The sequence below is a fragment of the Erigeron canadensis genome, chromosome 9 (genome assembly GCF_010389155.1).
Source record: "Erigeron canadensis isolate Cc75 chromosome 9, C_canadensis_v1, whole genome shotgun sequence".
Classification (NCBI taxonomy): Eukaryota; Viridiplantae; Streptophyta; class Magnoliopsida; order Asterales; family Asteraceae; genus Erigeron; species Erigeron canadensis.
The window spans coordinates 32,335,417-32,407,505 of record NC_057769.1 but is presented as its reverse complement, the minus strand read 5'-3'; the positions used below and the strand labels follow the sequence as shown (position 1 = coordinate 32,407,505).

Here is a 72,089-nt window from a genome sequence, read left to right as displayed (position 1 = left end):
TTCTTTCTAACAATGGTTATTGTCTTCCTATGCATCGTAGCAGCTCAAGTATGCCATTCTTCCATCTATAAAGGGTCAAAATGGGTTTAAGTTGAAACGGGTCATTTGTAATATGGGTCAAGATAAGCTTACGAAAACAAATGCTATAAGTATGATTACAAAACAAAAGAAAAACTTGTATGAAAAGATTTAGGGGCTATCTATGCATTATAAATAGCCTTTGGATGACTTTCATCCTGTTTGACTTATCCTCTATAGTTAATAAAGAATGTTATTGACTCATTTGACCTTTTCATAAGTAAATGGGTCAAACACAACCCATATAGGATTATTCATAAGTAAATGTATCATAACTAGACACTGAAAATTTCAGGGACTTGGACTTGCTATTGGTGCTACACTAATGGACTTGAAGAAAGCAACGACTTTGGCTTCTGTAACCGTAATGGCCTTCATGTTAGCTGGTGGGTATTTTGTAAAGGTAAGCACAAATTCTTTACAGATTTCTAAATACAATTCTTTACACTTCCTTTCATTGTTTACAGATATTTCTATATCAGTGGACTAATGCATTGCTACTTTTGCAGAACGTTCCAATATTTATAGCATGGCTACGCTACTTGTCGTTCAACTATCACACGTACAGGCTACTTCTGAAAGTGCAGTATGAAACCATCAGTCCAGTAATCGATGGTATAAAACTAGACAGTGGTTTGAAGGAAGCTACAGCCTTGGGAATCATGGTTTTTGGATACCGTCTTTTGGCTTACCTATCTTTACGTAGAATGAAAGTTGGTTAACTATCTTGATGGCCGGCCAACTGTCGTAAGATACAAAAATTTTTTCCACTTCATTAAGTAGCTTACAAGAAGCGTTTTAGACTTTTTTTTCGCTAGCTATGAAGTTGTGAAACCACAGTTCAGCAAAATGTAACATAAAGGAGAAGTTTACTTGATAATTGTAGGCCATGAATTATGTTGGTTGTAACAAAATTAAAATGAATGAATGGATATAATGTTGGATATTTTAGCAGTTTTCCAATTGAAAAAAAAGAAATTAAGTATTGCCCATACAAAACACATGATTGTAAAAACCATGTCACAAAATTAAGTTATTTAAAAGTACATTCTATTCGGCCCAAAATAAGGGTTGACTTTTCTATTTTCTTCAGTGGTAAAACAAATGTTCGTTTTAAAGTAAAACGAGTATGATACAAATCTCTAAGATTTTACTCTTGATACATTCTCTTAAGACAACGGATTCCAAATGTTCGTTAAAAAAAAAAAAAAAAAAAGGATAAGATAATATTGTAACGATTAATATGTCTAATTGGTATCAAAATATAACATGATGACAATTGCATGATCAATAGTAAATATTAAGAGAGAAAAACTAATGATACATGTACTAAACATATAAGTCATTAGATATATCTTTAGTCTATCAATTTTTTTGGTCTCAATATAATGGTGTATGGGAGAGGTTCATATGTAGGCAGTCTTACCCTTATCAAATATAGAGAAGCTGATTCCAGTTTAGTTCAATCAATTTTGGGTTTTAAATTTTTTATCCAATACCGTCTCTAGTCTATCAATCACTTTCCTAAAACTTTATATGTTTTGTCGTTTAAAAAAAAATAAAAATTTTTTATATATTTTGTTTTTAAACAATGTCGATAATATATTCCTAACAAAAGCACAAAAGAGGTCTCAATCAAAAAAGGGCGAAAAAGGGGGTGACACCAAAAAATAACTGAAAAACCATACAAATTGTATCATCTATTCATATTCATTTTCAATCATATCATCATATAAATCTGATTCTTAACAATAATATTCTGTATATTTAGGTTTCCATTCATTCATTATCACACTCCCATAGTCCCATATCACCATATTTCCCCTGGTAAATTATCTCTCTTTTTCTTCACTAAATCAACCGTTTTTTAGATCCAACATAACTTATTAACGTATCCCTTTTTATCATAATTTTTTGTAATAATTTTATTTTAGATTTCATTTCTGTGTTTTTTATACGATTGTTATGTTTATATTAATATCTATATGTTTTATACATTCATAACTCAATGTAGAATTTAAGAAAATGTTAGAACTAGTAGTTGTATCCTTTAATTAGTTAAACTGTATTAAAACTTGAAGAATTTATATATATATTTTTCAAGTTTGATGATATTAGTGACTTTAACATGTTTTAAAGGGTTTAGGGACAAACTTATCAATGGACCGGTTTGCGAGTTCTCCGCGTCTTATGATCGTTTCCGATCTTGATCATACAATGGTAACTGTTATACTTATATAATGCAAGTAGTATATATATCTATATATGTGATAATGTATGTGGAGGCCACCCAAGTATTCAGCTTTTTTCTTCATTAAGGCGATCCCTTTTGTCGGAACTAGTTTATAGGCCACCTAACTATGTTTTTTAGTTTAATCTTGACCAATTCACACCAAAAACATGCCGGACTTTTACAAAATGAGTAATATGATAATACTTATAATTTAGATTTGTAGTTGAAAAATGAAGAAAATGCCACTCTTCAGGGAAGTATAATGGGTATTAACATATTAATCGTGATAATATTTATTACTTTAATTCGCTAGAAGACTACAAGAGCGGCACTTTTGTCATTTTAAAAATGCATACTTGGGAGGGGGGGGGGGGGGGGGTGTTAAAAGGCCTGTTCCAACACCCTGTAATAAGTTTTTGAAACATGGCCTCAACATAGAGAAGCGTAATAATCATTACGTATCAAGCACATCTCATGATGTATCGTATGCCTAATTATATACCATGATTAACTGCAACTGATTGAGCCTCCTTTAATATATAAATATGATTCTTGTTAGGTTGATCATCATGATCCTGAGAATCTTTCTATACTAAGGTTTAACGCCTTATGGGAAGCTAAATACCGTCATGATTCACTGTTAGTGTTCTCAACGGGAAGATCGCCTACATTGTACAAACAGCTAAGGAGCGAGAAGCCCATGTTAACCCCAGACATAACCATAATGTCTGTAGGAACTGAGATAACATATGGTAATGAAATGGTTCCCGATGAAGGTTGGGTTGATTTTTTGAACAACAAATGGGATAAAAAGATAGTCTCAGAGGAAACTAGCAAGTTTTCTGAACTCACTATGCAGGTATTATGAACTGGTGATTACTAACAGCGTGATATAAGTGTATTTTGTTGTTTAATAACGTTTATATTTGCAATCCCCTAACATGCGTTGTATTGATAGTAACTGACTTAGATAGAAGGATGATGGGGAATCTTAAATTTTTTTTATCTTTATGACCAGAAAATCTTCACTTGTTCTTTAGCGGATAGTTTTACAATTCTATGTAAAAATGTGGACGGGAATGACAGTTTTGAACCCATTTACATATAAATGTGTTAGATATATCATTAACAGGTTAAATGGGTTGAACATGTCAAATGGGATGAAAGTTATCTGAGTTGTATTCAAATGCAAAAGAAAAGAACCCATCTTATCTGTTTTATAAAAAAGGTTAGATTACTGTTCGATACATATCTAGCACTGTTAATTGGGTATTAGATTAGAAAAGATGGAAGAAAACTGCGTTTGCAGGTTGGCCCAAACCTTTTTAACCTGCCATTAAAATATCCTTTTGACATGACCCATTTTGATCAGATATCCAAACTTTTCATTTTGCCACCTCTGAAGTTGTCTATGAGCGGTGAAATGATTTTAACGTGTGACCCTCTTCTATGATTGTACAGTCTGAAACTGAACAACGTCAACACAAAGCTAGCTTTTATGTTGAGAAAGAAAAAGCTCAGGAAGTAATGAAGACTCTTTCTGAACGTCTGGTACAGCGAGGGGTAAGAACTAGACCTCTTTTAAAAAACAATAAATTTTGTGGTTTATCACATTGTCAGTATATTTCTGTTATCGTAAATGAAGACAAGAAAAGTTTAATGGCATATATAATATGTTCTTTAGTTTTTCTATTACATTGATTAAGGAAATTCTTGGTTGCAGCTAGATGTAAAAATAATATACAGCGGTGGGGTGGATTTGGATATTTTACCCAAAGGTGCTGGGAAAGGACAAGCTCTTGCTTATCTACTTACAAAGTTAAAGGCTTCTGGAAAATTACCTAAAAATACCCTTGCGTGTGGAGATTCCGGGAATGATGCTGAGCTATTCACCATTCCAGATGTGCATGGTGTCATGGTTAGTAACTCAAGTCACATTTTACTTTGAGGTGGCACTCAGGGGCTGGTCAAGCATATTGGGTTACAGGTTAAAGCGTGTCAAGTCAGGTTGACCTGGAATGCCTTTGGCCAAAGTTTCAATTATCTAACAAATCATTAGTACATCAAATATGATTAGAAAACATTACATTGAAGTGATAATCTGATCCATTAGAGTGTAATGGTTTAGCAGTTTTATGCACTAAAGATGCATCTGGGCTTTTTTCGACCTTACTATAACCCTTTTTAGCTAACCTCCTTCTGATTTTATCTGTTTGACCTTTTATAGATAAAACAAAATAATCCGGTCTTTTTAGAAGTTAGTGGGTTGAATTGCGACCTCTTTATTTTTTAAATAGTTTTCGAGTGTGAAATAGACTTGTGTTGATGTGTATCAATGATATTTTTCACACAGGTGAAGAATGCACAGGAAGAACTGTTGCAGTGGCATGCTGAAAATGCCAAAAATAACCCCAAGATTATTCATGCAACCGAAAGGTGTGCGGCCGGTATCATAGAAGCTATTGGCCATTTCAAGCTAGGTCCAAATGTATCATCGAGAAATGAAACGGATCTATTAGATGCTAAGTTGGACCATTTCGACCCTGCATATGAAGTAGTTAAATTTTACTTGTTACTCGAGAGGTGGAGACGTGCAGAAGTTGAAAATGCTGAAGTCTATTTGGGCAGACTGAAATCTGTTTGCGTATGTCCACGAACCGTTTTCTAATCTACATATAACCTGTCGCTAAATAGGCGGTTTGGATAACTGGTCAGTAAAATACTTTTTTTGGTGCCCGTCGGGCTGGCCCAAACACTTTCCAAATGTTATTGTTCTGACCAAAATAATTTAGTCTGTCAAGTATTGTTAAACGTTTAAACCAAGTTTAATTAGTGTTATATGTATATTTTAACAATATGTTATGTTTTGTCTTTCTTTTATGCAGTCTCCTTCTGGTGTGTTTGTTCATCCTTCGGGTGTTGAGCAATCTCTTCATGATTGCATTAATAAGTTAAAAGACTGTTGTGGTGACAAAAAAGATAAACAGTATCGTGTTTGGGTTGATCAAGTTTTCCCGTCACAGATTGACTCAGATACATGGATTGTGAAGTTCAAGAAATGGGAGCAAACTGGTTAGTTATTCTGCAGTTGTAAAATATTTTTTTCACTAAGATTTTCTCTACCCAATTACATGTAGAAATTGTACCTATATATTTTAGCTTTACTGACTCCACCCTAGGAAAAGCAATTTATATTTTATAGAACTTTTATTGATCTACTAGCTTGTAAAAAATGTAGGTGAAGAGCAGCACGGTTGCTTGACAACAGTTGTAGTTAGCTCAAAGGTAAGCGTTCTATGAAGTTGAAACTATATACGAATGTATAGTTGGTACAAAATGTATTGGTCATGATGGGTGGGCAATTTGACCCCTCTAAGTCCTGGTTGTTTCGGGTCACGAATCTGTAACATGTCAAACAAGTAAAAGATGAAAAGTTGACTAATTGAAAAGAGTATTTTTAATGCATAAAAATTTCTTATTAATATTCTTCAAAAACTTGGACCATTATTGAAATTATAAAAATTTTGTAATCATATTTGAACACTACTCATTTTAGAGAAAAGCGTTCCGTTTCCAAATTGATCCGTTTTACCCTTAAAATTTTAATTTTAAGCTCTTACCGACCCGTCATCTTTGCCCAATATGACACCTCTAAAGAGAATCCTAGGTTCACTAAAGTGTGGAATTTCAGAATTTCTTGATGTTATTTATTATTGTTGCTTCCAGGGAGTGAAACCTACAGAAGGATTTACTTGGGTTCATGTGCATCAGACATGGATTGATGGCACGACACAGAATACTCGCAATGATTGGTTCCTTTAAAGTTGTACAGCACCCCCACCTCTCAGATATCTTCAGTAGGCAAATTGTACTCAAAATAAACATAGAAAAATCATTTCGTAGAGTTTCCTTTTCACTGACATTATTGGTCGAAGGCAATTCTGTTACAATAAACTGTCCCGACAAGCTCTAGTATGCATGTTGCATATGTAAAGAATATATAAAGTTGATTATCTTTATTTAACTCTTATTGGTCGAAGGCAATTCTGTTACAATAAACTGTCCCGACAAGCTCTAGTATGCATGTTGCATATGTAAAGAATATATAAAGTTGATTATCTTTATTTAACTCTGAAATCTAAGTTTAAGTGTCTGCTCTGGAAAGGTTTAGTTTTGGTTTGTGTAGAGCGGACCTGTAAAATAAAAAATGTACTGCATTCCTTCCAAGTTAATCTAATTATATATAGAGTGTTCGGTCTGGAAGGAATATCACACCTCTCACACAGCCATGTGAAAATCATACTCATCGCACTGAAATGCTCTAAAAAAACATGGTATTGTTTAGGCTAGATACACCTCTCAATTTATACTTTCATACTATCATGTCAACACTACACCCCTCAAATGCCTTGTAAAGTGTTTAAAGTTGCATGTGGCTCACTTCTCACATGCTCACAATCCACGATTAGCCTCGTTATCCCCTTTGCGGTGTAAGACTAACCTTGTCTCCGAGGCAGTGAGCTAACGCTCCCAAGCCCTGGGCCTTCTCACCCACTTAACCAAGGGTTCCCAATGTAGGGAGCCTTTATGACATAAGTAGGTCGACTTAGAACTACATATGCTTTTTTTAGATCCATAACTGATGAGACAATGTTATATAACAATACCATATGTTCTTTAGTATTAGCTCAATGGTTGAAATACTATTCCCTTATTCATGAGGTCTTGAGTTTAAGCCTTGGGGAGGACATAAGGAAGTCTTTTTATGAGGGTTTGGCTTGGGTATACTCATGTTCAAGTATGAGGGGCATGATCGTCGTGTCTTTGGGCGGATTAATAGGGGGTTTTCCCCCATCGAGTATTTGAAATAGGCATTTCTACTTCGAGGGAGTTTTCTAACGCGGACCCGGTTAATACAACGTATGCTAGACCTTCCGCTGGCGAATCGCGACACGAAATTTCCAGCGAAATTCACCTTTCAAAAATATAATCATGTTGTCCTTAGCTAGTTTCCTGGAAGAACACAAATTAGAGTCATATTAATCTCTAGTGACTACTCTATATGCCTTTATCAAGAGCTTACGATTTTTGGAAATATCTTACTTTATAACAACTATATATTTCACTCTTTACTGAAAAGTCAAACATGTAATTAGCCGTAAGCTTTTAAATTTAACATATATAACAAATACAAATAAGATTTTAGGTTAGATAACAAAAATTTCAAGCATGCTATCAAGTATCACCATTATTCTCTTCTGTTACACCATCGCTGACCACCATATAAAGTCGTTGGTCACTGGTCAGCGGAGCCACACACTATCATCTCTTTAGGAATTATGTAATGTAAGATATATGTGTCTTATTTTGAATGGATGATAGTTAATTACAACACTCTTAAAATAGACATTCGGATATATAGCGTGTTTGGAGCAACAATAGCAAGAAACCGACTTATTCAAAGGATGCCATATAGCAATCATCTTTGTCCCACAATTATTAGGGGAACCATCTCGCGATAATGACATCTAAGTAGTTATCTAATATTCTTGAATCCTCATGTTTACTAGACTAATGTGATAATGTATAAGTGATCGTTTATAAATTATAACTCTTAAATATCTAAAAGAGGAAGTAAGAATAAGATGGAGCTAGAGAACCCAGAGAAGCAAAACATCATTATTATATGGTACAATTTACATCTAATTTGATATGTATTTTGTACTACAACCATTACTATTCGTCTATTCATCCACATGCATGGTGGTAATGGGATATAAAAAGTTGTTCAATAAAAGTATTTCATACCAATTAATCTACAATATGGCATGGCACTTACTAAACTAACTCTATTTATTCATTTCTTCATTAGCTCTTCTCATATTTTGGTGGTACAAACATTGTTCTGTTTTAATATTGTAATTTTCCTATTTGATACATCCAAATCAAAATAATGGTAACAAAGTAAGTTTAAGAAATCTGGGCCGTCTAAGCCTTTTTGCTAAACGATAAACTTTATAAATACGGACAAAAAATGTTCGAGAGACGTTTTTCTTCTTTTTTTAAGTTTTAACGAGATATGTCACCTAGGCGTTGGCCCGGAAGACATTACATTTATTAACGATTTAATAAAAAATATTATTCAAGAGATAATGTGTCATAAACTTTTTGAAGAAAATACGTATTATTCAAATTATTAAAAACTGACATTTGTCAGTTAAAAAATGAACTGTAAAAGTTTTGTATGAAAGTGAAAGTCGTTCACATGAAAGTTTAGTACTAAAAGTGTAAGAGACTTAAATATTGTGATGAAAATAAAAGAAATTCAGAAAGTATAAAAATTTGGTGCTAAAAATATAAGGGGTTAAAATGTTGTGGTGAAAATAAAATGAATAGAAAGTTTATTATTCTTTACAAGTTTTCCCATACATTTCTTTTTAATATATGTGTTAAAAAGTTTGTTGCTAAAGTGTAAGAGGTTAAAATATTGTAGTTAAAATAAAAGATTATCAAAAAGTAGAAAAATTTAGTGTTAAAAGTGTAAGGGGTTAAGATATTATGGTGAAAATAAAATGATTAAAAAGTTTATTATTAAGAATTATAAAAGTTTTGTTCTAAAAGTGTAAAGAGTGAAACTATTGTGGTGAAAATAAAAAACAAAATAAAAAGTATACTATTTTTTACACGCTTTCCCGTACCTTAAAAGAAAAGAAAATTAAAAACTATGAAAGTTTAGTGCTAAAAGTGTAAAGAGTTAAAATATTGTAGTGAAAATAAAAAGAATACAAAGTTTACTAAAAAATATTATAGTTTAGTGCTAAAAGTGTAAAGATTGAAAGTTTTGTGTTGAAAATAAAAAGAATAAAATATTTACTAAAACGTATTATAGTTTAGTGCTAAAAGTGTAAAAATTGAAACTTCTGTGGTGAAAGTAAAAAGAATAAAAGTATACTATTATTAAAAAATATTATAGTTTAGTGCTAAAAGTGTAAAGATTGAAAATTTTGTGGTGAAATAAAATAGAACCAAAAGTTTACTAAAAATTATAGTCTAGTGTTAAAAATATAAAGATTGAAACTTATGTGGTGAAAATAAAAGAAATAAAAAATATAGTATTCTTTACACGCTAAAAGGTATTATAGTTTAGTGCTAAATGTGTAAAGATTGAAATTTTTGTGGTGAAAGTAAAAAGAATAAAAAGTATACTATTACTAAAAAATATTATAGTTTAGTGCTAAAAGTGTAAAGATTGAAAGTTTTGTGGTTAAAATAAATAGAACAAAAAGTTTACTAAAAAGTATTATAGTTTAGTGCTAAAAATGTAAAGATTGAAACTTATGTAGTGAAAATAAAAAAAAAATAAAAAAATATATTATTCTTTACACGTTAAAAAGTTTAATAAAAGTATTATAATTTAGTGCTATAAGTACAAAGATTGAAACTTCTGTGGTGAAAGTAAAAAGAATAAAAAGTATACAATTACTAAAAAATATTATAGTTTAGTGCTAAAAGTGTAAAGATCGAAAGTTTTGTGGTTAAAATAAATAGAACAAAAAGTTTACTAAAAAGTATTATAGTTTAGTATTAAAAATATAAAGATTGAAACTTATGTATTGAAAATAAAAAAATATACTATTCTTTACACGATTTTCAATACTTTATTTTTAATATATATTATAATTTGTCCTCAAATAACTAATCTTTGTATCCCAGTTGGACTCTACGTAGAAAAACATTATAAATTTACGACCACATTATCATATTCATAGACGTTGTTCCTACCACCAGCTAAAAAACAAAAAGAAAAAAAAATCATGACGATTTAATTTAGCAAATAGTCATGGTTGGACATACTCTTATGATTTCACACTTTCAACTATTTCCTAATAAATCTTCTACTAAAATATATTGAAAGTATTAAATAAATATCTGCGCGATGCAACGGTGTAGCGGCAATGGCAACAGGTGATGGTGACAGTCAATGGCGGAGGGAGGGGAGGGACCAAAGGGTGCTTAGCCACCCCAATGGCCCAAATTGTAGTTCGTTCTTTATAGCACATGTTCATGAAAATTATATCAAGTCCCCTTTAAAGTCATATCTTTTATATTCAATTTTCTTTTTTGTTAAAATATTATGATTCAGACGAGTAGAGCACTAGACAAAATGTCTCATACTTCACAAACTTTTAGTTTACTGATTGTTTTTTGTGTTTCCTATTGACTATTGAGTATGTATTTTCTCTATTTATTTCTATTTTATAGTGTATTTTTTTTCTTCCTTTTTCCCTAATATATGTTATATGTATATGCTCATATGATTATGTATTTCCTTTAACTGTATCTATGGTTTATATATTTATTTTTACTCTTTTACGAATTGTCATATACTCATATTCTAATAAAAATGTTATTAAGTTGTATGGTTATTTCTGTTATCTTTTTGTTTTGCTTTTTAGTAACTCAGTTGTTTTATAGTTATCAAGATCAAGATATCAATGTTTATTTTTTTTTACTTATCTTTTAGCTACTTTTGTTTTTCTAGTAATAACATTTTGCTATGTTGTTCACTAGCTTGTTTGTATTATATATTTTTCTTACGAATATTATGTTATATAATGTAAGCCCCCTTAACTCAAAATCTTGGCTTCGCCTCTGGTGGCAGTGATGGGTTGTGGTGGCGGCAGTGATAGTGGTAGCGGTGTGAGCATTAATATAAAAGTGATTAATATAAAAGGGTGTGTTATAGTTATTTTAAAAGTTGAGGGATATATGTTATAATTAAAGGTATTATAGGTTTCTTAAGTGGAAATATTTAAACTAGTATAGAAAAGAAAATGGTATTTTTGGGTTATAAATTTATAACTATTTAGTTGTAAAAATTGAAGGGAACAAATGTTTTATGATGTAATAGATGATAATTCTCAATTTTCATCTTTTTGAATGTTGGAATCGTTTATCTGCTAATAACCTACCTTATCTATGAGCTATGTATATATAATAATCTGTTAGTTAGTAGATGGTGTTAATTGTGAACAAATGAGATATTTAAAAACAAATGAAATAAAACGTAACGTATTGCTGCTATATTTCCTTGATCACTAGCCACTTAGTAGCCACGATTAAAAAAAAGGACCCCTTATATGGTGATATTGGTTTTTTTTTTCTTTTATTTGTCTTTATTATATTAAAATATCTTCAAAGGGTGTTTATCCAACCACGTTTCTGTTTTGGCAAATACTGCAGGTTTGTCAAAAACGGTTTCCATGAATAAATTAACTTCTAGATCATTAGTTGAATATATAATACTATGATGATGATGGTACAAATGTACAATAACAGTTGATTGATTGTAGGGTAGACTCCCCACTCGGCATGACCTAAAGATTTTTTTATTTTATTTTTTTGAACATTATGACCTAAAGATAATATAATCTTTTGAATGAATAACAATGAATAAACTTTCGATGTGTCAAATAAAAGAACATATCAAATTATGAAATTAATATGAAATAACCTATCATGGTATTCCTTTGACACATGGAATGAAGCTCCTTAAAAAGTCTCCTTAATGAATAACAAATGAATGAGATTAAGTAATATATAATGATTGTATGTTTATTGAACGGCCTTTTTTAGGATTAGAGATTTGTACATCACGTAGATTATATTATATACCATAATCATTACCTTAGCCTATGTGGCTATGTTTACACTATTCTTTGAATGATGTTTGCTAATAGAGTAACGGTTGTAATGTATGAATCAACATCTTATAAATCTTTTTCACAAGAGAAGTATGCATATCTTAAAGTTTGAATATGCATTCTATGACACAAATAAAATTACATTGTAATGTACTAGCTTCACAAAAATCTTTAAACAATTTAACAAAGTATCAATTAACTTACCTATTTTGATTTAGAACAAAACCTCATAGAGAAATAACATGAGCACCCAAAAAACATAAATTTCATTTTTTTAATTACCAATTTTCATAATATGTTCATCAAAATCGCAAAACAATCTCTTTGTGATTTTCGTAATCGCAAGATATGCATTGCAAATTTGTTAGATTTTCTTTGAAAATCACAAAAAAGTTGGCTAAATAGTAAAATTTTCTGTTTCTTCGTGTGTTTTTTTTTTCTTTTTTATATTCCGCTTATTTTCTCAATCATATTTTCCATTGTATATATTCGGTCGAATCAATTCAAGACCAAACTCCAATCAAATCAACCCAATTGCATGCCAAATTGTTCTCTTTGTAGTGATTCCATTTCCATCCGATTCTCGTTATATCCAAATCGAATTTGTATCTTTGTAATTCACTTTATTGTAAAATAAAAAAAATTAATATAAAAATATTATATAAAAACACTTTTAATAGTATCTTTCTCTAGAGTCTAGACGGTTTTCGTCCTTTTTCTCATCCAATTTGGACTCTCTTTTTTGACATAAATACCCTCACAAAGTCCTTCCAAACGCTTACCTTGTTTCTTTGTTCCTTCTCACACATTAAGTACTTCCAATACCAAATATAAAATAAAAATATAAATTAAATTAAATAGTTAGATACACACATTCTGTCTCTATATTTCTCTGATATGATCACCAGAGAAAAAACATATATATCTATAAATAATATATATAGATGAAGATGACGGTTCAAAAAATAGTGATCCGGCAATATACAATCGACGACGCGGTACCACAGCCGTTATTACAAAACAATAATTCATCGAATCGGTTAGCGGAGTTCGCCGGCGGAACGACGGCGGAGTGCGCCGCCGTGTGCTGTTGTTTTCCGTTATCGTTGGTGAATTTACTAGTTTTAGCGGTGTACGGTATTCCGGCGGGACTATGCCGGAAATTGTTGAGAAAGAAACGGCGGCGTAAGCTTTTGAAGAAACGGCTGTTGATCGGAGCCGGCGACGATGAGGATGATCTTTCTCGGAGCAGTTTTGGTTATGAGTACGAGCCGGTGGCGTCGACGGCGAGGTTTTTGGTGAGGCCGGTGGAGGTAAGGGTTTGTGATGATCGGGATGATGACGTGATTGAAAAGGATGATGACGTCATGGTGTTTGAGAATGAAATGTGGGAGAGATTTTACGGAACGGGGTTTTGGAGAAGCGGTTCACGGAGAGTTGATTGAAAAAAGTTTTTAAGTTTTTGGGAAATTGATGAAACGTTGACGTTTTTGGGTTGGCATGTGTGAAATGAAAACGGCGTGGTTTTGAGATTAGAAGCTCCTGATTGGATGATGATGTGTCAGATGGCACATGTGTAGATTGTACTGGATGAGTCAGCATGTGCAGGGGAAAAAGGTATTTGGATTAAAAATGTTGTTCAACATCTTCCAAATTAACTTAAATGAGTCTTTATTTTCATCCATAATTTGTAATGATGTAAATACTAAACCCTTTTTTTATTTTTATTTTGTGGAAGGTTTCTGGTTTGGAGTTAAATGAAACAATGAGAATTTTTGTCTGTGTGTTTTAATCTTTAATTTTATGTTTTTCTAAAATGTACTTGATGGTATCAATCTTGTTTTTGTCATGGGAAATGTTACACACTACTCGTACTACACTAGTACGTAGTATTAGTGTATTACACATTTTTTCTTTTACCTTTCCATCATACAAAATATACAATAATTTTATCTATGTTATCATTCTCGCTGTTCCGGATACCTCTGTTCGCCGTAGTATTACAATACTTGATGAGTTGATGTTATCATACCAAATATACAATACTTTTATCTAAAAAGAGTAATTTCTTTGATCCTATGTACTATTTGGTACCAACTAATCTTCCAATCAAGCTAGAGTCCAAATGAATCTCAACCATTTAATAATTTCTTATTATTTCAAGTTTGACTTTGGCAAGATTCGAACTCAGGATCCCTTAACGTTAAAGCTTTGAATGGTTTCTACGCTTGTTGATTTTCGGGGCAATGTATCACATCATTCTTTTTTTATCACAACGACGGATGTTTAGTTAAAATCTTAAAAATGAGCTAGAAATTGTAAAAGAAAGAAAATTGTAACACCAGTGAAATCATTTTTCATTTTCGCATTGCATGACTAACTGAATTATAAGATGTCATCATATTATGAAATGTTACATAAATCATGAAATCAAGCAGCAGTTTAAATTTTGAACATATTTTGTTTATTATTTTTACATGTTACATACATTAATAATTTGAGGATATAAACTTAGATAACTAAAATCAAATTTCGAATACTTCGATTCTGTTACAAAATAAGTTTCGAATACTTCGATTCTGTTACAAAATAAGTAAATACCAACCAAATTACAGCCCAAATCATGCAACTTTTATTACTCTTTACACCTTATTCCCAATAAATTTGTTGCGATTATAAATATGAAGAGAGTCCTTCTACCATATTACTATTAGCTAGCTAGCTAGATGCCTGGATGTTTCTTTTAATATTACATCATCTATAATAAATAACTAAATGTTGAAAGAGAAACATATAACAATTGAGTATGAACATTAACATTTTGTCTAATGCGTATTAAATCCGTTTTACATGAATAAATATGCCATTATGGTTAAGAATGAGAAGGTTGAATGAGTCTACGAATAAACTGTTTATTTAAATGTTTAATTTGATTGTGTTGACAAAAGTCACTTTCATAGATAACTTGGATTAGTGATTATAATTATATTTACACCTAGTCGCCCATTTATTTCATGTTGGATTTTTTGTCAAACTATTTCCAGAAGTCCGTCATCATCAAATATTTATGATGTTATTTTAAAGAGCCAACTTGGCAACTTGGGTAATTCCACACATGGTAGCACAAGTAATTAACTCCATTTATTTATGTTGAAAACATTAGGATATTGTAGCTTTGATTATCACAACATCAAGGTTATTCGTATGTTGATATAGATAGCCGAAGCCCATAGTCTAGTTTACTAGTTATATCAACATATTCATCATAAAGAAATAATAGATCTTCTACAGTGCTTTATAATACTCCCTGCTTTATAATACTCCCAGTGACGACTTACATCACTACTCGTCAGTGTTTCCATTGTCAAATCAACGACATGTAAAAACTTCTGAAAATGTGTTTTATTATGTTAAACAGAACAACTCTGTAGAGCACATCTAGTGGTGTATGGTCAAAAACGGGTGTCGTACAGGTCGCTTCTCTTTGATTTATGATCTCGGGAAAATGTAACATTTGATTTTCTTTCAGAAAACAAAGAATGCTTCACAAATTAAATTAAATGTTACATAATTGTTTGTATCGGTTAGTTTCTTGTAAATGGATCGGTGCACGAAAAACGTATTTTGAGTTCTTCGGTTGGTGCACAATATTTTAGAAAAACGGGTTCAAATTTCTTTGCACTTCATATATGTATTAAATAATACAACTGTAATATTTGTATATGACATTCAAAGTTGCTTACCAAATTAAGAAAACTCATACCCTGTTATTAGAAAGAAGAATAAACGCATTCATAATTGTCGACTTCGTATTTTTGACTCGACTCAAAATCAGATTTTTCGACTCGTGAATTGATACGTGACTCGAATTGTAAGAATCAGGATATTTGATAATATATAATTTTATAATTATTAATAAGTTTTTATTATTGAAATATAGGATTGTATTGATATATTATGCTAAAAATAATAAACATTATTAAAATAAAATCAAATTTAAAAGCATATAAAAAAATTATTTTTCTAAAAAAGTAAAAATAAATTAAAAATAAAAATATTATTTTGTGACTCATGAATCAGAGCATGACTCGTACCGACTCGCAAAACAAAACACGAGTCATGTTACGAGCCTGGAGCAAAACGAGTCGTCCACCGAGTCGGCTCGTTTTCACTTGATTTTGACTCGACTCGTACGAGTTTGACAACTATGAACGCATTCATAAGATATACTTATTGAATTTCGAAAAAAAAAAAATAGATATAGTTGTTGAACCTGGATAGCCCGAACATGAAAATCTCACCCATTAACCCATTCATTCAGCAAAAGGAACTAGATTGGTATCTCGTCGTCCCCGTTTTCATGAGTCGGGGTTCTTCATCTCTAACCTAGATCGATCAAACCAGGGTTGGGAATATATTACTAATCAGTTAGCTTTCCGCCCCTCCCCTCCCCACGCCCACCCCTTTTGCAATTGTCATCCTACCATTTTCATCCTTGTTTTTGCTATATCCATCCGGGATGAAATGGATATTTTAAGCTAGTAGCAAGTTAGCAGATTAAAAAAAAAAAAAGAAAAAGGATAGACACACGTAACACGTTTAAGGTGCCCTGTGACCCATACTGTCATAAAACATTATAAGTAAATAAATAATATTGATAGCAATACTAATAAATAAAACATAATAACAATTAATACCATCAATACTCTGTAGTAAAATTAAGCTAAGACCAGCTTGGTTCAATCCAAGCTTGAGGGTAGAGATAATACTTGGTTTCAAAGAAATCCCCAAAACTTTGTTCAATCTCTCTGCCGTTGAATGTATGATACCTGCAAGTATCAAGAGAATAGAACACTATCTTCGAGTTCTTTGAATGTAATCTTGAAAAATAGATTTTGTTCTCCATTTCTGGTATCTTGGCTTCTAGGCAGAGACATATTTTACCACAAATATAAATCATATACTTTCCTAAACTATCGATTTTCTTCCATTTATTTAAAGAATGATTCAGCTTGAATACCTCAACAGATTCTCCAAACTCATCCACAATGACCATTAAAAGATCTTGATTACAGCTTACTTGAAAATATTGTGCAGAAGATTTACTGCAAGAACCTCTTGGGGCTCCAACTACAGCATTGTTGTGTTCATAAACTCCCTCCTTTTCCTTGAAAACATGAAGTACCCCTTCGTCCAAAACATAGATATCTCGGCCATAGAACGTTGGAAAATATATGGAATGTGGACTGGTATCACCAAAATTCATATGGAGTATAGCCCAAACTGTGCCACGGTTCACAAAGTGGATGTAAACATTCCATTCATTTGATCCTAAAAATCCAACTACCAGACAATCTGGGGAATGTGGTGGCTCTGAGAAACATACGCAATCTAAACTAGGTGTATGTGGAAGCTCGCGGATATCATTTGTGAAGGGGTTAAAGAATAAATATTCTCCAAGGTGATTATTTTTAATCAGCAACCAACCATACCTTGAACAACATATTTCCAATTCATCAGTCAACTTTTCTGGTTTCTTTTTAAAATACTTTTCACCAGACATCGGATCTGTAAAGATAAAAATGCCTTGATGTTTGTCTAACACTACCAGCCATGGTAAATCTACCGAGTATGTCCGCAATCTCCTTCTCCATTGAATCATAGGTGCTGCTAACAGACAATACTTACATGTTGCCCGGAAGTTTAGGTATTCAACACAACCAAAAAACTCCACAATCTTCTTCAAAACATCAAATGGAATATTGAAAATGTATGATGCAATATTCTCTTCAAGTTGTTCATTGCTCGTGCTATTTATTTCAATCTCGCTAACATCTTCCCTGTAATCTTTTCGTTCAAAACCAGTTCGACGATTAACTTCTTCATGATCACCTGGTAACCTACACAACATGGATTTTTTGAGGTAAAAAAAAAGACTTGTGCCAGCAATAAAACATGTATGAAGATATTAACACATACCTTAATTTCCAAAATGACACGTGTCGTGTCGGCTCTAAAAAGGGCATGCAAGATAAGGAGATGGTTTTATCCACGATATTGCATGAAAATATTACTTTGCCCATTTCGCTAAGAATATGTATATGACCACCAAACTCCGATGCAATTGAAGGTCTGTAAGATACGTACTCATGAGCAAGATCCACAAAAAATATAGCATCTTTTAGGCCTGCCATTTCTTTAGAGATCTTTCTAGTCATGTCAAATTTAAACAAATGTACAGCTCCAAGTGTATTCTTTGCTACCTTATCAAAACCAAGTATAAGGTAGAATAGTTCTGTACCATATCCGTTCAGAAAAAACTTCATGGAGGAGAATTGACCATTGTAGGTAGGTTGAGGGATTCCAGCAAATCGTGAAAGACTTATCTCAACTTCTTCATCTACAACCACAATGTCAACTTGTATGATCAAACGATCATTACGGCGGACACCCTTAATCAATGCATACACTTTACCATTGCAACAAGTTATACAATGTAAGGAACTCTCATTACGGGTTATACTTTTGAGCTGTTTAGTGTATGTCATTTTTTTCCATCTCATCTTCTTCTGTTTACGGTCTATCCGACAAAAAACAAAGGTACGATTTTTTGTGGTTAACAGGAGAACTGAACTAGGATCATCAGCAGGGGATGACAAACAACATTCTTCGACAATATCTCCATCTGTTAAAATCCTCAAAGGGGGGAGGTGGATCAATTCCTCACTTATAACCGGGTTCCAAAGAGACCACGTAATGTGGTCTGGATGCTTAGAGAGAATCACCCACCCATGGAAAAATCCTCTGATACGTCTCCCAAGAAACTCAGAAATTCGACACCTATATTGAGACAGCGGGTCGTGCATGGTAAAAAATATCTGGTCTTTGGCATTTTCAGCAACCAACCATGGACATTTTTCGGAAAAGGGAGGCAATTTGCCGGTTGCTAAAGATTTCTGCTTCTGCTCCATCTAAGATGTTCATAATAAATTTTAGAGCTTATTTATTGCAGTAAACTTCCTTGTAAAAGCATCTCCAATGGAGCTTGATGAAAAGCTTTTTTTGGAGGAAAAAGTCTTTCAATAGCTTGGCCCTATTGGGTACAAAAGCTTTTTTTGTCAAAAGCTTGATCAAGCTATTGAGCAAAAGCGTTTTTCAAATCAAAGCTATTAAATCAAAAAAAGCTTTACAAAAAGCTACCATTGGAGTAAATGACATTTTATAAAGGTTGAAGATAATGGATTTATGAGGTGGCAACAAAAAGAAGCTTTTAAAAGCTTTTTATCTTTGGAGATGCTCTAAAATTTTCAAGAAATATACAACAATGAACCTCTTTGAAGGTTCATATCATCAATCCATGAAACTTTTCTTTTCATAATGATATCCATGAACCTTTCAAAAGACTTGTAACTAGATCCCGGATACAGGGCATTCAAACTTGAGGCTTAAAAAATTCATTTATAAACCCGTTCATACTCTTAAACTCTTCACGTTGTATACTAATTACACACAAACTCATAATGGTTCGCAAAAAGATAAATTTTTCATTTTTCAAGTAATATGTTTTAAACCCACCATACTATAGATGCATTAAAAACGAAAAAGTCGTAAGATTTCTCCCATTACATGAGATACAAGATTAGTGTTTGTCCGCATAACGAAACGTTTTCTTTCGAAAATGTAAGTAGCCACAAGGTAGTCAATAGGATCATATTCGACAGGATCGAGCCCACTATACAATTAAGTATGTGGTTCTGGTGCATTTCTGCTTCACTTCGTGTCATTTTAGTAAACGATTAACTGTAGTTGACACGAACAAAATCTACTTAAGGGGGTTTGAATTAGCTTCTTTTTTTTTTGCTTATTGAAATCTTGAAAGGCTAATAACCTCATTCTTTGTAGTTTAAGGGACCATTTGGCTTAGCTTATAAAAGGGACTTATTAGCTTATTATTAAGAGCCAAATAAGCTTGTTTCACTTAAGCAGCTTATCGACTTATTAACCTTAATATGTAAGCTGATTTTCAAAAGCCAAAAACATGGAGCTCTTTAAGTTTGGGTTATTAATTAGCTTTTTACTAATACGAGAGAAAGGTACCCGCGCATTGCGGCGGTGATGATGATGTAATGGCGGCGGCGATGACAGGTGGTGGTGGTGAGCGGCGGCGGTGGCGACGGCAATTGTAGGAGTTATTGATGTATTGTGGCTATGATGTATGGTATATCATGCATTAAAATGTGTATTAGGAAAAAAACATGAAAAGGGTTAAAAAGTAAGTAAGGGTATTTTGGGAATAATGAAAAAATGCTTAATTTCTTAATCCAATATAGATAGATAAGCAACAAATTAAGCTAACATAAACACCCCCTAAATTAAAGGGTATATAACAGTATATTACCAAACACATATCCCCAGAAAATAAGCTAATCCAAAATCACCCCCCCTAAGAATCTAATTTAGACACACGGATATCACATTATTATCAGAAATCAGAAAATATTAATAAACTGTAATTATCATACAATGAATTTAAATTTTAGATATAAAAATAGAGTGTTTAAAAAAAAGCATACCTCAAAACTTTATGGCTGTAACTTTTCAGGTAACAAAATTGGATTTACAGAGTAAATTGATTTAATTATATGTAGGTGGCGACCGTGACGTGGGAGTTACGTATGATGCGAAATTGCAAATGAGTTGTTGTGTTGTGCCGCCTTTGGGTTTTGTTGCTTTAATTCAGAGGTCTGTTTGATGGGAAACCACATGGTGTTGGGCCAATTTTATGGGCCGTGACAAGTCGTTAATCTTTATGAAATATTGGTCTTGTGACCTAAACCTAAGACCTAAGTTAATCAATCAAATATCAGACTTGTAGATGAAACTTGGAGTGTTTGGTTGCTACCGGATTCTCTTAAATTATGGGAACCAAACGGCCCTAAAGAGTTTTGTGTGTCGGTTTATGGTGAATTTCGCATTAGGTATTAGGTAATGGGAACCATGGGTATGATATATCGGTTTTTTGATTTTATTTTTCAATAAACTATGTCTCCTATTTGTGTCGTGCCCCGATTGATCAGAGGGTGATCTTTTACTTAACGGTAGCTCAAAAGTGATCGCGGGTGAATCTTGTTGCCACATAAGATGTATTTTCTTTTTACAAACTTGGAACATCTATGTATTTTCACTCTTACCAAATGATATTTTTCTCTAAAATTAACAAACAAACAATGTTTTAAAAACCGGTATTTTCATCATATCGGTATGGAAAAAATTTCCGGTATTATAGGAATTACCAGAAATACCGGCCAGTACGAACTATTTTAGTTTATTATAGTATTATTCAACAAAATTTGTTACAATTTAACGAAAATAGTCAAAAAATAATTATAATTCACTCAAAAATAATACCAAATAGGTAATTTATAACAAAATATAAGGTTTAAAGTTCACAGGTAACAAAAACTAACATTAAAGAATCATATAAAAAAAAATCAAAAAATAAATGAAAATACCAGAAATACCGGAATGGTAATACCGGAAAATACGGGAATACCGCCCGGTATGAAATAGTGAAAATACCAGAAAAATACCGGAGTATCCTCAAATACCGGTAATAACGGCCGGTATATACCGGTATTTAAAACATTGAAAAGAAACACGAAAATCAAGCATACATATAAATAAGTTATAGTATTATTATTTTGGCACAGGATAACACCACCAGAAAAAGGTCAACCCGACCGGGGCATTAGCGGCGACGTTGCAGTTAACACTCTGACACTGACAGGGGCCCATTAATTTCTCTGTCAAATTTACCATTACAGACATGGGAGCTTACAGTAGACATCGCCGCTAATTCTCTCCCAGGTGGTGTTACCTTTTTTTGTTGGTGGTGTTACACGCATCGTATTATTTTATATGTAACATATAATAATATGAAATATAAAAAGAACAGATATATCGGTCGGTGGTTAGTACTCAGAATGACTGTCCATTGGTTTTCGCCTTTTCGGCCATAGTATCACTTTAGAAACTTTAATTTTAATAATACATAATAATTGATTAATCATTCAAGTGATTTCAACAAGATATTATAATATTTTAATTTAACTAGCACGTTACTCGCGTAATGCGGCGGTGGTCGTGACAATGCCGTTGTAGTGGGGGCCGAGTGTTGGTGGTGGAGACGGCGTCGAGTGGTGTGGATAATTGATATAAATGGTTAATGAAAATATATTAAAGAATAAAGGATTGGTAGTGTAAATTAATCATTAATGTTATGGGGTAGTGTATGTGAAAATATTTTAAAGAGTACTAAGTGAAAGTATTACATATTTTAAGAGACTATTTCTTTTATAATATAGTATAGATATAGATATTTTGTCATTCATATAATACGATCTTGTATTAGACCCCGTATTTTATTCATTTATAATATTTTAACACCCAATTTACTTTATTTTGATAATAATAAAAAACGTTAAGAGCATCAGTGGTAAGGATTGAACTCTGTTTTTTTTTTTCCTTTCAAAAAAACAAAAACTTTGTCTAAATAGGTTAACCTCGTATTGACCAATTTCAAACAATTATTCGAGTACATTCACTTCAAAACATGTAAATCAACAAATAGAGATGTTGGTAAATGAATGTGGTGAGTACTGAGATGGTTGTTAAGTCAATCAAATATTACATGAGATGAAAGCTCGATGTGTCGAATACATTTTGATGCCTCTGATGTTGAATATTATATTGTTTCGATTTTTATCCATCAAACGTTATATTCCAAAGCGTTTATGATAATGAGAAGAGTGAAACTATATGCCACTAATATTGCCCTAAATTTGACGCTTAGTATTTCTTTATAACTTTATATCCTATATTTTATATTTTATTTCAATTATGATAGTTATTAGCTAAAACCTAAATTAATATAATTGAGAATATATTTTTATATGAAAACTCTATACAACATAAACGTAATAATAACTCATAAAGATAAAAAAAAAAAAAAAAAAAATTAATTTTGTAAGTTCAATAATAAAAAACAAATTAACCCAAAAAATATATTTAATAAAATCATGAAAGTAATCACAAAATTTACAAATCTACTACTACTTCGTAGAAAACTCCATTCGAACTAATACATGGGATGTTTATGACATATTAAAAATAAACCGTGATGTTATAAATTTTAAAAACATATTATTATCTTAATTATTATGATTTGATCCTTTCGTTTTTCAACATGTATTGAAATTGATGATATATAAAAATATAAATATGTATTATACACATTTATTTCGAATATATAATTGTTAGATGCAATCACTAAAATCACTAAGTAATAGAACAGTAATCAAATAAAGATTAGTAGTTTGAAATATAGGATCATACATTAAAGAGTAAAACTATAAAATTATTAATGTTCTCATCTTCCAAAATTCAAGATAAAGAAACTCATTTGCATGGATAAAATTCAAATCCCCATTCTTTATCAATTTTAAAATATATAATCAATAGTTTCAAACACGAAATATTAATTTGTAATAATTAAATAAAAGATTAATAATCGAAATATGAAATCATACCTTAATATATACAATCATAACATTGTTGATGTTCTATTCTTCTCTTTTATGTTGATAAGTTAACTTAAATAACATAAACTTGCAAATACAAAAAATACCAATAACTTGAAAATTGATGTAGAAAAAAAATATATAAACTGTGCTTTATAATAAGGTTTAAATTAAAATTTTGAACCATTTCACACCTTAATTAAAATTTATCAATTAAATTCAGGAAATTCATGATCTATTTGTTTTGAAATATGAATTATATCTCTAAATATATATTAAAGAGAAAACTTAATTCATAATTGGAAAAGTATGGACCCTTAGATGAAGTCCAACTATTATTTAGAGTCATTAGATCAAATACCGATGTCATATACCTTATTTAACTTTTTTATATTTAATTCTCTTTTAATAAATTTAAATTATTATTATTTCCATATTTAAATTTGTAGACATTAATAATTAATGTTCTTAATGATATACTTATGCAAACTAATATTTTTATATTTTACATCATTTTTTATCTTTAAAATTAATTTTTAATGTTTTTACAATAAAAATTTCTTTTTTAATGTAATTGGTTTTTATTAAATTATGTTTTTGTATAGAATTTTAATCATATAACGAATAAAATTTTGGTTATAAGGACTTTTGTATAGGAATTTTATTATATAACGTTTTTATTAAATCAATGTTTTGAAAATTAGGCCGGATGTCAAACAGCTTTCTTAATAAAGAACTAGAAAACAAATATGGAGTCTATAGTAAGCTATCACAATTATATATCGGAAAAATAATTGTGTGAAAATTGCAATGATATTATGCATAACTTTAAGTTAGATTAACACAATATGCGATATATATATATATTGATAATTAAATTGCTAGGTAATTTTAGTGTATAACTAAATTATTCGAGCAAAACGGTAAATTATAAGTATAATGACAATGTAAACATATCATAATGAATTAAAGACATCTAAAGAAACGAAAACCTTACTTAGTGAGACCTCTAATAGATGATGTATCCAATTTTCAATTGTCTGGTCACTCTTAACCGGAATTTAAACGACCACTAATGTAACTTCATGTTTTTTAGTGGTTTAATTCTTATCTGATTAAACATTTGCCAACTTATGATTTTACAAAAATTTAACATGTCATTAATTATATATGTTTTCCGCGTATTACGGGGGTAATAATCTAGTTATACCATAAGTTATTATCTTAATTGGATAACTCTAAATCGTTAGTATTAACATTGATATCTATGTATTTAATGATGTTAAACATTAAAGAACCGTGATGTTAATCTTGTATTAATATTACGAGATGGGTATCTGCGCAATGCGGCAACGGTGACGGCAACGGGTGGTGCTAATGGCGGTGTTGGTAATGATGTGGTTATTAATCTAAAAGTAATTGACGTAAATGGTAGTGTAGTTATTTTATGGTTAAGGGATTTATCTTTTGTAAATAACTTTATTAAGAATATTATAGAGATATAATTAAATATGGGTGTAAAATATTTTAGAGATATATTTGGTAGATATATTGTGTGAGTTAGGAATGTGTTGAAAATTAAGGGTATTTTAGGTATTTTAAAGGTAGAGAGTTGAAAAAGAGGGAGGGTAGTTTGTTTATTAACGAGCAATAGTACCTGCGCAATGCGGTGGTGAGATGGTGGGGGTGATAGGTGATAGGAGGTGATAAGTCATAGAATGTGATAGTCAAATGCCTTAGCCGTATGCGCTCCTTACCCGGATTTAAAATTTCGTCAGTAGTATATCGAATGATATCTCTAATGAAAGAGCATGAAATTTTAATAATACCCATACAATTTTTATAATTCATCGATATACGATTTTTGAGATAAAAGATTTTGAATTAATTAGAGGAATAAAATGATTTATGGATGAGAGAGAAAAAAAGTGAGTGATTGAGATTTAAGGGTATTATAGGTATATTAGGTATAAATGTGTAAATTAGTGAATAAAAAATAAGGGTAATTTAGGTAGTTCAAATCATCTTTTAAGATTTTAGAAAAAAGTCAAAATGTTTTATAAGATAGTATAGATATAGTATAGATTATAATATTAATTTATCTATACTCCATATATAAACAAATTACTACTCCTCTCTAAATTACATACCCTACCTTTAAATTCCCTATTTTACCATTTTAATTTATACTATCACCAAACACTTAAATCTTAAAATATCGAAAATACTATTAAGAAAACCTTATGTCCAATTTGTCTCCCTTCCCTTCCTCTGATCACATATTATACCAAAAAACACACCCATACACCCCCCCAGAACAAAGCACACACATACATCCCCTTAGAACCGCCTCCCTCTAAAACACACATATCCACCACCCCCCAAAACCGTCGTCGTCTTCGTCATCTAAATCACAAATAGCCATAGGTACAGTGATCCGATAATCGCACGGGTACCACTAATTAACCGGCTTTTTTTCCTATGTCCCGCTGCATAGCGCGAGTACAAGGCTAGTTAATATTATATGCCAACTAAGACTTAGATATGACATTTAAAAAAAATAACAACTAATTATCAATAACTGACAAAGAAGCAAAAATTTTACTTGGAAGCTAAATGATAATGTCAACTAATCAAAAATATATCCTCTTAGTTATATAGAGATGTGACAAATCACTAAAGTTAATCAATAATCTTGAATAGACATTAAACACGTGCTAAATGACAACCTTAATGGAGGCAGGGAATAATACATGAAAGATGACTATGATAGGATATCATATGAAATAAAGGATATATGACCGCAGATTCACAGAAACACTCTTCTTAAGATTGTATTTTTCGTTTTAATGTTTTTCTATCTATGCGTTAAATTGAAAACAACTTGGTTTGGATTAATGTAAATATTTTAATCTTTGGAGACAGAAATCAGGGGTTTAATCATTATCTCATGAGGTCTTTTTCTACTATTTAAATAAAACCTGAAAGCAATCTTTCTACTTAAATGGAGATAAAGTTTGTTTATATCTAACCTTCTCCATACACCATCAAAATATTAGGACCCAAAATCCATAAAAAACGGTAGTAGTCGGTTCCTTTTTATCTTTGTGTTAAATGTACAACAGTACAATACACAAGCAATGTAACGTAAACGACCATTTCATGGTCGACAATAAATCATAGTAGTCATAAATTGTCTTGCTACATTTCATGACTTGTTTATTTAGATACAGTAATGATTGGAATTATTAGTTCTATGTTGAAATAGCTTATTAGTTGTCGAGCTTAATAGTTAGAGGTTGTCTTAATTAAAGATGTGTGATTTAAAAATTGTTAAGAATTTTGACATTTATAGAATGATGTTCTAAATAAATCCTTGTTGAGGTTTTAAACTTATACGATGTGCATTATTTAGAGATTATTAGGGGGAGAGGAGTGGTCATCGGCATGCCCAACGGCATGGCATGCCGCCGAAGAAACACCGGCGTCATTAAGCCGGCATGGTAGCGGCATGAGGGTCGGCGGGTTGAAAGCCCTGCGAGGGATGGCAATTTTTGAATGTTAAGAGGAGCGTGGGGGAGCGTTTGTGGTGGGTCCATGAGCATGTTTTGACCGTTTAAAGCATAATTAAAATAAAAAAAATTCCTACCTCTTTATCTATAAATACACATCATTTAACCAAAAGATCACCAAACAAAAAACATATCTTCATATTTTCACCAAAACAAACACCACATTACTAAAAAATGGATTCCTCTTCCTCATCTTCTTCATTTTGTGTTCCCCTGGAGTTAGACGAATCGTCTACGGGGAGTACTTTTGAGTTCTTTAACCAAGTGCCCTAAACACTTAAAGGGGCAATACACGAGGGGTGATCACAAGGTACCTACTATACTTCACAACATGATCATCAAAGACAACGGGCGGGCGATATCACCGGTTCATATTATGGATCCACCGGTGCCAAGAGTTTATAACCCGGAAGCAAACCGGGAGATAATGGACGAGAATGTGCATCATCGGCTCCAATACGATCTCACGGCGCATGTATCGGCTTTAGACTTATCATTCCTTGACGATCCAGCGATGTAGCCACCATCAGTTGCGAGTTTGATTTAGTTGTCTTCATTTTAGAAATTTAGAATTTAAATTTATGTACTTTTTAATTTATGTTTATGTAATGTTTAGTTTAATTTGAATGAAATATTTTAAGTTTTTATTAAAAAATAAATTGTTTGATTAAATTAAATGAAAAAGAAAATTTTTTTTGGAAAGGATGGGAAAGTCATGAATGCCATTAAAAATAGTTGAGAGGGATGGTTGGGAGGGATGAAAAAGAAAATTGAGTTGGAGGTATTTGATTGGTGGAATTTGGGAAGGATGGGAAATTGGGAGGCATGACTCCTCTCCCCTTATGGTTTTTGACATTTATAGGAACTGCAATGGATGTTTTAAATCCTTGAAGTTTTAAATATGGAGATACTTGTATGATTTTAAAATAATATAGTTATATGATGTTTTCTTCACAAACCATAAATTTAGTAAGAGATTATTTGATATATTGTATGTGAAAATTGGTGTGAGTGAATACCTTAATGTTAACATTATATAACATGATCCTTTTACACACACACACATATATATATATATATATATTGAAAACGTGTTTATTACTTTCTTATGAGTTGTCGTAAGCGTGTATAAAAGAAAAAAAAATTATATCCTGCATATCAAAAATTCACGCTCTTAAATTTTATAAATAAAACTAATTTGTACAGGTTAATAATTTGCCCATAAGATTGCCATTAGCAACAATAATTTTGATTCTTGTTATAATAATTCGATTCTTATTTCCTATACAAAATATTTGATCTAACAACCAATTTATTGTCTTTTAAACGCGCTTCATGTGGTGTAAAGAATAACGATAATGGTTTCTTGGCGTACAAATCAAACTAAATATGAAAGGTTTCCATAAGTGAGAGAAACTAAGGAATTATTTAATATAGATTATAAATACATGCATGATATATTTTCAAAAAAGAAAAAAGAAAAGAAGACATTCAATATATTTTCAATTCATAAAAAAATTATTTAATACGATAGCCTCTTTTTTTTATTATTATGTATTTTAAGAAAAACATAAACAATCTCATAAAATAAAGTCAATAAATGGAAGGACAGACACACTTCGCCTTACAGCAAGCACACAATTACATACAGCTTTTGCTTCAAATCAATCGGCTCAAAATTCAAGCCATACGATAATGATAATGACAATATCACATATTGATTTTACGACTTTTAAAAGGTGAAATTATATAAAGAAAAATAGGATATGATATTCATACAACAAGTTTTATTCATGTACAAAACTTATTACATAGTGTACCATTATACCATGCCGTAAATAGTTAAAAGTTGTTATAAAAATATCATGTTCCAAAAGGCAAATAGGCTCAAATGATGCAATTGTTAGGAAAATGGGGTGGCAGTCTCGCACCGTGGCATAGTCATATTCATTTCGTACAATTACACATGGTGTTTAAAGTTAACTTTTAATAATTATTTAATTATTATGTTTGTAAAATACAAATAATTATATATATTATTATCAAATATAAAATATATTTTTAGAGAAATCATCAGTGTAATTAATTCTATATCTTAATTTACGCATTACGCAGGTTATAATCTATAATCTAATAAAATATACAATACAATTGATTTACTCGACTATAGTGGTGGGTGAATAAAAACAAAGAAAATTGATAGTACAAGCTATTTAGCCAGCCAAAGCCATGAAGCCAGCCAGCCAGCCATATAGGAACCGCAACCGTGTGGTCCCCGCCATTGTCAGCTAGCCTGTTTCCACTTTAAACTCATAAAACGACACCACCGCTTGCCGTTTCATCTTTCTCTCTCATCATCCTACCAAATACCATCTCTTTTAACCCTCTTTTTGATTCCACTCGAGCCCTTGTCTTCAAAAAAAAAAAAAAACATTAAACACCAAAAACATTTCACAAAAACTCCAAAAAGAGTGAAAAACCACTACATTTTCATCTTCCATATCATCACCAAATCCATATCTATATCTATATAGTCTATACATATACATTCATTCATTGAATATACAAATACATTTTCATCCTCCAAAACTTAATCACCATGGATTTACACATCTATGGTGCATTAAACATCATTATAACAATAATATTTCTACTATCACCAAAAAATGTATACTCATTCCATGAACAACAAAACAACAACATCATCAAACAAACCACAAAACAAATCAACTCAAATTCAGTTCTTGTCGCCTTGTTAGATTCACACTACACCGAACTATCAGAGCTAATTGAAAAAGCACTTCTGTTACAAACATTAGAACAAGCCGTTTCTCGAAATAATATTACAATATTTGCACCAGATAATATAGTACTTCAACAACACATTGACCCGGAATTCAAGCGGTTTTTACTAGAACCACGAAACTTGAAGTCTTTGCAAAATCTATTGCTTTATCATATTGTGCCGACCCGAGTTGGGTCTTTGGATTGGCCTATTGATATTGTTAATGTGAACCAAAAAACGTTAAACCAAGTGGATGATCATTTACCTTTGACCCGAACAAAATCGGGTCAAAAAGTTGTCGGTGGGTTAGCTAGAGTAACCCGTCCGGATGACGTCATTCGCCCGGACGGGTTAATTCATGGGATAGAAAGGTTGTTAGTACCCCGTTCGGTTCAAGAAGAGTTTAACCGAAGAAGGAGCTTGAGTTCAATATCCGCGGTTTTGCCGGAAGGAGCACCAGTGGTGGATCCAAGGACCCACCGCTTGAAAAAACCAGCTAGCGTTACACCAGCTGGTTCTCCACCGGTGCTCCCTATTTATGACGCGATGGCACCGGGTCCATCGCTGGCGCCCGCGCCAGCTCCAGGACCCGGTGGCGCTCGTCGTCATTTTGATGGGGAGAGTCAGGTTAAAGATTTTATTCAGACATTAGTTATGTATGGCGGGTATAATGAGTTGGCTGATATTTTAGTGAATTTAACATCATTAGCAACTGAAATGGGGAAATTGGTATCAGAAGGATATGTTTTAACTGTGTTGGCACCAAATGATGAAGCCATGGCTAAGTTGACTACTGAACAATTGAGTGACCCGGGTGCGCCTGAACAAATAATGTATTATCATATAATACCTGAATATCAAACCGAAGAAAGTATGTATAATTCTGTTAGGCGGTTTGGTAAGGTGAAATACGATACGCTTCGTCTGCCGCATAAGGTTGCAGCAGAGGAAGCGGATGGGTCGGTTAAGTTCGGTTTTGGAGAAGAGTCTGCGTATTTGTTTGACCCGGATATTTACACCGATGGACGGATATCGGTGCAAGGGATTGATGGAGTTTTGTTTCCGGTGACAGAATCACCGGAAACAGATCAGAGTAAGGTGGCACCGACAACGGCGCCACCGAAGCTTGTCTCCAAGCAGCGAAGAGGTATGCATTTTTTTCTTCTAAAAAATTGTTTGACTTTTGATAGTCAGATTATGTTATGCATTGATTGCTTGTAATTTTGTGTTAATAGGTTGTACATTTAGTATTTAGTGAATATAAATATTTACCTAAAAATAATGTTCCAGCTAAACCACAGCTGTGACAAAGTGAAACCACTCCTTTTAGTACTTGACTTGCCCTACAAAACACTTGTTGGTTGTGCATCAAGACTTGTACTTTATGCCTCAAAATTTATAATGTTGAAACGAAACAAAAATACATATTCCATGCACTAGGGTCAATATATGGTGGTACAACTATTATTGCACAATTATGAATATAAATTAATTTCTATTATTTTCTTTTCTTTATTCAGGGAAATTAATGGAAGTGGGCTGTACAATTGCTGGAGCATTTGGACATAGTTGTTGATTATTCAATTTTATATCCTTTCAAAGTATAAATATAGAAAAATGAAAAGGGAGAAAAAGACATCAAACACAGAGATGGACAGAAAGGTTTGTATTGCTACTATATTTCATTTATATTTATATTTATTATTATTATTTGAAAAGATGCTCTCTTAAACATAATGATACTTTCATTATTTTTTTATGTATCATTGGAATATAGAATTAACAAGTAAATGTTATCTTTTGCATTGCAGTGTTAATTAGGAATATTCTGTCCAAATACCACAGATTAAAGGAAAGTGGACGGTGCAGGTTCATTTCCCCAAAGATGAACAAAGTTTGCTATTTCTTGTTTGTTGATATACATAATTTTTTAATTTTTTTATTATAAATATTATCCATACTGTAATTAAGGCTCACTATATAAATGATTTTTTGATGTATTTATTTTTGTTTTTGTATAAAAATACCATCTTCCACTCTCTGTCTTTTTCTTTAATCTACTTGGAAAAAGGTGACTCGATAATTTTTATCGTTAAACCTGATGCATGGCCAAGAAAATAGATAAAAGCGTTCACGAGGATATTCTAATTAAGCCGTGTAATATAATCTTGTCCATTTAACCGTTTACATCTATATAATAAAAGAAATAGTTTTTATGTTAAAATTACTTGAGAAAATTGTCTAAAATACTCTTAATGATTAAATTAGGCAATCAATCTTTATTTTTTTAAAAATATCCTCATTAGCCATTTATATCAGATATATTTACAACAATTATCTATAACTTAACGTCGTATTCACCACCAACAGTCGTCCCCACCATAACGTCGCCGCCATGACTACTGGCGCGTGCCGCGTTGTCTTGTGACTAACACACTTAGATTATATTATAGAATGTGCATTATACATATATTGGTATGCATAAAATTAACATCAATAGTTCATATAAGTTAGGACAAATAGACAATTGCTAAGGACATAATTGGTACTATATTAGTTAAAATCATAGCATTATTGATTGATAATGAAATGATACCATACGACCAATAAATTGTGAATAATTTTGTGGTCACGTTCTTTGTCAAGCCAATGACCATTTCATATATTAAAACAATGATAGGATTTTAGTGGTAGTTTTAATAGTAAAAGAACATATGAATAAACAAGTTAAAAGAAAAATGATGTTGTGAGTGTGAGTCCTTCTATGATAAATATTGTTAATGGGTCACTTTCAATTAGAAATGAAATGACAATAATGGTGGATTGTGATAGCAATACGTTTTGGCTTTTGTACATGGAAATCAACACACCTTCACATGTAAGCTAAGGTAATGACTTTATTGGCTCATGCAACATGTGTCTCAAATTAATATCATAACCTTGGTCATGTGGTTTATACTTGTTTTCTGTATTGGAAAACTAACTCTAACATGATTATTCTTGGTTATTACGTATTTATGTATTAGAGAAATTGTCAGAAATTATGCCTGTGATTTATTGGATTCGTAGTTTAACTTTTATGGTTTTCTTTTCCGCCCTCGTTAGGTATCCTTAAGCTATTCATTTTCATTGTTAGTCGTTGTTGCCACTAACTTGCGTTAATTACATCTGTTAAGTCCCTCACATGCAATCCACATGAGATTATATTGGTCCTTTCAACCCAATCTTTCCCTTTAACAATTATCATCATCAACATCAACATCAGCTTCACAAAACATAATACTATATTTTAGCAAAAAATAAAATAAAAATATTATTTCCATAATATTAACAAGATCAATCTATCATCTTTAACCTATCATTATCAACCACACTATCTATATACTTGCATATAAAAGAAATAACTCACTTTATTTATAAAATTGTTGAAAGTTACTTTATGCAATATGATTAAAATACCCCTTATTCTTTCTCTAAATCATATTCTTCCTTTTTCACTAATTTAATTATTTCTAATATATATACCTAAAATACCCTTAATGAAATAAAGTACACCACTAGTCTCTCAACTCTTAAAATAATTAAACTAACCATGATATTAATTACATTTACATCAATAGCTTACATTGCTCAATCGTCACCACCATCAGATGTCACCGCCACCAGCCATCACCGCATGGCCGCCACCACCGTTGCATTTGCGCGGACACCATGCGGGTATTATTTTATACTAATATCACCCTTTTTCAATAACAACGAAAGTTAACGTCATATCTCTATATCTATTTTGATCATTAAATGCCAAATGGAGAGCAAGTAAGAACATAAAACCTAAATAAAATGGGGAGGAGATTCCCTTAAGTTCATGTTAGGATAATCTTGGCACTTGGATAAATATCAAGGGCCAAGATTCAAAGATCATTTTGAATCTTGGCCTTTGATTTTCAATCAAGGGTCACGATTTTTTCAACTTTAATCAAGTTGGGAAAATAAATTGAGGGAACCCTCTCTCAAAAATATGTAATAAATAAAAAGATCGTGTCATTCGTTTCAAAAAGCAACACGGAGTGGATATAATTTATTCATAACTAGACTTATGCCCGCGCAATGCAGTGACGGTGGGGGTAGTGATGGCAGAGGTGACTAGGTGGGGGCGGCGATGGGGACAGTGGTGTGAGCGGTGATGGTGGTGAATGTAAAAGTAATTGATGTTAAAGGTGGTAATGTAGTCATTTTAGTTATTGAGGGATCTATATTGTAAATTATTTCATTAAGGATATTATAGGTATATTAGACAGAGATATTTAAATTAATGAATAAAGGAGAGAGGTATTTTTGGTTTTTCAAAGACAAAGTTTAAGAAAAGAAAGGGTGATTTATTTTAATGAGTTGCTAACTGTCTATAAACACAAACATGCACGATGAATACATGTATCGAAAGCATCACACCCAAGAATTTATAACACATATAAGCACCCTTTTACCCCTCATAACCCGTTTATTAGAAACTTATCTTTAATTTGAAACACCCGTTTAACATAAACTTTGTCTAAATTACCACCGTCGATCCAATCAACCACCCAACACAGCCTTCATCGCAGGTCCAAAAACCCTCGTCCTAGTCAAATCAACCACCCAGTACTACAACCTCCATTTTTTTATCCCGACGCATATGTATAATCGATCGGGGTTTTCTATTTCGATTTTTATTGCTTTGACATTGTTGATTAAAACTTGAAAATAACTTCAAGAATTATGATTTGGATGAACTATTACAAATGGGTTGTGAATCGGGGTAGCACTCAGATAGCATAAATATAATCATGAAGATTATATACATGTGTATATATATTTGTCTGATAATGGTTGTTGTGGTTATTATATTGATATAAATTTGTGAAAAGGAATGTCTTTTTTGGATTTTTTTTTCTTTATATGTATTTTTATAATATAAAAAAGTTTTTGGATTGAGTTTTCTTCTTTTTATTAAATTGAAAAAAGTTTTTATATATTATGAATTAAAAATATTTTATTACATATAGTCTCTGAGGTTACGAAATGGACGATTATAACCTCATGTAATATGCACATGAGGGGTTTAACGGAGTAAAAGTGATGGTTGGGAGTGGCCGGAACGACTAAAAATGAATATGAATAGCCCAGGGATAACTAATGAGGAAAACAAAAGCACATAGATTAGTAAACCACATGGACAATTTGTGACAATTTATCTATGTATTATGTTATGGAAACTTCTATAAATTTAGAATAATACATACATATATACACTTTCTTTATTTTGAGAATATATATATATATATATATGCTGAAGTTTATAAACTAGTTGGTTCCCGGCACCTCATTACGGGGTCTCAGTTTTCGTGTTAATATGATTATGTTATGACAACGTAATTACAATCGGCTCACTAAAAATCATTATGTCATAGACTAGTTTGTTCAAAGATTTGTCATATAAACCATGTAATACACGAATAGACAAACTAATAAAATACTTACGTTTCATGATATCGTATATTGACAATATCTATATAAAAGTTGTTGAAAAACAATAATGTTATATTTTCATACATATAATTAAATAGATTTAAGTATATATATAAAAAAAGAATTGGCACGCTGTAGATAAAAAAAAGGAAGAAATATTTTAGTTATCAATTATCCACGTACCTAATTTTCATATGTAACAAATATAGTGGCTTTACGTTTGATGCATCTTCATGAAGATGGTAAAAGATTTAAGAGATCGGAAGTAATTAAAACTTGTAATTATATTACTTGTCTATTAATATCTTTCTTTGCATCTAAGAGTTTCAATGAAACAAAAATTTTAATAATAATTATTAATATATTTAAATTCATATAGGGAAGCTAAGGGGTGTTTGGTTCATGAAATTCATGGAATTGAAATCTAAGTTCTTTCCTTTAAATTGTTTGGTTGGATAAGATGCTGAAATTGGAATTCAAAACTTTCCTCCCAATTCCTTAGAATACAAAATTCATAAATCCTTCAATATACCTATGGAAAGTCTTCAATTCTAATGGAATTGAAACATTTTGATAAAAAGCCCCCCAAAATATACAAACCTAATCCTCCTTTGTACTTCTGTTACTACCATCTTGTTCATTGCTATACCCCCACAACTCTGCCAACCACCGCCACAATGTAACGCCCAAACCATTTTAAGACAAAATATAAAACAAATCGGAAAATCTTTATATTTAGAAAAATACGACCAATTTTCGCAAAAAATCAAAAATGTTTCAAATCAAGAAAAGACACTTGAAATGTTCTTAAAGTGATATAAGTAGACTAGTATACAAGTTTCAAGATCCAAAAAGGTCTAACGGAGGCTCGACAAAAAAGTAGGCGTCGAAGTGAGTAGAGCGCGTGCGATGCTGATTTTCATCGAACGCGCTTTGTGTCTCAGCGAACGCGCCAATGATACATAGAACACGCTTTGAGCTGAACACCAAAAATGCCCTTTTTAACATTTTTCAGTTTTTTGACTAAATTCTAAGCTTTTCAAAACACTTCAACATGTCAAATAAGTTATAAACACATACTAAAACATTCCAAAAGCTTACAATTGTTTAAAAAGATAATTTACTACGAAATGGGTCATCTTACCCATTTTGCCAAACATCTAGTTTAAGAACTTGACTCCATACATACAATACCATTTGACCAAACTGAGATTTTACAGAAAGTTACACTACAATGACCATAAAACACCATTCATCAATTATCTTGTACAAAACACCAACTCGAAGGTACTTGGGAGCACATGGTCAAAAGGGACTACTAACCATCCAATTGATCACACATAATGGTAAGAACTTCTTACCCAAAAGCTTCACTCAAGACACTTTTACTTGCTGAAATCTTTGCCACGGATACTACCAACTCCTATAAAAAGGTTAAACAACTAAAACATAATCAATGCTTAGTGAATGCATATACATATGACCATAATCAAGTTACCAAAACATCAAACATCATTTATAGCCTATCTTTTGATAGCCATTTCATTCATAACAACCATAAACATAAAATCAACACAAATCATTTTCAACATGGCCATGGATAATGCTAGTAGGACTTTACCCACATACTAGTCTTTATCAAACAACTATGCTAGTAGGAATTTACCCACCTACTAGCTTTCATAATCAAACTTCAAATATGCTAGTAAGAAAATATCCACCTACTAGCTTACATATTCATAATCCAATTATTGCTAGTAGGAATTTACCCACCTACTAGCTTTCATAATCAACAAACATATGAGTTATAGGAATTTACCCACCTATGACCTCTATTAACAAGAACATGATTATATGCATATACACTATGGGGTTATCATAAAGCTCATTTGCACTTACCCCAAATTTCTCCCTTTTTCTTATATTAGGGTTTTTTTTTATAAAAAAAAATCCCAAAAATAACAAAAACCCCAATTTCAATATCAAGAACCCTAATTTTTATATTCAATTATGTAGGAGAATTCTTACCTCTTGTAGACAACACTAAAACAATTGAAATTCCAAATTTCCTTCTTTTCTTCCTTGCCAATTTCAAACCTCTCCAAGAACAACCAAACCCTCAATTAATTCTTAACTTTTTGAATTAGAGAGGTGAATTAGAGATTTAATTTCATAGACTAACTTGTGAATTAGGAAGTTTGTGGAAGAATGAATGGAAGCGTTTTTGAGAAGGAAATTTAGTTAGTGGAAATATGATTCAAAGAAAACAAGTTGACTGGCCTATCTCCCCCATTGCCACGTTTCATTTAGATTTTAGTGGGTATTATACCCGCTAGCCACTAAAGTTCCAACTAAATTAACCCCTTATCTCAGAACAAAATACTAAGAATGTAATTTAATGTCAAAACTTTGATAAGAGTTAATTTTATATTACCTTAAAATATTGGGGTGTTATACACAACCTCTTTTCACAACCTAGGTAGCCATTGCTAGTGATTAGAACGCCATCGCAGCCACCACTTTTGTGCAGCCACCCTGCCATCGACCTTGTTGTGCCGCCATCCAGCCACAATCTCTGTCTCGCCATGGTAGCCACCGTTAACTACCATGGCAGCCACTGTCGATGCTTAAATTTTAGAACCACCACCGTCTACCAACCTTGCTTTAGTTTTCTCCTTTTCATTAGTCTTGATTAACGGGTTTTAATTGATTCTAAAAAGCAAAAATAAAATTAAAATAAAAGAAAGAAAGTATAAATGTAAATTGGGTAGAAAGATGATGGTGATGTTACCGTGTGAAAAAAAAGTGGATAAGAAATTGAATGGGAATTATCTTGGGAATTAGAAAGTTGTCTTGCTAAACATATGTCCCTTTATATATCGATTATTGCAGTATTATTAGTGTTACACCATATAAAAAATAAATAGAGAAAGAATAACATAAAGAATATTCATAAACATCAAATATCAATGTTGTCTTTAAGAACATACAAAAATTTTGGATTTGCTAACTAATGCCTCGGGACATCAGTTAATGGTCATTAAATGAATTCCGACATTTCTAAAAAATTGATAAATGCGATTAATGTCTATTAAGAATGCATTTAAAAGTCACTAAATCAAGTTGATTCTATTTATTTTCAACTAAATAATAAACACATATTTGTATATTTTGAGAAAGTCGGAGTTCATTAAATGCACACTAACGGGGCATTAGTTAGCAAATCTCAATAATAAATTGGGTTCCTAAAATAGTAAAACGATGCTAAAATACAAAAACATAATATGACGACGATAAATGTTTGACAAAAAAACTATAATATAAATAGAATTAATAGGTTGTGCTATGCACACCGCGATTCAAATTTAGTTGTTTCGGTGTTAAACTCTGTGGGTGTTGGATACCGATTTGGAGAAAAAAAGGTTAATTTTAATTTTAATTTTATAGCATGTTCTATTTTTTTAATTATATTTAGAAGGCCGGTTAATTGGGGAGTATATTATGCGTCAGGTAAAATAGAGGAGAAATGGGTGTGCACCTTTATATAAATGAATAAAAGCAATGGGAAACCTTTCAATAACAACCTCAAGATCGGTGAAACCGTCATATATTAACCTCCATATCATTCTTAAAAACTGCCATATATTAATTATACTGGAATATAGACGGTTGAAACCCAATAGCTTAAGAAAGGAACTTACCAGGCAGTAAATTAAATTGAGATAAAAATTACAACGGCAGTAAATCATAAATGAGATAATGAATTAAGTGAGTAGTATTGATTCCATTGATACAACTTTTATTTATATAGGGTTTAAAAACCAGGCTATAGTAGGATTGAAATGTAACTAGTTGCATGTATAATGTTGCTGGTTTTTTAAGTCGTTTATGAAACTCAAAGGAATAGCATGTAATAAAAAAAATGTTATAAAGAGTTTAATTGTCTTTTATGACTAACCACAGATGCAATATTTTGACTGGAGTTTAAACCTTGAAATTTTATTTGTTGTAAGACAAGTTATGTCAACGGGTGAACATGTCACAAACTGTTTAGCTTTGTTATGAATATGGTGTCTAGAATAATTAAAAGATAAAAAATGATACATCTTTTATCTATGTTTATTAATTTAATAAAATGATACAAATATAAAATAAAGTAAAAATATATATTTTGTTTCGATTTGGTTGGTTTAGTTTCATATGAATCTAACTAAATCGTAACTTTCGGTTTTCATAAAATCAAAACAAAAAACCATTGTTTCTCGGTTTTTTTTTTATTTAAATTATTCAGTTTCATGGTTTTTTGGGTTTTTGGTTCGGTTTTTTCTTACCCATAATACTTAGGGGAAGTTTGGTTTACATAATATTTTTGAAGGAATTGGAATTTGCAAAAGAAAAATGGAATTTGAAGGAATTAAAATATGAAAGTTTAAGAATATGTCATGTGTTTGGTTGACAAATTCAATTAAATTAAGTTTAAAATAAACTATATCAAATGATGACAAATTAACCTTTATTACATTTTTATAAATAGAGTTAATTCCATATATACCCTCTTAAACCATTAAATTGTTATATTTACCCAAAACTTGCTTTAAAGCCATTGTAAAAGGAGTACAACTATTTCATTGCATTACTGAGGTAATTAATTATGTTGGATTTGAAGTGGAGGTGTGTCAAAACTCTCACCACTTATGCCAATATTACAAGGATAGTAACAAACGCAAGTGAAAGTCTCTTTGCATTTGTCATCAGAATCAGATCCAAACTCTTTTATACATGCCGATTTACAATCATTTTCAAAACATCCGGATATTATGAATACTTTTTTTTCACAAGTGTTTCCGGCCACTACCTCAATACCTGTAAACGAAGCAAAGAATGTATATATGTTTAGTTAAAATACATATTAGCATATATTTATCTTAATTTTACATCTATGCTTTTTAAAAGAAGAGATAAACTCATAAAATTACCTATAACCATGAAAAATAAAAGAAAAGTTGTGAAAACCAAAGACTTTGTCATGTTGTTTCACCAGTTGTGATACAACATTATGTATAATGTGGTGTGTATATATATAATGAGATACTAGTCTTCAGTCTCGTCCGATGAACGGGTAAAGTCAAAATATATATCTTGTAGTTCAATATGTTTTGGAATTATATAATAAATTATAGAATTTTGTCTAACTAAATAATTTGATAACATATAAACAGTTATATAATAGCATGTTCAAAAATATTCAATATCATGATACATTGATAAAAAAAAATATTACCTAAAACATAAAAAATAAACCAAACAAAATATAATTAATGAATAATATAAAAAAAAACTTTGGTAAAAAAAATGACAAATTTTCATGTATAATCGTATAAGGCTTTTTCAAGATGATAATTTTTTATCAATTTGATTTGTTTATGTAGTATAAACAAACTAATATTTTAGTTATGTTTGTGATTTTGATTTAGCATTTGTGTTTAGCTAGATTTTCAAATTATGCTTTATGCTATGTTTTTTTAGAGACACATATATTGTTTAATTATATATAAATTATTGATTTTTATATATATTAAACAGATCGATATAATACGATGAATATTAAAAAATTAACACGATCAAAATATACATAAAAATAAATCTTATTCGAATTAAAAGCATAACTGTTTTTGAGACAAATTTATTTTTCATAATTTATAGCTTTTTGTACGAAAAAATGATATAATTACTAAAATTTGAAAAAAATTTTCTTATATTGAAATAATGAATATGCTTTAGTGAATTTATACAAAAATAATATTGATAGTAATTTTACATATAAAAAATAAAAAGGAACTAAACAGTAGAACAAATAGTTTTAATGATTATAAATTGTAATAAATTGGACTTTAATTTAATAATAAGGTTTATTTTAAAAAATAAAGATAGAAATATAAAAAATAAAATTAAAAAAGAGTAGGAGAGAAAAGAGAAAATATAATTTCGAGAGTTTTAAAGAGATATCAAATTTATTCACTACACAACCTTTAGTTATAAAATAAATGCTTTCATAATGTTACATGATATGAAATGTTAGAAAATAGTATGTTCAAATATTTCATGGCATCTAAAACACATTTTGTTATTAACTTATTACATTTGAGCTATTAAATTTCATTATCATCATAGTAATGCATGACATGATTAAATTGATCTACCTAATAATATAACATTTGTTGCAAAGTTTAGTAAAATCATATATTATAATTTATGTAATTTTTTAATATTTGATAGCATGCATGATAAATGATTTGACTTAATTTAATATATATATATATATATATATATTATTTTTGAAATATTATGTTAGACTTTTATGACACAATTTGTTCCATTGTTTTATGGGGAATGATATTGTTACAACATTATGTAACCATCTACAACAACAAATGTATTATACAGTTGTACACTTTACAATAAGATTTGTACTATTGTTGTAAGTGGTTAATTATTGTTGTAGCAATATCACTATCCTTGTTTTATGGGAGGGAATTCCATTAAGTTGTTTTTAACTTGAGGGGTCAAGTTATGAACATATTAATCCTTGGATTAAATCCATAGGTCGAGATTCAGAGATGATTTTTGAATCTTGACCCTTGGATTTAGTCCAAGGGTTGAGATCTCCCTAGTCATGTTAGGGAACTTGAGGTAATCTCCTCCTTTGTTTTATAATCAGATCAAGGAAGCATAGTTTTTTCGTTTGGACTTTAGAATATCATACTAACTACCGATATATAATCCTCTAAGAGCATCTTCATTTTTAAGTGCAATCGAACCTCAGACGAAGTGTTTACTCCTTTATGTTCATGCTCCACAATGTTCGTTCTCTAATACCACGTCAACATACCAAGGGACCAGAGAGATACAATCTAGAACTGAGTAGCCTTTGACCATCAGACAAAATGAAAATAGATAAATAAATAATATATAGGGTTCTTAAAATAACTTTTCAATATATATGTATATATATATATATATAGGGGACCTTATTTTAAAAACCCTTATTTTTGTAGGAACCTTTTCTAAGCTAATTATACATAAGGGTAGATTTGTACTTCAATTAATCATTTATTATCTATAATATTAAAAACAAAAAAACTCCATATTTATCTCTCGATCAGTTACAAAAAATTATTCCTCACTTTGCTCAGCATTATCACGTTTTGATGGAATTTCTATTCTCACCTCATTTCATACCGTTTACAACTCAAAACACAAAATATTAACCAAATACTCAACTAAATTCCATTCTGTACATATTAAACAGTTTTCACATGTGAATTGTTTAACCTGCTCATAAATAAACACTAATTTAAATGTGAACAATATTTTCAAACTTAACAGATATGCCCTTTAAATATAGTTTTTATAAGTTAACATAACTATTTAAATCTCATTACACATTTATAATTTTCTTTTTGCTAATTTACTTATGAACAATAATAGGAAGGCCCATCAAATATGACCATCTTATAGCCTTATCACATATGAACAAAGTAATCACACAAAGTTATCACATATATGTTGGCAATATAATAACATATGAATACATTCATCATGTATGACCGAACACCAAAGATTATCACATATGAACAAAGTCATCACATATGAACAATACTCCAAAATAGGAATTATAAGGTATCTAATTTTAAACGATCTTTTCTTAATCACCTATCTGCACTACTACTTGATCCCATTCTTAACTTCGGGCGACATGCTACGATCTTCGTTTTCATCATTAGCCTTGAATGTTCACCCGCTCACCTACATACTATTACTACCACTCTATTTCAAAAATCTCAAGTGTCATTATGCATTGACATTCACATATTAACACTATATATAAACTCTAAAAATACTGGAGACATCATACCAATATACCATAGTGTATAACCTATACAATAACATCAAGTAATTTATAAATTCATTACCATAACACTAGTACCTAAAGCTAAAACATTGTTCACATATGAATTTTTTTAAATAAAAACGCATTCCAATTTATGTTCACACATGTTCTCTCCAATGGTTCTTCTTGCGTCGTCATTGTTGAAGCGGCTGATCGACTGATGTCAACCATTTGTTACGTACGATCACTCGTTCTTACCCCTGAAAGGTTACATGTGAACATAAACACACATCTACAAACACAATAATATCATAATTGATTAGATCAAACTGGAATTCTTATTCACCAATACACACCGAGTATAAAACATTGGAACCTAGAGTTCATGTTTGCAAATGCTAGCTAGGAGATTGATAATGGGTCTTGTGTTTATTTTTTTTCTTCTTGATTTGGGTTTTAATTAATCGTACTTATTTTTTTTTGGATGATTCACAAGTTTATAGGTCGATATGATGAATTGAATTTGAGAATGAGAGGAGCTAATTTGTAGGGATTCTTTGTTAATGTTTAGATATAGATTGACATATTATTTTTAATCTGTTAAAAAGCATTTACTAATTGACCCTCATACCCTTAGCATCCGTTTCTATTGTTCATCCATTTATTAACGGATCATAATTTACAAAACTGCTATCTGATTTTATACACCATTGATCAACTAGATATAATGGTCTTAAATGGTTCTTAGAGTTCCTACAAAATTAGAGGTTCTCATTTTAAGGACTCTCTCTCTCTATATATATATATATATGTATATTCAGTCTCAGTCAAATGTCACGTAAGCAAATATGATGTCGTGGCATTGGTGACGGAAAGATTAACGGAGGGTTGACGTTAAAAACTAACGACGTTTTCTTTATTGCAAAATTTTTGAAATTGAGATTCTTTAAATAGACGAAAATTAAATATGTCACTTTAATAAAAAATTTGTGTTAGAAGTTTATTTTTATGGATTTTCCTAATAAAAAATGTATGATAAATATTTTTCATACTCACCTTGCGAAAATTAGAACTATATTCATTTTTTTTTGTTAATATATTGTTGAACTAGATTATTGTCCCGCGTAATACGCGGGTAAATATATTTTTATACTTATATATACCTAAAATACTATTTTCTTAATTAATAGTTATCAAATTAAAATATTCAATTTCACTTTATTAACATTTGTTTTTTTTACCTTGATAATTTCACAAACACTTATTGTGTTGCTCATTAAGTCTTACTGATTAAAAAAAATTATTCAATGCCCAAAAGTTATTGCTTATCCATGTCATCACAAATATCTCAATGTCATTCGAATTTTCATGTCAAATCATAAAAAATGTCACACATGACACATTCTTTAGATGGTGCCAAGGTATACAACCTTCTAAATCGAGTTCCAAGATTGCCACCATCAAGCCAATGAACATTCCAAAATCTTGTTTTATTTTCACTCTCAACTGTTCTTTAATAACATCATAAGGGGGCTAGCAATCGGGTGTGCCTTAGAAAATGAGGAACATATATTTTTCCATATATTATTACCATTTGTTTACACGGGAACGCAAACTCAGAACCTTGAATCACATTGATGATTTTAAACCCCACGTAATTCAGATTTTAAACCACATGTCATATTCATTTGTACATATCAATGCTAAATTAAGAGTGTCCAGACCACCAAAACCTAAACCACCCACTTTTTTACCTGATAATTGCCTTCTAGTAGATCCATTACCTTTTTCGAGTTCGACCCCCCTTCCTCCCTTACCCCTTCCACCAAAAAAATGAAGTTGTGATCTTTATCAATCAAAAGAGAGAAAAATAATATATCCTAAATACTTTGAATTACCGAGTTAGAATATATCATAGACAACGCATTAGTATTGAGTTTAAATTTTATTCTATAATAACTTTGCAAAATTTTTGAAATATAACCTTGGATGGAGTCCCACTCCAATTTGGTGAATCTTGTTATATTTTTACTCCCAACTGTTTTTTAATAACATCTTAAGGGGGCTAGCAATCGAGTGTGCTTCAGAGAATGAGGAACATATATTTGCCCATATATTATTACCATTTGTTTTACACAGGAACACAGACTCTCAGAACCATGAATCACATTGATGAATTTAAACCTAACGCAATTCAGATTTTGAACCACATGTCATATATCAATTTGTACATATCAATGCTAAGTTAAGAGTATCTAGACCACCAAAACCTAAACCACCCACTTTTTAACCTGACAATTGTCTTCCAGTAGATCCATTACATTCCATTTTCCGAGTTCGACCCCCCTCCCCCTCATCCCTTACCCCTTCCACACACAAAAAAAATGAAATTGTGATTTTGAATATTTTGAATTGCCGAGTTAGAATCCATCATAGACAACGCATTAGTATTGAGTTTAGATTTTATTGTATAATAACTTTGCAAAATTTATGAAATATAACCATGGATGGAGTCCGACTCCAATTTTAAGGGTATATTTGTAATTTTGTTCCTACAAAATATTAATAAATAAAGAATACATACAAACATCGACTTTGTTGTCATAAGTCTCTTCTTTAAAAGTACATCACTTGGTTGGAAACAATAGTCTTGAGATAAACCTCTTTATTGGTAGAGCAAAATTTTTAAGTTATTTTGATTTTTAATAGAATAGGAAGAAAAAAAAAGGTTGGAAAATTGTTTTCTTTTTTTGTTTGGGTGAATGTACAGTACATTGATGATATGGTTGTATATAAAAACGTTATATTTTTTTTCAAATTCTTTTATAATATTAATCACAATAGTCACACATATTTACAAGCTAAATTATATATCATTAATTTCGATAATTTATTTTATTTTGTTTAATAGAGTATAACTTCTCTGTCACCACATGCTCTAAAATTGCAGATCAATGTTAAAAGTTGATGTTCTTAAAGTTGTCACTCACCTAAGCCAAACTCGGCATTTTAAACACTGCCGTTGATAATTTGACTAAACCAGACATTATATATATATATAATATAATATTGTAGATACAGGGTGTTACAACATTAATAATATTCAATTTTACCTTTTCATGGTTTAGAATATACTCCCTCCATCCCATTAAAAGTGTCCACTTTTATTTTGTCAAAGTCTTTCTTTTGTATCTTTGACTACAAATATTTTTTTTATTGCATTAGCTAAACTCGGCCTTCTAAACACTGCCGTTGATAATTTGACTAAACCAGACATTATATATATGTGTGTGTGTGTGTGTGTGTGTGTGTAATATAATATTGTAGATACAGGGTGTTACAAAAACTTTTCATGGTTTAAAATATACTCCCTCCATCCCATTAAAAGTGTCTACTTTTATTTTGTCAAAGTCTTTTTTTTGTATCTTTGACTACAAATTTTTTTTATTGCATTATATAATATTTGATAAGTTATACTCAATGAAAACATATCGAAACCTCTATCAACTCATATAACTTTCATCAAATATTATACATTATAAATAAAAATACTTAAGGTCAAAATTGCGAGACAAAAAATTTAAAAATTCAAAAGTGGACACTTTTGATGGGACAGAGGGAGTAACTTACTATTTTTATCTATAGAATGTTGATCTATATATTTTAAATGAAACATATCTCAAATATTTCAATTAAAATATGCTGACTATTATTTTATTGGAATATATAGATTGACAATTAAATTGCTTAGAAATTTTAGTGTATAACTAAACTATTCGAGCAAAACGTTAAAACACAAGTGCAGTGACAATGCAGACATATCCGGATGAATAGAAGTTATCCAAAAAAAACGAAAATTTTACTTAGCGAGACTTCTGATAGATGATGTATCCCTTTTTCAAAAGTGTGGTTAAATAACACATAAATAAATATGAGAAACAATGACTAAGGTTTGTTACAAAAGTGTCTGGTCATTGTAAAGAGGAATCTAATCGACGACTAATGTAACTTCATGTTTTCTAGTGGTTTAATTCTTACCTGGTTAAAATTTGTTAACTTATGATATTATAAAAATTTAAAATGTCATTAATTATATATAATATAATAATATATTAAAAAAATATATTAACAATTATTCTATTAGATATATAAATATTAGCTACTATCTTTGATTTCTTGATTAAAATTATTAGGTAAAAAGTGTAAATTGTTATTTTAGCAATAACAATTAATCAAAAAACTTCTCTCACAAAGATCTTTGCTCTTTATAGTTTATATATTCAATTTTTCTTCTTTATTTTCAAATAATTGGTTTTTAAATTCAAGCTCCCAATCATCCTTAAAGATTCTAAATATCAAATATTACTTTGAAGATTTAGATTAAAGGGGATACTTCTTATTCATAACTTTACGGTTTCTTCTCTATTCTTATTTTTAGATTTTTGATACAGGGATTTAATCTGATTGTCAACTTTGAAGACGTGTTTCATTTTTTTCCGGAAGGATTTACGCTCGAAAAACCTCTATCAACAACCACTCGATCAAAAAACAGGTATTTCCAACTTTCAATTTAAGGTTTTAATCTGATTTTTTGGTGATTTGGTAGATTAATAATTATATTTTGATTTATCTATAAATCTTGACAACGGTGTTTTATATATTTTGATTTGTGTATATCTTAAAAATCGGGTTTTCTAAAAATCAATGGTGGTACCTTTCTGCTGATGAGCACGTAACTAAAACTTTGTGTCTTTTACCATTACATTGGTGATAATTCTTTTTACACATTATTATATAAAAAGTTTGTATATTATCAATGTAGGGAAGAATAATCCAAGCCACTGTCAAATGGAACCTCCTGATTGGTCAGTTTGATGTGTTGCTGTAGGAAGGAAATGGTTGGCGTTGTCATGTTATAGTCTTTCATATAATCTGGTCTTATTCCATTTCGGGTCTCCTACTAATTTTAAATTTAGGATATTTTTAATTTATTTTACATATATAGCTCTTTTGGTCTTTGATAAAAAATATTTTTATTGTAGGGTTATGGTCAGTAAAGTCAGCCAACGAATAATCAATAGGGTCATGGACAGTCGGCCATTTTTTAAACTAGCTAGATTCCAGATATATAGCAGCAACTGAACATTGATCAAAAAGAGGTGGTATTTTGTTTCTTCAAAGATGGTAAAAACCGGACAAAGTAAGGATCAATGTTTACAAGGGTCAATTTGTGGCGGGTGGGCATGCGGTTAACAACAAGTCTTGAGAACATAATCTTTAGTTTAGTTGGTGCAATTTTATGATATCTCAGAAGTTTTGGAGTAGATTGTGGTGGTTAGAAGTTTGTCGATCTCTTTCATCTTAACACAAGTTTCTTATATAATCCAAGGTGATATATTTTGCAGTGTATTCGAATACCAACCATGAAAGCAAGCTGATTATCCAATCATGCAACTAGTAGGTTCATCAAGGTACGTAGTATTTCTCTTTTGAACAACCTTCTGGCAAGGCTTTGGAACTTTCATGTAATAAAATCAGGTCTATAACCTCTTCCTATTTATTCGTAGGCATGGTGCTTTGTTTAATGGATCAGAAAAAAGAGGTCGGGGACTGAGATTTCTTAATTAAACATGGACAATGAGACACTACCCAGTTATCTAAATTGGAGTGCCATAAAGGTGTATATTGATTCTTTTTTTTTTTTTAAATGTAGCGTGTTGATTACTTATAATAGGTATGGAATGTGTATGCGTTAGTATAAAAAACCCGGTAACAGTTTATTGCCAACTGCCAAGTGATTAAGGTTTTCAATACATAATTTCAATCTGCACAATGAAAGAGTTATTGCCCAATGAAAGAGTTATCTAAAATTGCCTTGCAGAAAAGTGTTGTTTAAAACTTTATGTTTGAGCTGTCTATACATATAATTCCTTAATATGATTAGAAAGAACAGTTTCATATCTTGAAACAAAAGAAACTGTTTTGGAGGCCAACTAAAATAGCATTTTGTCGTATATGCATTCATGATGATACTAAATATAAATGTATGATTAACTCTTTCAGTTTGTTGTGCTTATGAGGAGTTGAAGATAGCTTGGGAAATGAAACATTGGGCAGGTGTTTTGTGTGGTTTAATCTGTTTTAAGGTTTTGCAGGTTTGGAAGTATAAGGACTGTTGCAAAGGAAGCGTATTTTGTGATGAACTTGATGAAAAGATAAATTTTGGCAAAGCGAGGGAAGAAGAGTCAAAGACTTCATGGGGCATGGGTCTTGCCATTAGTGAGTCAGCGAGGTTGCGTGCTTCGTTTATTAAGAAAAAATGTTCTGGTCAAAATATCAAATTCTTCCGCCATCTGCTTCGAACTGCAAATTCTGTGCTATGAAAAGGAATGACCATACTCGTGCGATTGAAATGATCCAAAATGATTCAGAGTTGTACAGTTTAGTTTTGGTGCTCTCACCTCTTTTTGATGTTGAAGAGAGATGTCCACGCTCTTCAATTTGTAGGGGACATGATTTGGAAATGAAAGCATATGACATCTTATAAGCATGACAAGGTTGACATGGATAGTAGCGAGTCGTATAATTGCTACGCGATACGTTGTACCCTTAAGGCACTTGGTAAGTCTTCAGAAGATAAAATTCTGGTCATTTTTGGTTGCAAGATGACACACGTACACATATGACATACTTTGTATCCTTTTTAATAGCTACTCTTATTTTATTTTATAAATTGTTTTGTTAGTTGATTCACTCTTTCCAATCTACATATCAAGTTGTAATATATTAATAACAAAGATTACATATATGTTTTACGCATTTCTTAGCTTTAAAATTTTAATTGAAAAACCCGGATTGAACTCGAGTTGATTAGCTAGTGTATATATATGTGTGTGTGATATTATTATAAGAGATTAAGCTATATCTTAAAAAATTCCTATATATTTTAAGATTTTTAATCAATGTATATATGATTCCAAATTTACAATCGATTGCAATTGCCATTATATACATTTGCGATACGTGATATAATTGTTTTGTTTGGAAGACTTTGAATACAATTAACAAGTTAATATATTTTTCCCCGATATTTATTTCTAATGTTTGGGAAAGAGATTTTAGAGCCTTCTAGCCACAAATATAATAATAACTTTAATAATTAAGTATTTAATTATAGTTAGCTAGTTAGAGAATTATTATATACGGAGTATTGTAAAATAAGTATCATCAATAAAAATATATATATATATATATAACTAATGTTCAGGCCCGTTCATTGGACGAGTATTTTCAAGATATATAAATCTTATAATAATTGTGAAACAAAAAGTGTATGATCAATATCACAACTTAATAAATACGAAAGCTAAAGAAGAAACATATGAAAATTAACTCCATATAAATATTAATTCCAATTTACCCTTTTTTTTCAACTTTAGTTAAATAAAAAGAAAAAAAAAATGTATGACTAATATCACAACTTAATGAATATGAAAGGTAAAGAAGAAATATATGAAAATTAACTCCATATAAATATTGATTTTAGTTTACTTTTTCTTTTCCAACTTTAGTTAAATAAAAAGAGAAACAAAAAATGTAGAGCATATAATTTGAAAAATACATACCAATTTATCAACAAAGGCCATATCGAATGTTTTGATTTTTTTCTGGTTGTTCCACTCCGAAATAATCCATACATGCACAACACATACATGCACAACACGGAGTCGTAGATGATGGTTAACATGTGTTGGCTAAGATTAACTAATGTTAATGTAGTCTTATTATTTTTTTTTTTAAAGAAGTCGTAATGAACCTATAATGAACAACAAACTAAATTAAAAGAGATAATAATAACAATAACAATAACATAAAAATTCAATGTTAAATAATAATAATAAAGATTTTTTATTAAAAAAATATTAAAAAAATAGAGAATTAATAAGGATGGGTATTAAGCTAAAGGAGGGGGGTTATGGATGCCAAGTATACCCCCAACCCCTTTTTTTAGTTATATTATAGATTCCAAAGTATTGTAATTTAATGTATAAAGTAATTTATAAAAGTAAGAAATGTTATAGATATTTGATTCCAAAATGTTATATATGATTCCAAAATGTGGTAAATCAAAATATATATATATATTTATATATATATATATATATTAAAATAATAAAAATCCTAGCCTTCTAAAGCCTTCTTTCAATCTAAAGCTAATTTTAAATATTGTAACATAGGATTTTATCCTACGTGACATCTCCATACATTTTTTACAAAAAATTTATTTTATAACCTTTATTTATTCTCAAAATAATCTATTTTATTAAATATAATATAATATATTAATCATAATTATATACACAAGATAAAAAATAATATCAAAACTCATATTAAAAAAATAAAATAATGTCCATGCATCTACTAATTTGACACACATATTTGACAAAAATAATATTATTTATTAAAATATATACAACTTTAAAGACTGTATCAAATTTTAGAAATTATTAGAATATATTATTAGATTATATATGACCAATCAATTTTGGTTTTTTTTTCTTTTTGCCGAAACTTTAACTAAAGTTAGTTGTTATTCTAATCACAAAACAAAGTTTATTATATAATAAAAAGCAAAAACTATAATGATTTTCTCTTATTTATTTTATTGAGTTTTTTTTACTTATTCGTATTGTATTTATGTGTATTTCATATGACTAAATTTATGTGTATTTTATATGACTAAATTTTTGTCATGTTTGGTTTTTTACTTTGTACATATTATTACGTTTGATGAATAGATAACATGCTACATTATCGATTTACGTTTGATTTGTTGTAGTGTTAATCTATAAGGTGAATACATTTTACACGATTTATGGCTACACAAATGGTGTTGTTGATGATATCAAAATATCTTAGGTTAAATGTTCTTAGAAGGGATGTGTAATCACTATAGTAGGTTAAGTAACTGTGCTATCGACATGTCCGAAAAAACAAAGGGTGATCAGAGTAATACATGAATTAACCATGAACTATAACATAATCAATTTTTACATAATAAACCTATAGAATATCTATTTACTAATGTATAAAATAATCTTTTTAGCTAGCTGCGCATCGCGCGGGATAAAATACCTAGTTAATGAATAATATTGGGTATTTGTTTATGTTTCTAACTTGTTATCAAGATTAACTATCTTACACAAAACAGGTTAAAAATTTTAAAACGACATAAATCATGTTTTATTTATTTTGAGTTTAGGCGTTATAATTAAGGAGATTATCATATTTCTCCTTCTTAGCTTTCAAAATAACATATTTACGCATTTAAACAATATGATATCATATTTACCCAAACTAAACACTTAAATCTCTCATATTTATCTATTTAATTAAATTTATCATAAAACCTAATGTCACACAATTAGTTTTCCATTTTACCACATATACTAGATAAATAAAATATATAAATTCTCATTCTCACAATAACATACGAAGTAAACATAATTCTATGAATATCATTTTGGTTAAGTAACGATAACTGTATCATAAGTAATCTGCTTTATGTATATTTTTTGTATGTGCCTTAAGCCTATGAATCTTCAACCTCCATTAATAGTTCTAGAAGAAAATGCATTTGAATCTCTTTTTTTTTTGTCTGCACTGTTTGAGTTTACTGATTTGGTTTCAACAACACTTCAGTTGGTGGAGTATTGAGTTCTACAATGTTGGTTTTGTTTGATAGTTAAAGACATTTGGTGTCGGAAACTCACATTAGAATAAGAATTTATATATTTAATTAATCTAGTACTTGTGGTAAATGAGAATTTAATTGTGTGGAATTAGGTTTTATGATTTTTTTTTAATTAAATGAATAAATAGGAGAGATTTAGTGTATAATGTATGGGGATATATGATATTATGTTCTACTTCCCATTATAGTTCAGTGGTTGAGCACCAACTTTATATGCTGGAGGTCTCGAGTTCGAAACATATGAAAGACATTTGAGAGAATTTCACAATAAAGTCCTGCAGAGGCGACATTGTTTAATCCCAATTTGAGAGAATTTCACATGTAAATTAGTAAATGAACATATGTACACAACAATGAAGGTCAAGGGCGGAGCCCGTCAATCCATGGCAGAGCCATGGTAGCCAAGGACGGAGCTCGTCAGTCCATGGCGGAGGAATAGCGGCTAAGGGCGGAGCCCGTTAGGTAGATCACCCCTCACTGGTCACCCTCTATGACCTATCACCCTCTATGACCTATCACCCTCTATGACCTATCACCCCCTATGACCTATCACCCCCATTAGCTTTGGTTTATGAATATCCTTAAAGGCGAAACCCGTTCCGAATCATAATTTTTGTTCAACCTACACATGTGTAAGTTCAACCTACACATGTGTAAGTTATGTGTAACTACCAAAAAGAAAACAAAAATTAAAAAGTTGTCAAAAGTATATCGAATTGGATCTCTAATGAAAGAGGACGAAATTTTAAGACTACCTATGCTTTTTGTTTTGTTTAACGATTTACGGTTTGTGAGTTAGAACATTTTGAATGATTTTGGTGAATTTTATTATTTAATTGAAGAGAGAGAAAGAGGAAAATAATGTGTGGTCCAAAATGGTTCTTGAGTTTTTTTTTAGGAGTTCTCAAAATAATTCACCCTTATATATATATATGTGTGTGTGTTTGTGTATTTAGACTAATATAATTATATAAAAAACACCAAAAAAATATTGGTTTTCTAAAAATCTTAGAGTGTATTCTTGAGTTTTTTTTTTAAGAGGTAAGAAGAGAAAGGATAAGAAATCTTTTATTTTTGCATTCTTGAGTTCTCTTTATGAAAGAAAAGAAAGGGGAAGAAAGGAAAAAATGACCATTTTTTGATCCAAAACTTTCCTGCCAATATTGGTTTGATTGTGAAGGAAAACTTTCTTTTCTTTCCCTATCTTATCTTCTCTTTTCTTTTCCTTTAAATTAAACTCAAGAATGCACTTTTAGCATTTAATGTGGGAAATGATATTTTTTGTATTTTTGAAAACTTTTTCAAAAAACTTTGATTTAATTATTTATTCTTTTACAATGTTTTTCTAAAAAAGAAAAATTTCAAATAAACAAAAGACCTAAAATCGTCATTTTATTCCCTTTTCTTAAAAACTAGAGTACACAAGTTTTCTTTATCTACATTTCCTTCCAATTCAGTAGAATATTCGGAGGTGAGGTGAGGAGAAGATCGGAGGGAAAATGATGACGGCGACGGTGAACGCGGTGGTGAACGGAGGAGGTGGTGTGGGGCAGAAAAAAACAGTACTAATAACAGGAGTAAGCAGAGGTCTTGGAAAAGCATTAGCCCTAGAAATAGCCAAAAGAGGCCATTCTGTCATCGGCTGTTCTCGCTCTCAAGACAAACTCAACTCTCTCCAATCACAACTAATTTCTTCTTCTTCTGATAATGATGAAAATCAAAATCATAAACACCTCTTCTTAAATGTTGATGTGGTCAGTCAGTCAGTCAGTCATTTATTTATTAATTATTTCATTCATTTTGTATTTGTTATTGTTAAATTATAATAATCGAACCCGTAGTATTGTGAGTAGTAATGTTACTTTAGTTTCCTTTTATTGAAATTGAATTAAATAATTTTTTTTGGTAAATATTGACAGTGTTCAAATAGCAGTGTTGAAGAGTTAGCAAAAGTTGTCATGGAAAAGAAAGGTGTCCCTCCTGATATCATTGGTAAAATCAATCATTTTAAATCTCTTATTAGTTTTTGAGGTTATATATAAGTAATTTGGATCAACATCGATTCGTAGGATACGAAGATGCGTAATTAACGACAACTATTGATTGTATTGCAATTGGAAATTTGGTTATAGATGGATACATGTGTCTGTATATGTTTGCAGTAAATAACGCGGGTACCATTAACAAAAACAACCGACTATGGGAAGTACCGGAGGAAGAGTTTAATGCTGTCATAGATACTAATCTCAAGGGTGTTGCAAATATGTTACGCCACTTCATTCCCCTTATGATTGAGAGAAAGCAAGGGATTCTCGTTAATATGTCGTCTGGGTGGGGAAGATCAGCCGCAGCACAGGTAAAAGCCTTACATATGTTAAAAAGCGGTTTATGTTTTTGACGTGTCTTGGCCATAACATATGAATAAAATTAAGAGCCTTATGTAATCTCACATATTAAGTAATGTTTTTAATAAAAACCGGTTTATGTTTTTGACGTGTCTTGGCCATAACATATGAATAAAATTAAGAGCCTTATGTAATCTCACATATTAAGTAATGTTTTTAATAAAAACCGCCACCAAGGTGGCCTAGTGGGCAGGTGTCCTATTGTCCTCACAAGAGGTCTTGAGTATAAACCTGAACCTCTCTTTGTAAACATCTTGGGTGTGACCAGGGATATAGTTCGCCAATTCGGATATGGCCATGGAGATACCACAATTAGGCCATATAGATATGGGTCAATTACTCGCCCTCCTAGGGTAACCTGAATAGGGAAGATCTATTCCGTTTACGCTTTTGTGATGTTATAAGATGGCAACAGGTGGCCCCTTATTGTGCTTCAAAATGGGCTGTGGAAGGATTGAGCAAGTCAGTTGCAAAGGAGTTGCCCAGTGGAATGGCAATTGTTGCACTTAATCCAGGGGTGATAAACACCGACATGCTTGCGTCATGCTTTGGCAGTTCATCTAGCTTGTACCAGACCCCTGATTCATGGTACATCTTTTTCTTTTTTTTTCTTTTTTTTTTCAGTTTGTAACCTTGAGCTACACAGTAGAAATATTAAACAGTAACATGAAATACAATGGTGTCATGAATTTCAGTTAAAGTTGAACATATAAGTAAAACATTTTGTAAATATTGCAGAGATACTACATGTTCACTGGCTCTCAACAATATAAGTCACATTACAATGTTTCATACTTGCTTGTTTAATAAGTTGTGTCATTTTTAAACAAGAGTGTACCCACGAAGTTTCTATATGTTGTGTCTTGAGTTTGTAAGAAGTTTCCCTTGATTGTATTAGTGATTACTTCTTTTCATAATTTGTCTATTTACCTCCAATGTCAACAGGGCACCCAAGGCAGCTGATATGATATTAAATTTAACAACGGCTGACAATGGTGCATCTCTTTCGGTATAAAAAACTGATCGTTGCAGTAGTTCTGTTTGTAGATTAGCATATTGATAATAGTATGCATACCTGTGTTGCTGAGGACCCTTTTTTGGGTTTTATTCACTAGAGTTTAAAGCCTGCCCTTGTAGTTTAGCTCAAATATTCTCTCTAAAATGCTTGTGTTATTTTCTATGGGTCTTGCTGCATTGAATTATATCTAAAATTGTATCAAGCTGCTCTATTGTTGGTCAATGAAGCCATATTGAAAGACGCTGTTATCTAAATTTCTGTGACAAGATGCGGTTAGTTGCTTTCTTGTTGATACAAAAGACTTGTATGTGACTATGTGAGGCACACAGAAAGTGTTATGAGCAAAAATTTAGTCCAGAAAGTGGTGAGTTTAGAATTTTGATTTTTTCTACTCTGATTCTTTGCCTCACTTGTTGTGTCCATCTATCATTGTCCACTGGTATGTGTTTTTTGTTTCTGACCAGGAATGCTGGTTCAGGTTTAATTTTGACCAAAAGCATTTGGTTTAACTGACATGAGCTGTGCCCTTACCAAGCTTTGCCAGAATGTGCAAAAGCATGAACCAAGCCTGTTGATGGTTTGGGTGATATGCACTTTGTTGTTAGCTTAGTCATGCCGATCAAGCAAGAGCCTGTGGGAAGGGCCTAATCTCATCTTTTGCATTGATCATGTAAGTTGCCACGCAAAAACTTGGTTAGGCTTTACACGAGGTCATTCAAGAGTATGTAGTCGAGTTGGCATTTATTGCCTCGGTTAAGCTTTGTCTGACTAAAAAGTTGTTGCTGAGGTTGGATGGTGGCACATCAATGAATATGACTTGCCATTAAGTTTGGTTGGATCACTATTGATTTTACAATGTTGTCTCTTTTGACCAAGGGTATCTAAAACAGCCTCTCACAATTTAAGTACGATGTCAGCATGTTGGTATTACAAATGAATTATTGACATTGATTCATCGTATTCTTGTTACAAGAATGAAATCGTATGTGTGTGGTTTGAGCAAGGTTAAACAAACGGTAACTTAGCGAGAGAGAGAATGATAGAGAGGGGATGACAAAATGAGATATATGAAAAATTTAGAGATATATGTATAGATTTATACTTAGAAAGAGATAGATGTAGATGTATCGATATATCCATGGAAAGGTTTAAAGGGATGGAAAAGAAAAGGATGATTTTTTTTTTAAAATTATTATTAAAAGAAATAATCACACATTTTGGTTTTTGTAAAGAGTTAATGACATAAATCGTCCCTGTGTTTACCAAAATATGTCACCTTTTGTCCTTTAGAGTGAAAATGATTAGAATTACCCTCACGTGGGAAGCACGTGGGGGGTTTAACGGAGAGAAGGTGACGGTCAAATGGTTAAAGGACCAAATGTGAACCTTATCCTCCTATAAAGGACTGTCCTTGAGGTTTTGAATTTTTAAGGACGAAAGGTGACTATTTTGATAAACCACAAGGACGATTTATGTCATTAACTCTTTATTAGTAGTCGATGCAATAGTATCTGTACCAAATGACTGAAGATAGTTTATGTGAGTATAAAAATTGATTTGGGTTGAATTGTTAATAAGAGTGAAAGTTTCGGTTTAGTTTTTCTTTTGTAAGATGGGTGAATATCTATATTCCTTTATAAAAATTCTCACACCTCCCAATTTAAAAAAATATTATATGATAGTTACATACAAAATTACTAAATTACCCTTAATACTCACTATGGAAATTTTTTTTAAACATTGCCCTTAATGAATTAATTTACCCTCTAAACTCTTATTTTAATGAGTAACATTCTTGTTTTTTTTAGAACGTCATTTTAATCTACTATTATTTCTAAAATACACTTATGTGTGGGATGAAACCTAGGTTTCTCGATAAACCTTTATTAATCCACTCCCACAAATGTGGGAAGTGGGACTTGAACCAAGGTGATTCACCAAGGTCAAAAACCTCACCAATGGGTCACCAACCTCATTGGCTATAATAAGTAACATTCTGAGTTCTTATCTTTTAAAATATTTCACTATCACCTTTACATCAACCTAAATCACTTGACACCTCCACCACCACCAATAGTACCAACACCGACACCACTAAACCGTCGTCACTGCCGCCGCATTGCACGGTACTATGCTCGTATATATTAACAAATATAAAGAATTTACATATAACATAATGCAATATTGGACACCTCAATACCCCAATTCAACATGGATCAACACAAAAACTATCAGCATCTTAGCAACGTTATACAACTACTCCTTATGATTCTAACAAATATACATCACTAAAGAGAACCACTATACTTCTTTATCAGCAACCCACATATGTGCAATCTGCTTGTCCATTCCAAATAGCTCCAACTCTATAGTCAAAACCAATGATGAAACCCACCATATTATGTCTCAGCTAATCCACTCCATTTCTACAAGTCTAACTCCCCATTTCTTATATTCCTCAGTCACTCTAATTGTCTTGTAAAGCTTTAACCCCATGAACCTTAACTTTATAACCTCAGTGATGCATTCATTAATCACTTTCTTACTTCCACTTTATTCTTGAACAATCTGTTACTCCTTTCCTTCCAAAGTATTACACAGCTGCACTCAGTAGTAGCCTTCCTACAACATTTTTCACTGCATTATTAGTGCAATTGGAAGACATTGTATTATAACATCATTCCAGTTGTCATTAATCCCATTCAAATAACTCTTTTTCCTCATTTCACCCTATACTTTCTTGCAATATTTACACTCGGAAAATAAGTGTTCGTGGGAGTCTGCACATTCTTTTCACAAAGAACACTTCATGTTTACATCCTTATTCCAGGCCATTATTCTGTCTTGAGTCAGAATAATTATGAAGAAAAGGACAAAAAATAAACACATATTTCATAAAATCTCTTAATAATTATGAAGAAATATTGAACTCGAACAAAGTACCACAGTTTACTGTACATAGCAGCAAAATATGCAAGATATTCAAGAAAATTCAAGTTCCTTTTTGCACATTGAATTCCAAGTTGCCAACAAAGGATGTTTCACAGAAACTTCTTGAGAACTATACACAGAAAGATTTAAATAGACCTGTTGAGACCCCGTATACGGAAACAATCTTTCAGCACACTATTCACAACACAAAAACTTCAAATTCTTCACATGCAAAAAACCTAATAACTACGGGTATTTTTTAATCTTGCAGTGCATTCTAACCTCCATCTGCCATGATGTCTCCAGGTATTATGCTCGCAACTTCATTGGATGATGCCTTCTTTTCAGGACTGACTTCTATCCATTCTTCACCTTCAATAGGATTTGTAAGAGGGGCATGGATTTCCTGAAACTGTTCATCAGAATCTTGGTCGTTTTCCTGATCTTCTATATTAACGGGTAATGCTTCTGAAGTATCGGGTTTGACTTCAGTTTTGGCAGGTGGAATACTGGATTTTGAACTACTGGTTGGTTTCTTGGATGCAGCAGTGCCTTTGTCACGCTTTACGAGATTTCCCTTGCTTGATGTTGCCTGTTCTTTAACTCGTGTAATCACAGCAGTAACTTCTTCCGCAGACCGGCTTACTGAAGCCACAGAGCTCTTATTTCTGCCCAGCTTTGGAGATTTTGGACGTGTGGGTGGTCTCTATATATACAGAAGGCAAATGTAAACAGTAAACTAAAGCAGAAAATGATTAAATGTGTTACTCAGTTAAAGATATTTGTATCTAAAACACATGTCCAGGCACATACATGTGAAAATCGGCAAAGTGATGGAAAGGCAAAATATGAATTTGATGTAGAGTGATCACACGAAGACGAAAAAGGTAAGATAGTGATTTGACGTGTGAGATACGTGTATAGTTTACCACCAATGTTCAAGCATTTACTAGCAAAAAAAATTCTTTATAGCTAAAAATAACGCTTTTTATATCATCATAATACATATACGGATATTCTGCCATTAATATCAAGCTCTGCATAAGCATTAAGCATCTCCAGTAGGGTATATAAACTTCTGAGGTCAAAGAAAATTTCTATCATTTAACAAAATTTTAAGTAATTTCATCCCCACACGGCCACACCAATCAATGCCCATTTCTATTATTTATTATTATTATAGAAAAAGGCTTTTTATTAAAGAGATTTCAAATTGACCTATAGAAGCTTTTCCTATTAAATAAAATCAGTCCTTTGTTTTTGACGAGTTGAATTAGCTAATCCCTTTATTTTAACCAATTTAACAATATCACTAAAATTAATAATAGTTCCTTATTTTCCAAACAATTAACAGAGACCCTTTTTCTTTTAATAAATATCAAAACAAACTTATAATCATTCACATAACTAAATATCTTCATCAATTAACTAAGAAATGTCTCCAAAATTAATAACCTTTATTTTCAAAAAGAAAAAATAATAACCTTTTTTCTTTTAATAAATGTCAGCATATAATATATATATATATATTCCGGTGAGAACAGCCTTAAAATAAGAACGGTGAGCACACCTAAAAAACATCATTTTGATGCATTAAAAGTCCATAAAACTAACATAGTGCATATCTAATTATCATTATTTAAGTGTTTAACAACAAATTGGTATATCAAAATCAAGAAAATCATGTTTTTTGTTTTGTGCATCCATCTTGGATGCATATTCTTCAAAACGATGCATCCACAAAAAAACGTGATTTTTTTGATTTTGACGGATCAATGTGTTGTTAAACACTTAAATAATGATAATTAGTTATGCACTATGTTAGTTTTATGGACTTTTAATGCATTAAAATGATGTTTTTTAAGTGTTCTCACCGTTCTTATTTTAAAATTGTTCTTATTTGATTGTTCCCCTATATATATATATATATAATCTTTCAAAATAACACAAATGTGTCAGTTAAATTGACAGTTTGACTTATTAGCTTATAAAAAATTTTAACTACTAGCATCCAATAGACAAATTATTCACAAAGACAGACCATATAGATAAGCAATACAGTAATCAAGCGCAAGTGCGAAAATAATAATCCGTTGCATACCTTCTTCAGTTCCACCTTGGGTGGGGGCTCTTTGTAGAACTTTGGCATTGGTGCAGCTTTAAACATCAAGCTCTTTCTCAAGTTCTTGATCTCTGCTTCCTGGCTCTCCTGCATTTGTAGCCAAACAAGTTAGAAACCTCTGATTGATTGATATTATTATATGACTAACAAGTTCATGATTCAGTACCTTGGATTTTTCTTGTAAATTCGTCTTTTCCACTTCCTTTGCATGACTCTTTTCCTCCAACTTTGAATTGAACTCTCTTCTCTTCTCTGCACGTTCATCTGATCTAAACGAAAAGCCGGAGACACTATTCCGGCGTTGTCTACTTGATATGACATCATTAAAAAGAGATCAAATGAAAATCAATATCAGAAAAGAGTCAGTCAATAATTGATAAATACACAAACTAAGTTGAGAATAATACGATGAGGTAGTGGAACGGTTGTCATCATCTTCTTTTATAGGGAATGAAGTTCTGTTTGGTTTTGAATGTTTATGAGCAGGTCTGCAAATTCAAAACAACCTCAAAAATCAATTCAAATATAACGAAACTACACTTTTTCAATAGGTTGGCCATTATAAGGTTTGTAAACTTTTACCATAATGTTAGTTGTTTGGTAAGACAGTATTTCCATTGACTACCAACTCTATAATGATTTCCAACGAAGATAGTTTAGATGTTGCATAACCTATAAAGGTAAGAATGACATACTAAATAAATGCACTAATTGCATTTCTAAACTAGACTATAGCAGCAACCAAATAATACTTTTTCCCTAAATAGCCTTAATTACAAGACGATTCTAATACTTGCATTCTTTAAAAGATGATACTTTTCCTTATGAATCAATATTATAGCTGTCCCCTGAACCAGGCTAGTTGGCTCAAATGGAATCAAATTGAAGTATGGTCACCAAATTATTATGTGATAATTGTGTTCCTAACTCGGGAGCAATCAAATAATAAATTTCCTTAAGTAAACCTAATCTATTTTCCTCACTTGGAAGATGGTATAAAAGCTGCATAGCTTACAAGAGAAAAATAGAATAGCATTCCGCCAAGTGTTAACATGACCATAATAATGGAATTGCATTTCACAAGTCTGTACATATTTCAAAATGAGAAAGTAGCAAATTGTTTGACTTACAATGAATCTTCGGAAGCAGGGTGGTCTTCATTTCCATTGGGTTTCTTAGCCTGAAACAATGAATCAAACAACAGTATACACTAAGAATACACAAATATATTTAAGATTAGAAGGTGAACCAGTAGTTAAAAAGAAATTTACCCTTGACTTGCTCGCACTTGGCACCGAATCTATAGTGGCTCTTCGGCTAGCCCCAACACCAATCTTTACACCAGCTGATGTTCCCTTAGTCGGAGGATTCAAACGCGAAGATGATGATGTCGCAGATACACCTATCAATGTAGCTTCACCCTTAGACCCAACTCTGGGTTTCACCAATTGCCCATCAACGTTTTGGGTTTTAGCCGAAAATGATGAGCTTTGAGACAAATTTGTCTTTGGCTTGCTAGGACCATTTTTAGTTATCTTATTGTCCTTTGAAATACCAACTTTTTTAGCACTCTCAGAAGATTCATTTACTTCAACTTTTGATGAACCAACAATTTCATCATTTTTATTCAAGTTTTCAGAATGCGGTTTTTCGGTATTAGCCTTTTCTTCATCTTTTTTGACATTCATATCTTCATTAACAACATCACCACTTTCATCTCCTAATGGAACCTCATTTCCTAACTCCATCCTAATAGAAAAAATTGTGCCAAAAACAAAATAAACTAATTAATAATTTTAACATCACAAATTATAACAAATGTACCAAGAATCCAAAAAACACTTATAAACAACAACAAACATCACTTTCTTTCTTTGTATCTTATCATTATTATTTTTATTTGCAAAAACCCACAAAAATTAGAAGATTCTGAACAAAACCCAGATCAAAAGTTAGAATTTTTAAGAGTTATAAAAAATTTCCACTACATAATCTTGTGATTTTAATAAAACCCACAAAATCAATAACTTAAAAATTCAATATTTTTTTTTCTCAAATAAACTTAGGATTAATACTACAAATCAATATACAATCATTCAAATAACAAACAAAATCCAAAAAAATAACAAATATGGGGATCAAATATACTTGACCCACAAGTCAAAACTGTCAACAAATGATGAAAATGGATCAAAATTTTTTGACATAATGAGAAGAAATAAAGATGGTGGTAAAAGGGTGTACCTTGTTTTGATAAACTGAATGGAAGATTTGGGGGAGTTATATTTTGTGTGAGTAAGAAGAAAAATGATTTTGTGTTGAAATTTAAAAATGGCATGAAAGTGAGTGTGAGTGTGTACAAAGAGAGATTTTAGGGGAGCGTGGAGGGGATCATGGATGAAGTGGGCAATTAATTTGGGTAAATTAGCAGTAGTAAATTTTAGTGTGGATTGACAAAAAAGCCCCAAACAATTTTTTATTTTTTTAAAAAGGAGAACTCAGTTTGAAACTTCGCGACGTAATATGAGGTCTAACATACATTTTTTTAACTGGGATTGTGCTACAGAACTCTCTTGAGGTATAAATGTTTATTTCATATCCGATAGGAGAAAACCCCCTACTAATCTGTCTAAAAGCAAGACGATTAATAAGAATAAACATTGCTCCCTCATACTTGAACCTGAGTATACCCAAAACAAGTTATCATAAAAAAACTTACTATATCTACTATAAGGATTAAACACAAAACCTCTTGAAGAAATATCCTTTTAATCAATAAGCTAATACTCAATGCCAAGCTCTAACTATCTAACTAATAACAGTCATTATTATAAACTAATTTATGTTGGAAAAAGAAAATATATAAGGGTGCGTTTAGTTCAAGAAAACTTCCCTTTTTTTCCATTTTCATTTTCCAAGAAAACATGAAAAACAAGAAACGCGTTCAAATTGTATTTTTCTAGAAAAGGTTTCCTAGAAAATGAAAATTCCCTTTTCCAACTTTTGCACTAAAATTAGAAAACTGTTTTTTCAGTTTTTGTTTTCACTTTTCTATTTCCAAACCTTTTATAAACTTAAAATTAGAAAACAAGTAAATTTGAACATGTTTTCTAGTTTTCTAAAATAGAATAATGAAAACTCCATATTTTAATTTGAACGCGTTTTCAAAATTTTCAAGGGTTTTCTATAAATAAAAAACTTTTCATTTTCTAAAAAACTAGAAATGGAAAATTTAAAAACATTTTCTCGAACTAAACGCGCTCTAAGCTTCTTTACCGATTTCTACAATTATGCATTACGAGTATTATTAAATAAAATTTGAGTCACAAAAGCTATTTACAAAACTTGGTACAACAATAAAAAAAATTTAAAAACTTGTCTAATACTTTAAAAGAAACATTAGATATCCATATAAAGATGTAGGATTTAACATTATAGATTTGCTAAATATTGTTTTAAGGGTTGTATTTAAAGTATTTAAAAAAGTTGTAAAATTACCATAAAATTGAGAGGATAAACTTTTAATATAGAAATGTATCATTTTTAATTTTTTATACATATTAAATACAACCCTTAAGGTTGTATTTAGCATTTACTTAAACTTATTGTGTATATATATTAAAAGTGCCAAGGGAAATTATTCAAAAACAAGCGGCAAAACAACGAATCATGGTTCGTATCACAGGTAGCCTAATTCGTTAAGACACGTAACATTGACAAATAATTGCAAAGTATTGCAGTATTTTGGAATTAAAATTATACTTCGTGAACTGAGCTGACCCGTATTGCGAGCTACCCTTAGCTATAGGCTAGTTTTGCCATCATAAAAAATGACAAGTTGAATACTCCAATTGAATCGCATATATTATAGTGAAAGATTTATACTTCTCGAATGAAAGAAAAAAGTGAAAAATAATTGTCAATGACAGCTTATCAAAATAAAAACTTAATTTTGAAATATTATGCCACATCAAGTTACTACAACTTTTTCACAATTTGTCATTTTTTAACAATCAAATGATATTCAACATTAGGGACGATTCATCATACAATGGTGAAGTCTTATAAGTATTCTAAACTACAAAATGTAAATCATAAGTTGTTACAAGTGATTTGAAAGAAAGACCTTTGAACACGTGACTCCAAAGAGTCAAGCTCGTGATCTATGATAAAATTGGAAATGACTCGAAAAAATTGATCTAACCTTCACTATCACATAATTTGTCATTTGAGTTTTGAATTTCAATGGGATGCGGATGATAAATGGTTTGGCTAAATATTTGAGTGGGGTTTGGATGATAGTTTGTTGAAGGAAATAAAATTTTAGTTAATTTCATTTCACTAAGTGGTATCATTTGACACCTCTAGATATATGGTGGTTCAAATTCTGATTAACGAATTTTAAATTTCATGTTTCAATGTTATTTTTTAACATCTCACCATATAAGGGCTATCATGCCAATTACACTTCTTCCCCTAGGTTTACGAGAACAACATAAATTTCAAGGAAATAACCCCACAAATTTATCTTTCTAAAACGTCGAACTTAGTATCTATGAGTAAGAACTACTTAGAAAAAGAAAATAATTACTCGTATATGATTAGTTAATGACACATTCATAAATCAATATATAACTAATAAATTCTTAACAATCCTTTAGACATAATAATATATCAGGATAGCTGCAAAAAATAGAAAGAATCTTTCAACCAATTCACGATATTAGCAATGACCTTTAAAAGTTTACGTTATTAGAAATGACCTTTTATATATTCACGTAAACAGTAACATTTGCCACACGTCGCCCGATAACATAGAACATTTTAATGACATGGCATTTTTTTTACTGACGTGGAATTTCCTATTTATCTTTTACATCTAATGTCGTTGCCAGGTCATTTCCCCCAAAAATAAGTTCACTCCCCTCTAAATAAAAAGCCCCATATTGTTGTCAAGAGTCAAATTAGGTTTTTACTACCCAAGGGCGATGTCTTCATCTTCATCAGCATCAATCAAATTAGGGCTTCATCATCACAACATCAGTATTGTGATTGTAACCCTCCTCTGCTAACAAAAGAGTGGACCTCTTGGACAAAGAAGAACCCTAATAGAAGATTCAAGAGATGTGCTAAATAGGTAAGTTTGTATTTGATGATTAATTTATTTTTCTTCTACAAATCTTGTTTTGTTGCTTATATAAGATCAAATCAGGGTACTGGAAGTATGAATTGCAATTTTTTTTTGGTGGGTTGATCCTCCTCTTGATGAGAGATACAAGGAGGTAATGTATCAGCTACACACTGTTACTAAAGAAAGCAGTCATGAAGATGATAAGAAGGAAGAATTAGTAGAGGCTATGGAAATCATGCGAAATTTTGGTGGTTGGATTGTTGCTTTTGTTCTTTGTTTGCTTTGTTAAATAGAGTAGTGGCATGTCTAATGTACTTTGTATTGTAATGTATTTGCAGTTTATGATGAAATGAAAATGTAGTTGCAAATAATATTTGTGGCAGTTTTGTACTAATTTTTCTGGAAAAATCACAACATAAACAAGGTATCTAAATAAGAAAACTTAATATATTGGCTAAAGTAAACCAATTCAAAAAATGATGGTTATATTATTCAAACAGACATCATAATCCAAACATCATAAATCCTGACAAAATGTTTCAAACATACATCATAATACTTCAAAGAAGGGTAATTGGGTTGTCTTCTTTTGCACCCTCTTCTTTTGAACCCTCTTTACCAGGAACCCAATAATATAAACTAGTACATTGTGTAGTTTTTGTTATTTATAAGAAAGTCTCAATCAAAAATCTCAAAGTGAGATTTCTTGTTATAGTAAGATTATCGATTGTCTCAACCTTACCACCTACATATGACAAAGGGTGTTTCGGAAACATACCGGAATAATAGATGTCAAACGAGAAACCTTTTCTAGGAGAGGATGCCATCAGAACCCAATCGCCCGTAATAGATTTTGGGTTTATAAACCCTGATTATTTAAGCACTGTGTCGATTTGGGGGGAAATGACCTAGAAACGGAAATAAGATAAATAGATATTCCACTTCAGTAAAAAAAAATGTCATGTCATTAAAACGTTCCACGTCATCAGTGCGACACGTGACAAATGTTACTGTTTACGTGAATATATGAAATGTCATTTTTAATAAGACAAACTTTTAAAGGTCACTACTAATATCATGAATTAGTTGAAAGATACTTTTTATTTTCTGCAGTTATCTCTAATGTATCATTACTATTAGCTTACGTGGGTTTTTAAGTCCGTAACAAAAAGAAACCCATCTCTTGTCAAAGATATAGATACACGAAATCCAAAAGTCAAAATTTAAAAACAATCTATTGGAATAAGCTATAAATTATCTTAAGCAATTGTAAAAGTCGTAGTAGCCATACCCAATGCACATTTCTAGAAATGAAACTTTTAGTTAAAAAATATTAAAGTCTCGTTTGTTAGCATCTTTCTAAACTTATTTAAATATTATTATTTTTTTACAGGTGCGGATCAAATAATTAACGGAGAGTCTAGACTGTGTTGCCTTACCCGGATCCACGCTATAGAGTCCTCTTATCCAATAAGAGGAAATATTTATAAATAGTCCGTCTATAGACACAACAATATATCAAAAAAAATTTTTGTACTGTATGAGTCTTCCCAAATCCAAGCCAACCTACAAATTCATGTCTCATTTGAAGAAAGTTTTTGTTTTTGGGATGAAATTTTGAATTTAATATTTGACATTGATAATTTTAAAATATTTTGAATTAATTTAGGAGTAAAATATATATTTGCCATTAGAAAAAGTATTAAAGTATATTTAGGGAAAATTGTGATTGAAACAAAATGTACCAAAATCACGAGCTAATTTCCGAACCAAAATGTACCAAAATCATAGCGCATAGACACAAGTACTGTGTGGGTTCGTATTCGGTTGTTTTTTTTTTTTTCCGAACATTCCGTCGGTATATGACATCGGGGAAACCTCACTGTATAGTGGTTAAGCCTTGCATGTACCGAGATGTTGACCATGGACCATTACAAGTATTCAGGGGAAAAAACCCCAAGATTTTGCCATCCTTAAGGATCGAACTCAAGACCTTGGGTAAAACCGGGAGTGTCTCTGACAAGTTGGACTGATCTTCGTTGGCATTCGGTTGTTAGGGGGAGAGGAGTGGTCATCAGCATCTCGGCGGCATGCCTAGCCCGCTGAAGAAACACCGGCGCAAACAAAACGGCATCCCGGCGGCATGGAGGTCGACGGGCTTTAAGCCCTGCGAGAGATGGGGGAAAAAGAGACGTTAGGAGCGTGGGGCCAGGAACGTTGGGAGCGTTGTAGCATTAAAAAAAAATTGTTTATCCCTTTGTCTATTATTTACAGGCGTTGTTTTTGTATCTATATGTATGTATATATGCAGGGAAGTCTGGAAGATGAAGTAAAAAGTTTTGACTCAAAACTATTAAATTTAAAATTTTCATTTTAATCCTCAAACTTTTCCTTTTTTTACAAAAAACTTATCTTAGTTTTCAAAGTTGTATTTTTATACCTTCACTTAATAGAAGTAATTTATTTTGTTTAAGGTTATATTTGTTGTTAATTTGTTATTATCAATTTAGTGAAATGATATATTTTTATTAATTGTTTGATCAAATTAAATGAATAAAAAAATAAAAAAATTTGGGAGGGTTGAGAAAGTGATGAATGCCATTAAAAATGGTTGGGAGAGTTGAAAAGAAAAATTGAGTTTGAGGTATTTGATTGGTGGAATTTGGGAGAAATGAAATTTTGGGAGGCATGACTCCTCTCCCCCTTATATATACTTACTAGATTGGTGCCCACGCGTTGCAGCGGTACCTCAAAAAAAGTGATGGATAAGTGGCAGTACCAATTGCGTGAAAGTATAAAGTAACTCATGGATATTAAAACAAATTCTAAGTAACAAATAAGTTGGCTCAAGCTTAAATTCGAGTACATAGAGTGTGAGATACACTCGTTGGAAAATCAGAAGTTCTGAACCATAAGTTCTCAATACCTTGCTCCTTATGACAAAAAAAAGTTCAAAAAAGAGAAAACAACTGAAATAGATAAGTAGATAACAACTTACCCATCTGTTAAATGAAATGACAACCGTTATATCATCAAGTTTGCCATCATGATAACGGAAACAACAACCGTTATATCATCAAGTTTGCCACCATGATAATGGAAACCGGCTTCCTACAACAGTAGCAAAGGGGGCTGGTCTTTTCAGACCTTTGTGTGTATGTAAATGGAAACGAAAAGTAAACCAATTACCTCTCCATTAAATGTATAAAATAATTCTGAGTTCTTAACGAATATACCTATTCAAATACATTTAAAATGGTTATAAGTGCTAGATGATGAAGCTTCAGAAATCACATAAAAACCACCTTTTAATCGTGCCTCCCGTCTTAGCTGAATGAACTCATTTTATTGCACTTACATCCACACATATTCAATTCCTATACAAAAAAGCCTATAAACAAAAGCTGCCATAAACACATAACTTGTGATCAAACCTGAGCTTTATACTCCTGAGTGTATTGCTTAAAACCGACAATGTGCCAATTGCCTAAAATGAGAAAATTCAATAGGAGATAAGAGCATTAATAAAAGCAAGAAATCTTTTCTATTTTCAAAGATAAAGACTTAAATGCAGAAACACATACACAGAGCACATATTGGAGTACATAACATGTCTAAAACTCTACGTTATTTTGTTACATGATGCTAGATTAACCAAATGTAACTGAGAGCAAGAATTTGAGAAAGCTACAACGTCATATACTTATGTAGACACAAAAAATAGTGTAAATTTGAGAAAGCTACAATGTTATATACTATATCTGTATGTATCGGTTGAAACTTATGTAACCATCTCCTTATTGAATCCAACAATTTCTCTTAGCCCACTAAATTCATTGACAACATTCCCTAAAATCCACAACATACACCGTTCATTGTTCTGATGGCCATCATGAGTGTAAGGCCACAAATTATTAATGGATTCATCCACCGGAAATTGTAATAACAAAGACACAACTTTTAAGAGAATTTTCACAAAAGATACATGAAACCAGCATATAATTGCATGGATAAGCTGCATTCAATTCCGCTTTGTCAACTTGGTCCTAGAGCTATACCAACAACTATGTCTTCGGGACTCACATTTGTCTACTCTACCACTCCGTGTACAACCTTTGTCATAGAGAAATTTAAGGTTCAAGTTACTTAGTATCACATAAATAGCAAACTTATAATCAAAGCACCATTGAAACTTAGGTACCTTCAACCGGATCCACATTACATTGGCTAATCAACCATGATCAAATATAAAACTTATAATGAAAGCTAGCATCACTGAAATTTACGCATCTTTCATTAACAGGATTTGCATTACACCATTGAGGAACGCTAACAATTATAGTAACTTACGCATGGATAACTTCCAGACTAAGATGATGCATAGTACCGGAAACTACATGTTTTTGAGCCTTTATCACCCTCATGATCTGCAACATTGCATTCTAAAAGACTATAAGAAAATCATTCGCACCATTTACATAAAACTAACAATGGTCAAACTTCCCCTTAACATTCTAAAGCAACTCAAACTAATCACTAAAAATCTCTATTTTAAATTTAAACTATCTAACCGATATATTATAAAATACACAAAGGTAGTACTATCATAAACCAAACAAAATAAATAATCACATAAAAAATAATTACCTCAACAAAGTTTCTGGCCCATTCTATTATAACGCAGCGGGGGTTTGAAACAGAACAGTGATGTTGAACAAAGAATATTTACAAAATGAATTGAAAATAAAAATAATAAGAAAAGGGTTTTGAACAAACCAGTTTTTCATCCATTGGAAATGATCGGCCGTATCTCTAATGTAGAGGGTTGATGTGTGGTGGTTGTGGTGGTGGTGGTGTACGTGATGGCGACTGAGGCGACAATGGCAACGTGTGTCGGGGATGATGGTGATGATTAAAAACATTAAAAAAAAGCCTTAGGATTCTGATGGTGGTGATGGCGGCTGGAGATTGAGAGAGGGTTAGGGTTGTTGGAGCAAAGGGGGAGGGGTTTTGGGTGGGAAGCGTGAGATGACATTACCAATTTTAAGTTAAATGGGCATTTTAGACATTTCAAGTTCTGAATTACTTAAAGTCAATCTTCTTTATAAAGGAGTATAGATCTATACTCTTCGACTTCAATGCCAACTAACCCTCTGTTGTGTCACTAGTCAATCCCAGATATGAAACCTTAATATGAATTAGTGGCGATATTAATGACTAATGGTTGCCAATTATGACTTTTATTAAAGAAGTCAATGAAGGGCAAAATAGTCAAACCAGAGGGAGGGACCATTGGACCAATGAGCGAATACAAGAAAACAAAAAAACCGCATGACACAAAATATATAATTTCTGAGAGGAGAACGTGGAACTGGAAATCT

General features: G+C 31.3%; 7 protein-coding genes and 2 long non-coding RNA genes across 15 annotated transcripts in view; 6 read left to right on the top strand and 3 right to left on the bottom strand.

Moving 5' to 3' along the window:
• LOC122581510 (ABC transporter G family member 22-like) overlaps positions 1-1,024 on the top strand; it is a 7,598-nt gene extending 6,574 nt beyond the window's left edge. For all 3 annotated transcript variants that reach the window (XM_043753741.1, XM_043753740.1, XM_043753742.1), the window contains 3 exons: positions 1-48; positions 374-481; positions 588-1,024. The exon at positions 1-48 is cut by the window's left edge and continues 237 nt beyond it. In XM_043753741.1, coding sequence (XP_043609676.1) covers positions 1-48; positions 374-481; positions 588-800 — 369 coding nt within the window. In that variant the 3' untranslated portion in view covers positions 801-1,024. The remainder of the gene's footprint in view (positions 49-373; positions 482-587) is intronic.
• Positions 1,025-1,778: 754 nt separating this feature from the next.
• LOC122581364 (sucrose-phosphatase 1-like) lies at positions 1,779-6,440 on the top strand. Its single transcript, XM_043753585.1, has 9 exons — positions 1,779-1,905; positions 2,218-2,298; positions 2,871-3,170; positions 3,773-3,874; positions 4,035-4,229; positions 4,665-4,955; positions 5,197-5,383; positions 5,550-5,596; positions 6,038-6,440. Exons 2-9 carry the CDS (start codon positions 2,239-2,241, stop codon positions 6,131-6,133), a joined length of 1,278 nt encoding a protein of 425 aa, XP_043609520.1. The 5' UTR covers positions 1,779-1,905; positions 2,218-2,238; the 3' UTR covers positions 6,134-6,440.
• A 6,525-nt stretch (positions 6,441-12,965) lies between these two features.
• LOC122583599 lies at positions 12,966-13,460 on the top strand. The gene has a single exon (XM_043755985.1). The coding sequence runs from the start codon at positions 12,966-12,968 to the stop codon at positions 13,458-13,460; it is 495 nt and encodes a 164-aa protein (XP_043611920.1).
• A 3,136-nt stretch (positions 13,461-16,596) lies between these two features.
• Positions 16,597-20,690, bottom strand: LOC122581871. Its single transcript, XM_043754186.1, has 3 exons — positions 20,589-20,690; positions 17,995-18,986; positions 16,597-17,915 (listed from the first exon to the last, which is right to left on the bottom strand). Exons 2-3 carry the CDS (start codon positions 18,984-18,986, stop codon positions 16,739-16,741), a joined length of 2,169 nt encoding a protein of 722 aa, XP_043610121.1. The 5' UTR covers positions 20,589-20,690; the 3' UTR covers positions 16,597-16,738.
• An 8,908-nt stretch (positions 20,691-29,598) lies between these two features.
• On the top strand, positions 29,599-31,992 carry LOC122582844 (fasciclin-like arabinogalactan protein 16). The gene is made up of 3 exons (XM_043755278.1): positions 29,599-31,098; positions 31,472-31,613; positions 31,763-31,992. Exons 1-2 carry the CDS (start codon positions 29,766-29,768, stop codon positions 31,525-31,527), a joined length of 1,389 nt encoding a protein of 462 aa, XP_043611213.1. The 5' UTR covers positions 29,599-29,765; the 3' UTR covers positions 31,528-31,613; positions 31,763-31,992.
• Positions 31,993-48,928: 16,936 nt separating this feature from the next.
• LOC122584029 lies at positions 48,929-50,196 on the top strand. Its single transcript, XR_006321391.1, has 2 exons — positions 48,929-49,025; positions 49,494-50,196. It is a non-coding gene; the product is annotated as an uncharacterized LOC122584029 (long non-coding RNA).
• Positions 50,197-54,520: 4,324 nt separating this feature from the next.
• Positions 54,521-56,778, top strand: LOC122582216 (NADPH-dependent pterin aldehyde reductase). Of its 2 annotated transcripts, none has more exons than XM_043754576.1 (5): positions 54,521-54,855; positions 55,021-55,093; positions 55,234-55,457; positions 55,922-56,094; positions 56,452-56,778. In XM_043754576.1, exons 1-5 carry the CDS (start codon positions 54,601-54,603, stop codon positions 56,519-56,521), a joined length of 795 nt encoding a protein of 264 aa, XP_043610511.1. In that variant the 5' UTR covers positions 54,521-54,600; the 3' UTR covers positions 56,522-56,778. The 2 variants fall into 2 exon arrangements, with proteins under 2 accessions (XP_043610511.1, XP_043610512.1); XM_043754577.1 differs by having other exon boundaries at positions 54,524-54,855; positions 55,264-55,457.
• Positions 56,779-59,448: 2,670 nt separating this feature from the next.
• On the bottom strand, positions 59,449-63,943 carry LOC122581824 (protein WVD2-like 4). 2 transcript variants are annotated; one of them, XM_043754117.1, is made up of 7 exons: positions 63,822-63,943; positions 62,849-63,326; positions 62,708-62,757; positions 61,985-62,065; positions 61,744-61,885; positions 61,557-61,664; positions 59,449-60,161 (listed from the first exon to the last, which is right to left on the bottom strand). In XM_043754117.1, exons 2-7 carry the CDS (start codon positions 63,323-63,325, stop codon positions 59,733-59,735), a joined length of 1,287 nt encoding a protein of 428 aa, XP_043610052.1. In that variant the 5' UTR covers position 63,326; positions 63,822-63,943; the 3' UTR covers positions 59,449-59,732. The 2 variants fall into 2 exon arrangements, with proteins under 2 accessions (XP_043610052.1, XP_043610053.1); XM_043754118.1 differs by having other exon boundaries at positions 61,744-61,882; positions 63,822-63,941.
• A 4,765-nt stretch (positions 63,944-68,708) lies between these two features.
• On the bottom strand, positions 68,709-71,778 carry LOC122582375. Of its 3 annotated transcripts, XR_006321174.1 has the most exons (4): positions 71,485-71,773; positions 71,059-71,150; positions 69,707-70,195; positions 68,709-68,875 (listed from the first exon to the last, which is right to left on the bottom strand). It is a non-coding gene; the product is annotated as an uncharacterized LOC122582375 (long non-coding RNA). The 3 variants fall into 3 exon arrangements; XR_006321172.1 differs by lacking the exon at positions 68,709-68,875 and having other exon boundaries at positions 69,875-70,195; positions 71,485-71,778; XR_006321173.1 differs by lacking the exons at positions 68,709-68,875; positions 71,485-71,773 and adding an exon at positions 71,356-71,477 and having other exon boundaries at positions 69,875-70,195.
• Positions 71,779-72,089: the final 311 nt, after the last annotated feature.

Excerpts from the sequence above, each read along its gene's own strand:
- LOC122581364 (XM_043753585.1), top strand. The coding sequence starts at position 2,239 with ATGGACCGGTTTGCGAGTTCTCCGCGTCTTATGATCGTTTCCGATCTT. Across the intron at positions 4,956-5,196 it reads GCAGACTGAAATCTGTTTGC|TCTCCTTCTGGTGTGTTTGT; the intron begins GTATGTCCACGA and ends TCTTTTATGCAG. Across the intron at positions 5,384-5,549 it reads CAAGAAATGGGAGCAAACTG|GTGAAGAGCAGCACGGTTGC; the intron begins GTTAGTTATTCT and ends TAAAAAATGTAG.
- LOC122583599 (XM_043755985.1), top strand. The coding sequence starts at position 12,966 with ATGACGGTTCAAAAAATAGTGATCCGGCAATATACAATCGACGACGCG.
- LOC122581871 (XM_043754186.1), bottom strand. The coding sequence starts at position 18,986 with ATGGAGCAGAAGCAGAAATCTTTAGCAACCGGCAAATTGCCTCCCTTT. Across the intron at positions 17,916-17,994 it reads GTGTCATTTTGGAAATTAAG|GTTACCAGGTGATCATGAAG; the intron begins GTATGTGTTAAT and ends CATGTTGTGTAG.
- LOC122582844 (XM_043755278.1), top strand. The coding sequence starts at position 29,766 with ATGGATTTACACATCTATGGTGCATTAAACATCATTATAACAATAATA. Across the intron at positions 31,099-31,471 it reads TGTCTCCAAGCAGCGAAGAG|GGAAATTAATGGAAGTGGGC; the intron begins GTATGCATTTTT and ends TTCTTTATTCAG.
- LOC122582216 (XM_043754576.1), top strand. The coding sequence starts at position 54,601 with ATGATGACGGCGACGGTGAACGCGGTGGTGAACGGAGGAGGTGGTGTG. Across the intron at positions 55,094-55,233 it reads TGTCCCTCCTGATATCATTG|ATGGATACATGTGTCTGTAT; the intron begins GTAAAATCAATC and ends ATTTGGTTATAG. Across the intron at positions 56,095-56,451 it reads TACCAGACCCCTGATTCATG|GGCACCCAAGGCAGCTGATA; the intron begins GTACATCTTTTT and ends CAATGTCAACAG.
- LOC122581824 (XM_043754117.1), bottom strand. The coding sequence starts at position 63,325 with ATGGAGTTAGGAAATGAGGTTCCATTAGGAGATGAAAGTGGTGATGTT. Across the intron at positions 62,066-62,707 it reads CCTGCTTCCGAAGATTCATT|ACCTGCTCATAAACATTCAA; the intron begins GTAAGTCAAACA and ends TTGAATTTGCAG. Across the intron at positions 61,665-61,743 it reads ATTTACAAGAAAAATCCAAG|GAGAGCCAGGAAGCAGAGAT; the intron begins GTACTGAATCAT and ends CTACAAATGCAG.